General features: G+C 38.6%; 1 protein-coding gene across 1 annotated transcript; it reads right to left on the bottom strand.

Annotated features, from left to right (window-relative positions):
• Positions 1-13,941: 13,941 nt before the first annotated feature.
• Positions 13,942-50,347, bottom strand: MTPN (myotrophin). Its single transcript, XM_032688590.1, has 4 exons — positions 50,211-50,347; positions 26,043-26,156; positions 24,837-24,920; positions 13,942-17,195 (listed from the first exon to the last, which is right to left on the bottom strand). Exons 1-4 carry the CDS (start codon positions 50,280-50,282, stop codon positions 17,109-17,111), a joined length of 357 nt encoding a protein of 118 aa, XP_032544481.1. The 5' UTR covers positions 50,283-50,347; the 3' UTR covers positions 13,942-17,108.
• Between the last annotated feature and the right edge of the window lie 21,742 nt (positions 50,348-72,089).

The following is a 72,089-nucleotide window of genomic DNA, read 5'->3' as shown; positions in this document are numbered from 1 at the left end:
TTTTGTTTCCCTTTGCATTTCTATGTGTGTCTTGAACATGACCTTTGAAAAGATACTGTATAACCCCTCAGACAAACCTCTGGTCTAAATAAAGAATTAGGGGGGTGACTGCTGCCAGTCAACACACTGTGGTTTGCCAAAGCCCTGTGAGCTATAAAAGGAGAGTACAGGAGGGGCCCTGCCACTTGCAAAGTGCCATTTAAAGTAATTGTTATGATTGTTTCACCTGTAAAATGGACAACCTAGATTAAAACTGGAAGTATATATTTGACTGACTCACCGAGCACGACTTGCAATATGGCAGCCCTTTTACAAGCTATTGCTTTTCAGCTGTAGCAGTAGGATTGTTCTCCAGCTATCTGAGTATGGCCTGCATTTGACTTGAAAACCTGAAAGCATAGCATCCTAAAACATACAAAGAAAAACAAGGATAATGGGGAAGAATCTTAGGAATGATTTCTTTTCCGTGTGTATGAATTCAGATGACAGGATGAAATGTTAGCGCTTATGCAAAACACCACAGGTAATCTGAATTATTGTATGGTTCTAAGGAACCTCGGGAGATCTAGTCCAACCTCCATCAGAAACTTCAAACTACAAGCTCATGTAGATGCAGCTTTGCAGCCAGGAGGGATGTGATGTCTGTGGACATATTTGGCCATCGAAGCTGATGAAGCAAATCTTGCCATATCAGATCTTCTGAGTTTGTGTGTTGTTTGGTTTTTTTTGATCAGGGTGTTGGCTTTCCTACTGTTTTCCTACTGTAGCTGTGTTCACTCATGCAAAATCTTTCTAACATAGCACACTACTAGTCCTGGTAATGTAGACATGTTCTGCAGCTAAAATCATCTGGTTTCACATTTGAAAAGTGCAAAGTTTAGAGGCAGATCATGATGCTTTCACTTTATTTTTTTGTAGCAAATGATGAGCAAAAAGACAATAATAATAACAACGATTTGTACCTTAAGCACAAATGAATAATAGAAGATAAAATATCCTGAAATATTTTTGAAAGTCAAGGAATAATAGCCTCATAGCAGAGAAGAAAACATCTATTACAAACCCAAATGTGTTTATTAAGGAGTAAAAAAATACCCCGGGCCATGTTATTTTAAATTAATGGGGCCTGTAAATACACTTTTCTTGATATATCTTATTTTTATCTGCTGAAGTAATATACAGCTGCAAAGCATTGCCAGAAGAGGTAAATCTCTGCTGAAGAAGCTGCAGAGTTTTCGTTATTTCAGTTAAGTAAAATGAATGAGAGAAATTTCTAAAGCAAGTTGGCAAACTTGTTTTGTATGAATCCCATTTTCCTGGGAGTAAAGATCCATTAATCAGCAATGCTACATCATGAAGGAAACTAAAATCTACTAAAAAAAAAAATCCTATTTCCTTTTGTAAAAAAAAAAAATACCTAAATATGTACCTGTAGGTACCTTTAGACCTGTACAATTATAGAAGCACCACCTTAGCACTGTGGATGCAAATAAATATGACACTAGTGGAGAGGTACTAGTGATGGCAGACATCATATCTAAGTGGGAATGGAAAAAATTGTACTGCTAGAAGCTGTTTTCTCACTAGAGTACTAATACAGCTAGTGTGAACATGCAAAAAATGAATTATAAAGTATTACACTTTTGACTGAATTTATTACACCAGATGTAGCCTGTGTCTATCTGAGGCAGAACTGGACTTTGATCAATTGAACAGCTTTGTGATTTTAACACTGTTCCACATCCAACATGGTTCTCAGAGCCATTTTTCAAATATTTTTCAGGTGGTTTGCAATCTCTTTTTCATAGAGTGAGCTGCCACAGTGACTCAGTAGGATTCTGCAGAGTAGTTAGGGTCATGATCAATACAAACAGCTGCAGGTGATGTACCCTTGGGGAAAAAAAAAAAATAGAAAAATAGGTGACCCTCAAGATTGATAACTTTCTTTTTAGAATTTCAAGCCTTTGTTACTTTTCTTACTAAAGTCCATTCTTTTTCCATAATGTGTACAGAGAGGTAGCCTTCAAGGAGCAAAATACCTGATGAAAACACCTATGAAATACACTGAATGACTCAGTTTCAGAGGACACCAAATCCAAAGTCATCTATAAAGCCCCAAAGTCATCTATAAATTGCATAAATATGTATTCTTTGCATGCATTTTTTGGTCAGACATGTATTTTAAGGCATTTTAAAAAACAGTTATGTGTATTAAACACATATACTCCCCAAGAGGATGACACTCCACAAAATTGCAGGCCTAGGAGGAGTTTGGAAAAAGTGATCTAGATTGCACATTGTCCCAAAGGTTTACATGAGTAAATCCTTGCAAACTAAAACTTAAAAAAAAAATAAAAAAAAAAATCCATCATACCTGTTTTTAAAAGCATTTAGTGATGGAAACTCCATAGACTTTATCTAAAATCAGTTTCAGAACTTCACTATTTCTCAATATCAGATTCCTCACTATAGTTTACAGCCATTTTATCTCATCTGCCACAGTCAGGGAGAAAGAGAGCTTTTCTTCCTCTATGCAAGAGTATTTTACATATCAGAAGCTCTGTTATTGTGTGTTTTCTGGACCTTTGGTCATTCTCACTGCTTTCCTCTGCGTGAAGAACGTTCAGAGTTTATCCTACTGAAATTGAGGACTTTTGATCTCTCAGAACTATTTGGAGTGGCAGTAGATGTAAAACATTAGCTTGCTATAAGCTTTTTACCTGTTTGCATTGCATCACAGAAGAGAGATGCCAGTATTTGGCCAGGATTTCGGGACTCCACTATAAGGCACTGAATAGATTTGGTAGCAGCAAGCCCCCCTGGAATTTCAGACTGAGAATCTGGAGATGTGAATTTTCCTTCTATTTCCATCCTTGACCATGGTGCTTTTATCTCCAAGTGTCTGCTTCCTCTGTAAACCTCCCACATGCAAATGGTATGTAAGAACCAGGCATTGCTAATTATCTTTTTCAGCTGTTTGCCCACGCTATCACTGTAGAGGGGAACTCCAGCAAAGTTTATACATTTACATTCAAAGTGTTAGTTCAAATTCTAAAGGACTGTCTACTGTGTTCACAGGACGATGATAAGTAATTGAAATACAAGACAGTCTGATGGCTTTTCACAGGCTCTTTGAACTGTCAGGCTGCTGGAAACCTTGGATTTTCAGTTGCAACCAGTTTCTGGAACATATGGCAGAGACACAAGTTCCCTCCATTCCAGGGCCTGCATTATTAATGATCTGTCCAAACTTAGTTTAGATGGAGATGAAGTTGTGCATTGAAGTTGCCTTAACAGCCACTGGTAATTTGTTGTTTGTTACAAGAGGCAGGGGCAAGGAATCAATTAATTCATTCAGAAAAGGAATCGATTACTCCCCTAAGCATATGTTTACCCTTGTAAAGAGCAGTTTATAGAGTAGGATGTTTCACAAGGACTTTGGGGAAAATCAAAACTTTTAATTGCCTGACCATTTACATGTTTGTGATGCCCACGTTCTTTTGTTTCCTTTGAAGTTAGAGTCCAGAGCCCCAAAGGACTGTAAAGTTGCAGGATAATTACTGATTGTTAAGGAACTATGCCTTGTAAAATAATTTTCCATATTGTTTTTTTTCCTATTGCTTCCCCACCCAATAGCCAATTGATTTTAAATAGAGAAACTTCTAGATAGAAAACGTTTAAACTTTCCAAAGACTTTTTACAACCTCCTTCACAAGAAGCTATTGAAGAAACCTGGCAATCAGCACGGGGAAAAGTCGTGGCACAGTTTAAAACTGGAGACAGAGGGAATTAGACATCAGTAGCTATTTCTCACTGTTGACAGAGGTTAATACTGGAGTGACCTAGGGACCAGCCTTAGGATTGGACTGAGGACATTCAACCCACATATTAATGAATTGAAAGGGAAGGTGAACAGCAAGGTGACTATGTGCCTTTGATTATTCTAGATGCTTGTGGCCAGTAAGGATTACAAGAAATTTTGGAAAGACCTAGCAAAGACCTGGGGAATGTGCCAGATGTGATGAGTTCACCGATAACTACCTACAATTTTTGTTACTGCTGTAAATTAAGAAAGAAAAATCTGCTTCTTCTCCCTAACATCAGATAAACTATTATCTCAGGGTTATCACAGTTTTGTTATTTCTGTTAGGCCATTTTCTACTTTTTCAGCTTTCTTTAGGATCAGGTGAGCATTAGTGCTAAGACAGGAAAAGAGGCTAGGGCTCAGCCCAAGACAGGGGGGAAAAAACCTGCCTTTTAAAGCATTTGTTAATTTAACTGTTTCATCAAACTGCAGCATAAATGATTTGTCCAAAGATCAAACAAAATCTGTCACTCAAGGAAATCAGCTCTCCTGGCTCTGGAGACAGCTGGTTAATCATTTGGTCCATCATTCTTCTCAGCAGGGGAAAGCACTGAACAGCAATATTCTACTGGCTGTCCACTCTGTCTTTCTGTACTGGGGGGTATCTGTAATTCTCCCACTACTGCTGCAGTGACAGCAACACATTTGTAGAAGCCATGAGAGCTCACATCACTGTATCTCACACCAGTTGCATAAGGATCCTTTACATCAGACCCCAATATGTTACCCTTTAAATAGATTTTTCTTCTTCCTCCTCTCTGACTCACGGAAGCTCATCAACCAAGGCCTGCAACATTATAAACTAAAAAGGTGTTTAGCGGTGCTTAAAGCAAGCCTAGAGGTGACAGCTGTGAAAAATGAAGTCATTTACAGCCAACCTACCCAGGCACTCCTGCCACTGCCAGCTAGGAGATGGGGAGCCTCCTCAAGGACAGGACTTTAGCAGGAGAACCTGAAGCTTTGTCACAGTGGATTAGCTACCCTTCAGCCAAACAGATTCATACTTCCCAACCTCTACTGGGACTGCTTATTCCAAAATGAAAAGAGTTTAGTGCTTGTTTATTTCAGTGAAATATACATTTATCTGTGTTATTTCTGTATTAAGGATTACTGGGCTGGGTGACTGATTCGCAGACTTTTCTGTATAAGGAGGCTACATCAAAGCAGAAGAAAATTTCTCAACTACAAGCCAGCTATAAATAAATAAACAGAACTTGGCCATTCCCAGTGAAAAGACAGAGTATGAAAGTGTAGAAAGCCTGTGGAAAGCAGCCTTTGGTAATTATTGTTCGCTTATACACTGCCAATTTTAAATACACTTTTGCATTTTAGAAGGGCTGCTGTGCTTGCCTATTTCAGGAAAAAATATTACCACTGCTTTCCTGTGCATTTTGCAATACTATATTTCACAATGCTATTTCAACCCAGCAGAATTTAGTGGTTTTACAGTTCAAGATCAAATAATAGTACCAGTTAGAAAGCAAATATACCTTCAAAGCTGCAACCTGCAGCAGTTCAAGTATTTAAAATTGTAACTACAATAAAAGAAAAAGAAAACTAAATGAAAAAGCTCAATTAATTAATTTGAAAATATAATTACTATCTCAAGTTTGGACTTATTTCTTTTGCTCTCTCACAAATTACAGCATAAAAAAACCCCACAAACCTTTTTCAACTCTTATATTACTAAACTGAGTCAAAGCTCTCTGAAGCAGAAACTACTGGAGTAAACCTGAAATTAATTAGTGAATGCATTGCAACACTAATTTCTTTCCTTTCCTATAGAGTAAAAACTCTTTTCTGTTGCTCTGGCCACAAAGACACCTTTCCTCCAAGAATCATGGATATGAATGCTGGCCATATTTTGCCATTCTGTATTTTTTTCCCAAGGTGTAGTTGTAATGCATACTTTGCATTATTTCCCTTCATCATGTTGTCTGATAATTTTCTGTGTTCCCTAATAACACTAAGAATGTCCTGCTTTGCCCTTCTTATGTATTACCTTTAAAAATATTCTCTGCAGCAGCACCTTCCAATGTGACTTCCTCCAAAATTCATCAATTGATCATCGAAGAGAAAGCAATGGTTTGGACCCTTTCCCCAGCTGGGATGACAATGTTTATGGTCATCGGTTCTCACTGGTCTGAGGAGACTGAGTTTCATTCAATCCTACATTGTACCTCCTTGATTAGCAGGTACAATGAATACTGATGAATGGCTGCAGTCCTGGCATATTCCTTAGCTTTGGAAGGACATCACTCTCAGTGACAAGAGCTGTGAAAAAGCTATGTTGGAGTTCTTCCCCCAGGGGGTGGTTGGGCACTGGCACAGGCTCCCCAGAGAAGTGGTCACAGCACCAAGCCTGACAGAGCTCAAGAAGCGTTTGGACAATACCCTTGGGCACATGGTGTGACTCTTGGGGATGGTCCTAAGGGCTAAGAATTGGACTTCATAATCCTTCCAACCCAGCATATTCTGTGATTCTGTAATCACCTACAAAGTGCAGCTGCTTTGACAGTAGAGCCACATGCACTGCAGGAAACCCTGCACACTTTAGCTTCTTGTCTTTTGTTTGCTGAAAAGTCCTCCCTGCCATTGGCTCCATTGCTTAACCATATTTTCTTTTCTGGCCAAATGTAAATTCTTGATACGCAAGCAGGACAAATTCAGAGTTCTTCAACTTGGCAGTAACATCCTGGGCACCTGCACTGCACAGGTTAACAGTGCTGAAACTCATGAGTATTTCCTCCTTTTGATCATCTCTTTCCAGAGGGAAATCATAACTGGCAAGGTCAAACCCAATCTTTTCAAGGAGGGATTTGCTAAATAACCATGAAAGTGAGGGGTGCAAAGATTTTCTGGGGACTTAGCTTATTTATATGTTGGAGAACCAAAAATAAAAAAAATTCTTTCTTCCTCACTCCTCTACATACTTCTTGTATGAGTCCGAATTCCTTTATTGCAAAAATAACTTGTTGCAGGAACAACACTCAAAGTTCAAATTTAGCTTTACAAAAGCTAAACACTGCAGATGAAAACTGTGAAACTATTTAACACTATCTCTAATATTTTCCTCTAGTATTTCTCAAGAAAGGGAAGCACAGAAATAGAAAAGATCACTTGGCCTGGATATCAATTAAAACAATGCCAAGTGGAAACATTTGCCTGAAGACATGGTGGAAAGAAAGAGAGCAGATGGCTAATACACAGCCTTTGAGGCCTAGTATCTCATGTTTCTCTGATCAGTCACATAACTTTGGGAAAATCAGGTTTAAGATGCTACTGGCACAGGTATAGAGACAAGTCCCTCTATAGGTTTTAGTATCGAAACACAGATAAGAAGCTGAGTTGCAATTCTCAGTTGGGTGGACAAGACATTAATCTCCCAACTGTCTCAGGCAGGACCACAAGAGCTATTTTTGCTGTTGGTTTTGTTCTTTTGTTTTGTTTTGGTTTGGTTTTCTGTTTTTGTTTTGCTTGGGGTTTTTTGTTTGTTTGGGGTTTTTTTTGTGAGGGAGGTTGTTTGTTTCTTTTGCATTTGAAAAGGAAGTGGAAGATTATCATGGTTATCTCCATACCTGCTTACCAGCTGCCTAAAACAAAGTACAGTCATTTAAATCCTCATTACAATGAAAGAGTTTGGATTAAATAGCACTAAATTCTTCAGTTTTCAAGAGGAAATTCTTATATATTAGGTATCAGTTGTGTCTGATGTGATCCATTTATGTAGCATTCAATCAGTAGAAAAATTTCACCAGTTCTTATTCTTATACTAACCCTGCCAAAGATATACTGATGAAGGCATCAATTTTTAATGACAAAATTTTATCAAAGTCCAGGGATCAGAGAAATTTCTACCACTTATTACCTGGTGATCAATGGTCCCTGAGTAAGATAAATTACCTTCTCACTTCCTCTCTAAAATGAAAGAACAATAACTAAAAAAAAAAAAAAAAAGTCAACTTCTATGCTAGATATTAGTTTGCCTGTTTACACATACAGAAGTTTCCCCCAGGCTGCAAGGGATTATTCTATTTTAATCAAAGAGCATACAAAGCACACATCCCAGCTTTAAAACAGAGAACTGAGACACAGAATAATGAATTCATCTACCATTATAGGTACATGAATTCATGAACACAAGGGAAAAAGCTGACAAAATTTCTAATTATGACAAAAGAAACCCTGAAAAAAATCCCAACTGCAGATAACATGTTAAAAAGTGACATTTCTTACCATTAACCTGTCAAAAGATAAATTTGGTGTAATTTCAAGGCCTCTGTAAGGCAAGCTTTATATTTCCTATTAGTCAAATACCTTATGAAGTTGAATCCCTTACTAGGTATTACCCTTTATCACTGCTGCACTTACACAAATAAGAAGAAACTTGCTAAATCCTCAGTAAGCGACAACATGACCCATCTGTAGGTGCATCTTAGCACATAAACCTACAACCTGGCAATGCTTTGAAAATTTTCTTGGGAGAGGATCCAGTAGAATGTGCCTTTTTTTTTCTGAAGGAATGTTATACTAGACAGGTTCAAATCATCATTTCCTCACTTTGGTACGTTGCCACTACACAAAAAGAACAATTTGGCTGAAACCTTTTTTTTAAAAATGTGACAGCTTTCTGCCTAGATGGCCATGAAATTATTGATGGGTTTTCACAGCCACCAGTGGGGAAAGTGCATTTGGAAGTCCACATTGTGTTGCAGCTGCTCTTCACAGCAAAAATGCTTTTGTGTGCAGCAGGTAGCTCTGCACTGACACGGGCCTCTGCTTCACAGCAAAACTCCAGTGCAATAAAGCAGCATTTTTCAGTCCAAATGGCTAAGGAGCAAATAACACCTAAGCTCTTCTGGAAAAAAAAACAACCCCAAAAAAACCAGAAACCAACAAACAAACAAATTAAGAGAATATGTTTCATCAATAATTTTGGAGCAGGAAGGCAACGAACAACACGTTCAGCATGAATGCACAAAAGTATTACCAAACACTGTAAGTCAAAATATTAATAAGAAAAGCAAACAAGTTTCATTCATTGCATTATATCTCACAAATGCACACAGAAATCTTCTCCATTAAACTACCAAGGACTCAGGGAAACAGGCTGATTTGTAGAACACAAAAACTGAATGTAATACACCTTTCTGTGCCTTACCTCAACTAGCATTGCCCTCCACCCCCTAGTATGAAGCTTAGGTGTTTATGAACTTGGTTTATAATAGTTATTGAAAAGTGTTTTTTCTCCAATGGAAATTGCGAAGAAATCAGCCTGAAATAGAAAAGTCTGTGAAAAACTACTCAGTCACTATGGGATCCTATTTTTTTCTCCTTCACTTGCCTGCCTTAATATTCTAACTCTAGCTCCTCTTGGGCTTCTATGCCTGTCATTTTACTCTTCTGCATTATGGCTGGTCTTTTAAATCACGATCTTTAATGAAAAATGTCTGTTTCTGAGTCACCCTTCTAGCAAAATGTCTAATCTTGGACAGGTGCATTTGCACAGGTACATTTTGAATTACACTGTATCATAACTAATGTGAAAATTAGGAATCGCAAGGCCAGCTACACCGTAAAAAGCAGTAGGACCACAACATGTGATGTCTTCTATTTCTGCCAGCAGTATGATGGATTAACCATCAACAGTTCAGTAGGCTAAATTCAATACCTTGTAGGTTTGAGATAATTATCTTGTTGCAGCGGTTGGAACCAAGTAAAAGTTACTTACATGCTTCCTACCAACCTGTAGCATTATCATAGAATTGTACAATGGCCTGGGTTGGAAGGGACCTTAAAGATCATCTAGTGCCAACTCCCCTGCCATGGGCAGGGACACCTTTGACTAGAAATTATGAGAGAAGCAGTCAAAAGGACATCAACAACTCAAACAATATGCACTATTTCTGTTACATCCACCGTACTTTAGTTAGCACCAAGGATCTCTGTGGCACCACTGATATTACTGGATTTTGCAATCATTTTGTCTCCTAATAACTTTCAGGTGGAAAAAAAAAGAAGTAAATTATGTTATTCCAACCCTACAACTACTCACTGTGCACCCACTGTGAAGAAAAGCAGTAAGGACATGAAGTATGCAAATTTTTTAAAAAACGTACAAACTGCTATAATATTTAAAGTGAAGAATATGCCTGTAGTAGCAAGGAGATAAGAAGGAAAAAACCCCTTTCATTTACTTAATTTCTCCCTTGTCTTTCCTCTTGTGATTTTAATTCTTCCTTTCTTGTTATAGATGACAGCCTTAGATCAAGTTTTTTCTAGTAACATCTACTAACAAGTTCTCTGCCTACTTTCTAGGCAGCTATTAAAAAGGGAAACTGTGACAGGGTAAAGCAAAGCTTTTAAAAGCTGTGCATTCAGGAGGGGTAGGTAAAGATGATAGAATGGGAGCACGTGTTACAGGTCAGCTCTGGCATGTGGGGAACAAATCCTTTTGACAGAATGTGATCTTTATAAACCACTCAGGGAGGTTTTGACGTTCATTTATAGCACATTTCAATCTCTGCACCTCTGTAAGTCTCAACCTCTGAGCTCTGCAAATTGGGAACAAGGGAATTCTTTTTTTTCCCCAAAGTAACTATCTGCTAAGTAAGTGCTGGTTACTTTCTCATTTTTTTTTAAAGCCAAAAGAAAGAATGGCCAATATATATTCAGCTGCTTATAGTGAGAACACAGCCCTAGGAGTATCTCCTTAAGTACACAGGTTATGCAGCTTCATTGCTGTAGGCTGCATCTCGTAAAAGCTACTGTTTAATTTAGCTTTGTAAATATTTAAACTTATAGGTATCTTCAGAAATTTCATTCATTTATAAGCTTGGGTCTTGTTCTTATGTTTTAAGCCCCTGACACTAGGAATTGGTATGTGCTTCCCCCCTCTGTTTCATCTCTCTCTTTAAACAAGCTCTTCTGTGCTTCTGAGAATATTGACATTGATTGCAAAGCACACTGCCAAGACCTGACAGCTAATTCTCCCATCAGCTCACAGGTTAAGTGAACAAAAGAGAAGGAAAGAAGTTTTCCTATGGATAAGAGAAGTCTCTGAATAGACACAGAACAAAAATCTGCTGCTGTTGCACTGGACCCCAGCTCTAATGGTATCTCACCCCATGTCTCAAAACCTGTTCCAGATTTATCTACATGTAGATATAGGTGTCAGGCACAGGACTAGCTTATCATAACAATCTGTCAAAAGTATAGATGTGAGGTATCTTTCAGCACAAATGTTGTTGTATAATAGATAAGATTTATTTCAAAATAACGTAAAAGTTAAACTTCTGTTGCAAAAGGCAAAATTGCCGCCTCACTTTATGCAAAAGAGTAATGAAAAAAAACCCTCAACAGTAACATTGCTTGAGGAAGCTTCCTAAAGCACATGCAAGACAAAGCCCACGAAAATATATGCATGTAACAAGAACAAACTTAGAGAAAGACTTCTGGAACTTAACATTAGGATTTATTGGCTCTTTCTAGAACGCTATTGTGTTATAAAGACCATAGCTTTCCAGTATGATGACAAATTACTGATTAACAAGCTTTAACAACAGTCTTCTGCATTACAGAAACTGAGCTAGGTAATAACAACCCCATCCATCATCTGTCTTTAGATTAGTCCTAATTAAACCACTACATCTGCCTTGTTCTACTGTGGACTTTAGCACAAAGCTCAAATAAAAGATGCTACAGTGGTCTAAGGCATCATGCAGCTCTCCCAGGGATATCATCACCCACAGATGCGAGTGATTCGAGCCAAGTTGAATCATTCCATAGGGACATTCAAATACTGATCTGGTTTGGGGGCAGAGAGAAGCTGGCAAAAAACAAAGAAAAAGATGTTTTCTGTCAATCTGGAACAGATCTGTTGGTTTTCCACTGAAGTAAATATAAGAGACAAAACAAGGTGGTTGGACTTCCTTGTCACAATGTGCTATCACTCTTTAGATTCAAGGCTACAATTCTTGATTAACAGTGTATTCAAAAAATAAAGAGGAAATACAACTTCACTTCCATCAAGTTAGATAGTTTTCAAGACTTCCCACCTCCAGATACTTTTGAGGCAAAATAGTTAAAACATTGATCCAAAATAATCTTGTTTATTTTACTTTGAAACAAAAGCTTTAGTTGAACAAACTGAATGTTCTTCCAAATGTAATGAGGAATTACTTTCATTTAGAGGAAAATAATAAGAAACAAATAAAAAGAAATATTTCAAAGGTAAATTATTTAATATATGCACCAAACCTGAGTTTAGTGTAGGTCAAGAAACTACTTTTGACACTGAGTTTTGGATCCTTCAAATTTATGCTCAGGTTGAGACAACTGAAAGAAATTTTCCTTTAATGAATTGCAAGTTTGATAGATGGATTGAGACATGCACTCTGTTGTGGTTTTGGCACACTGTCCTGCCTCTTAACTTCAAGGGCCATGAGATGAACATCAGTGCATGAAAGCCTCTATTCTTAATTTTGAAATGTTGCAAAATCATGTAGTAAATAAGAAGTGACTGAAAAGTACAAAAGAATCCTGTATTCTGTAGCAGCCTGCAGTGTACCAAAAACAGAGACATTTAGGACATAGGAGAATGGAGATGTGCACTCAAGTGCTTTCCAAATGCCATTTGAAGAGCAAAGACTCAAGAGATTCCCATATTTCTGTTAGAAAGAAGGCTCTCCAAATTAACATTAGATCAAAATAGCAAGCAATGGTATGTAAAGGCAACATTTCCTAGTTTAAAATTATTAGAAACACTGTTTTGACTGCTAAGGTGGGGAGAGAGGAGTGCTGCTCCAAGGAAAAAAATGCTAATTCACTTCCTGGTAAGTTTATGGCATAAGTTAGTTGAAAGCTCTTCCAAGATGTCAGATTATGAGTAAAACAAAAATATTTTGAGTAGAGCTCTGAGACTATAGTTTTCTTCAAACAGAGAAACAATCAAGTGATGCAATTGAAAAAATTCTTTTCTTGAGCCAGCATCCTTTTGGAAGGGAGCTGAGAAACCAATTTCTTTCAAAAGATCAGCCACAGACAAATATTAGAAAGTCTTTATAGGCATAGACAAATTTGATCACGAGTCACTGAGGACTGTGACAGAAACCTGCATTCTGAACCTTATATTTCCTCCTACAGAAAAATTGTCCTTTAAAACAAACAAACAAGTCCAAAACAAAGCAAAAAACCAACCAAACAAAACTCCCAGAAACAAAACCCACAAAAAAAAAAAACAAACAGTAATAGGAACAGAGGAACTGAAGCACACACATCAGTTGCCACTGTTACACTATTTCAACTGCTTTGGTATTTACAGTGAACACATATTTGTTTTCTCCAACACATAAAGCATTAGAAGTTCTTGTTTTCAAAGTTTAGCACAGAAAACCAGAACAAATTATTTTGAAATTTTTATATTTATAGATTTTTTTACTTTGACATATCTTCCTGTACTTCTCCTTTATAAGTGTATATTTTTAAAATAAATCATATCAAACACTTCAAGCAATTGGATCTAAATCTCTACTGAGAAACAAAGTTATAAAAGGAAGTTCTGACAAAGTCACCATAGAGATGCCACAAGAATAATGGATAAACATTTCTATACAATTTTATTTATACCTCAGCTGTGTTTACGGTAAACAATTGTTTCACTTTCTTTGATGAAGGAGACAACAAATTGCTTTAGTCTTCACAGGTAATGGGAGAAACATTCCACTATCTACAGACTATCTCTTAGAATTTAACATGAATAGAAGATCCTCAACATTATGCATTACCACTTAAACAGGAAATGCAGACAAGACCACAGCAAATAATCAAAACCTCTTTTAAATGGATGTAATTTAAAAAAAAAAACAAACCCACAACCCACAAAATAAACAACCACAAACAACATTATATATTTAGTTTTCAAAGCAGCTTCCATTCCACATTTTAGCCTTATAAGCACCCAAACTGTTGAATCACTGCACATGTGAGCCAGAACTTGGATACCTTCCAGGCAAATAAAAAGTTGTAGCCCAAGGCCAATAAAACAGAGGAGCAGGAAGGGAAATAAAACTCTACAGTCTCATATCACACAATTCAAGTTTATTCCATTCATTCTTGCAACACAAACTTAAAAATACAGTATCATTTAGCATTCTGATGTCTATGAACCATGATAATGATGAACCCAACTGTGTCAAAACAGTTAACAATGGTGAAAAGAGAAAGTCAAATATCAAAATGCACAGAGCACTAATTTTTCTTCTGTCACTGCGTAGAAAGATGATTGTTTATCCATTTACAAAATATAGTTAAGACAAGTTCATTTTGAATTTTTGCATGCAACGCTGCAATTGCTTGACCTAGGACACTCAATTCTTACCAGCCTCTTCTACAAATAATCAATGTTATGTTCAGTTCCATTGAACTATTGTACTCCTTTTCTCATTTGCTCCCCATTACGAAAAAGGAGCGGAGAGTACAAAATCCAAAATATACTTAAGGTCATAACTTATTCAGCACAAATTTCAAAGGAAAAGATTTAAGAACAGAGTGGATTTCCAAGCATATGCAATTCCAGTCTGATAAAGTTATTTAAGTTCTGTTTATAGAATGAAAAATAATTTACAGTTTGGTATTTTCATCTAGTTAGGACCTACTCAAAGATAGAGGAAGCCACCCATTATTTTTTCCACAAAATAGCTGACAAGAAAGGAACAACAAACAAGCCCAGTCTCCAGACAATTACAAAAGCATAAGCTTTTATTTTTTTTTTTTTAAATCCTGGGCAAAATGATTAATCACCTGTTATGTAGTGCAAAAAGCAAAAAAGTATTTCTTCTTTATAAGCCAAGCATTAAATGCCATCTTTTCACTATCTTGAAAGGCAGCTTGGGTATATATTACAGCCAAATTAACACTTGTCTCACTGAAGTCTGTTTGCTTTTTTTTCCCCCCTAGGGTGAAGTAAGAAAAAATAAGGTGTTCCCATAATTGTAGAAAAAGGGAGGCAAAATTGCCTCAGTGAATCACCAGAAGAGTTAGTACAAAGATGATGTTTCTTTGCTCATTTAAACGAGAGTTGAAGGGAAGGGCAGGAAAGAATACAGAGGAAAAATAACCCAACGAAAAACCAAAACCACATGGCCAGACAACTTGACACTAATCAACATGAAAAACTTGAATAATCAAGTTCTCCACATAAAAACAGATCGCAGTTTTCTAGACTAGTATTTTAATAGCTAAGTATTTAATAGCGTAATATGGAGGCAAATTGATGCCAAAGATTGTTACTTTCATAGCTGAATAAAGAGTTAAACCTATAGTCTGTGTTCACACTATTACAATGACATGACAATCCAGCACTGATCAGAGATAAGATTTAAGAGTTCTCTTATAAATAGTTATTAAAAGCATTGTTCACCAAATATTCTCGTTCTTTTAACAGCAGCTCACCAATTGATTTATCACTGATTTCCAACCCTTCTGCTCTTCCTTGCCACCCATCTCCAAGAAATAAAGAGTAATTGCACTGTACAGTTTATGGCCAGAGTTGATTGTTTTCTCCATTGCTTTTCTTATGGTGTGTGTAGATGTAAATCAGTTTCTGCTCTCATTTTACAGTCTAAATGCAATGCTTTTCATAGCTGACACATTCAATCATAATATGCAACATGATTCAAGTAAAACTAAGTCTCCATTAAATATAAGTGGTAGTCACCAGTCTACTTCTACATACCCTCTCAATTTCAACAGTAATACCAAAATAATATCGGCTACATTTGTTTAAGAATTCAGCATGAGACATTATATACATTTGTTTTCTGTACTGTGTTCGTTACCACGAAGTTTGAAATCTGTATCCCAAAAAATAGGAAGATGTATAGTTTGTGGTATACAATTTTTTGTTACAGAATCTGTTACTCAGTTTTGGGTGAAACTGCAGTCTAGTGAAAATTTTCAGGATGAAAGCCAGAAGCTCAGACATTGCTGAGGACCATAAGATGTGATGACAATCCCTACAACGTCATTAAACATCTTCCCAGCAATTATCAAGCCTGTCATAGTACTGTCACACTTACTGGCATAGTAAATCTTATCTAAAAGTCAATGGTTAATGTGGTCTGTTTGCACTGGGATCTTTCAGAACAAGCCTCATGCCTTAATGAAATTTAAGAGGTTCATTAATTCGACATTAAAACACTGATTTGAAGATATGCACAATTAAAAGGTTTTTTCCTACAGTAGTTAGAGCAAGTTAAGACTTCTACTTATACATCTTCCTTTTTCTACATCTGAACTTGGAAAGCTTACGTGTTTTCTAGAAAATTTCAGCAACAATATTCATCTGATATGAATGTCTAAATAATTACTGTTCATTTTCCACATTTGACTTGATTATCCTTGTGTACCAAACAGCCTATAAGCTTTCACATGTGTCCAGAAATTTTATGTTGACATGGTGAGTAAAGAAATTCTATCTTGCAATCCTTTTGGAAATAATTACAGTGAAATTTTGAAGTGTCTCAAAGCAGTTACTTAAAACGTCTGTCCTGGACTAGAACAAATATTGGACAGAAAAACTTCAAATTCAAGCATCCAAAAGTACCTTGGCAGATATTATGGAGTGTAACACCACCATGCCTCAACTGGTCTTTCCTGGTTTACTCAAGAGTCAGAAAAACATTAGTGTGACATCCAATTAGTCAATATAAAGAACAGCTCAAATAACTAGTATCAAAAGTCCTCAAAACTGCAACGTAAGCTTTAGGCAGAAGAATAAAGCTACCCACTGAGAGAGAAGGGAGAAAAGCAACCCAGCCACCTACATTACTAGACTTCAGATTATGGCAGACACTTAAGAGCATGGGACTATTGTCTCCTTCACAATTAGTTTCAGGTACATAGCACAGTACTTCCACCTAAAGGAAGTACTTCCATTCATCTAAAAAATCTTAGTTCTAACCTAGGAGGCTTATAAGAGCATGGTCTGTCTTCCTTCTTCCATTTTCACTAGAAATGGGAAGGGATTGTACACTGAAAAGAAGTCCTGGAGGGACACTGTTCATAATAGTTTTCAACCCTTTCCAACCAGATTATCTTCGATACAAGCCCCTAACTAGACTGATTCATAAAGAATTTCCCTCCCCCCAAAGTATTTAGCTGAAGAAGCTGGAAGATGCAAAGAGTGACAGACAGGCAGCAGTGTGAGGCCACAGGAGAGACATTTAAGATATCAGTCCATCCGTCACTGAAGCAGAGTCTTGATTGCCTGGTTGTCAGTGGCTTCAAAGGCAGTTAGTCCATCTGGGCCTTTCACAGTCTTATCAGCACCCTGTAAAGACATGGAGAAGGGCTGTCAATTCAGAGAGCCAGGCTGTATCAGTATGAAGTGTGTCAAAACAGTTACCTACCTTGCATAATTATATTGATTAGAGCAGTGCATTGTTTTCATTCAGAGACAAAACAGACAAGATTTACATACAAAAGTATTCATCAAACAGCTAGTCTAAGTTTCCAACTTTACCATTTAGAATCAGGAAAAAAGTCACACAACTTTTGTTACACAGCAAGTTGCAAGTCCAAAATATTATCAGTTAATCTTGGGCAGAAACAGAAGAATTTCGGTTCCAGCAACTACTCTTACAAATGCAGAAAATCAGTGTTACACACCAAAATTTATGGTGTAACAAGCTCTCACATGCTAAATTATATAGATAACATCTGGAAGAGCTTACTTACTAACAAATCATACTATATTCTTTTTATATGATAAAAGACTACACTCATCTAAGACTGTGCTTCTCTTCCACTTTGAAAACAGTCCCTATTGCTACATCGGAAAAACAGCACCACAAAATCATTCTAAGTCCTAAACTGCTCAAGTTTGTTCTGAATGAGTTATGTACACACCTAAAAGGCAACAAAACAGAGCAGGGAGGCATTAGGAGTATGCACCAGGTAGATAAATTGCACAATAGTAAGCACAAGCACAGTGCCAGAATTATGGGATGAGAACAAAAGAAGAGAAACAGAGTGATTAACTAGTCATGTCTGCTGTGAGCAATGTGCAGTCATATTCACAGAAGGGAAAACACAGACTAAACTGTAAACAGGGTAATTAAATAAAGGGACAAAAGTTACTAGAGACTATAGGACTGATTTCGGAACAACCCTTCTCAAAGACAACATCCAAATCTTGCTTTAAAATGTGTGTATTTGCTCAATGACAGGAAAAACATTGTGGGTATAAACACACTTTGTCAAAAGTGTGTAGAGCACAGGGTTGTCTTCAGTTTATGCATAAATTCTCCATAGAGTAAGTACAAATCCCTTCTCAATTAGACTACAAGGAAGAAAGAGCACAGACTGTTAGTTAATTTTAAGGACACTACAGTTTAAGAACATAATGGACGTAGAATTTCCAGAGCTTCTTTACTGGTTATGCAAAAACCCCACTAAACCTCCATAATATCATGTGTGTTCCCAAGACAACTTTCACTTCACTAAACTTTCCACTGTAACTGTTCCTAACAGTCTAATAAGCTGGATCTGACACTACTATGATTTGCTGCCAATACTACTTTGCACAGTATAGGATATTTCCCTCTCTGAAGCTTCTATTGCCTTTACTTGCAAGTATTGAACCTGTCATTCTAAAAAGGTGGTTTTGCAGTGGTTTTTAAGGCAGCATTGCCCATCTTGTGGTCCGCTGGCCAAACCAATCCTGTTGGAGCTGTTCATCTTCCTTATATCCCCTAGAGACACTCAGTGCAAGATACGAGCTTGAGCAGACTGCTTTATTTGGTGGCAGTTACCTGTGGGGTAACTGCTATCAGGGAAAAAGCTTGGGAAAAACAGAAATGTCTCAAGAACTCCAACTAAAAAAAAAAAAAAAATCAGAGAGGGATATTCATATATGTAGCAACATGTTCCATGCAGCTTATTTCCCCTAGTACCTTTCAGGTAGTGGAATACAGACATAGATTTTGTATATATGCAATGGATTCACTGCAGTGACAGGAGCAATTGAACATTTATCTCTCTCCTACCACTATGTAACATCCTTGACCCAAACAACTCCCAACATGCTGCAACATCACTGTCCTGTGGGGTATGAACAGGAGCTGAATCGGCCTATTCCCAAATAGTGACGTCAGTCATTGCACACACACACTTAGGCTGAAACCACTGAAAGCCATTGCTTATGAAACATTCATTTTTCCCTAAAAAAACCCCTGAGAGATTTAACAGGTATTCAACACTTATCTTAGTTGTCCAGGGAGAAGAAAGCCAACCATGAGAGTAGTAATGCCTTCTTTGGCAGGTGTTGATTAATCCTGCTGCTTTAGATAGCAGTCAGATTAGAATCCATGTGGAAATCAAGAAGGCTTCAAAGCTGTGCTTTGATGTTAAGCTCAGAAAACCTGAAGGAACTTCAACTTGAAGAAAAGTGGAACTATGCAGTAACTGACCTGCCAGAGTTTAAAGAACTTTAATTTATAAAACTCTCCACTAATGTATCAGCATTTGGGGTACAAAAGATAAAACTGTTAACTGAAGTAACTTTAAAGAGAGCTTTAATTTCAATACAGGACTGCTTTCCTCCCTTGTGCACCTTTGTACTTCAGGAAAGTTACAGACATGCAAGACCTGAGTTTCTAAAACAGCTTTACTGAATGTAGGATAAGAGGGTCATGACTATCTAAGGAGGACATCGTTTATTACACTCAGTGTTAATAAATGAAGAGAATGGTCCATTAGCTAGACAGAAAGATTCCTGCCTAAATTCAATAGAAAGAGAAGGAAATAATAAAGTTCAGGTCAAGAGGAATTTAATTTTCAGAAGTACAACACTGCCTGGAAGCAAGTTTAATAAAAACCTCATAAAAGTACAATGATTCCACAGTATTCTCTACTTCCTCAAAGCAAAAAGTTATTAACGTTTTATATTTGTGTTATGTTCTATTCTTAAAATACACATATACAAATAAATACAAACCCTCTTTCTTTGGCAGGGTAATAGGAAAAAATGTTTGCCCTCTTAAGCCACCAGGCCAAGCACAAATGCTAAATTACACGCTCTGAAGGCGGCACAAGAGCTACTGGGCTGCAATTGTAGTTCCAGAAAAAACCCCAAACCAACAAACACAAAACCACTACAGCAGCTGATAAAGGCAATGCAGAGCTGTCACCAAACCACGTGAAACCAGCACTAGGGGCACTTAATGAAGCTGGGAGAAGACTGGTTTACAGAGCAAGCAGCAAACTTCTAGAAGGAGTTGCCAGATGACTCAATGGAGGCTGATGTCTTCTTGTTCAAAAAGCATATAGATAAATTCATGGACAACAAATAATAAGTGATAGATGTGTGTACCTCTAAAATCCCCAATACAACACCCAGGAATGAGGGGAATGAGCGAGCAGAAGTGGTCATACTCACAACTCTTCCCAAATGGCATTCTTTCTACCACTGTCAGAGGAGAAAAAAAGGTGCTAAATTGCTCAACTCAACAGGATATTTCTTATAACACATTTTTAGTAGCCAGCAGAGATCAAATTGCCTTAGATATCTTACAAAAAGCACAACTATTTTGAAAGTTGAAAAAATTACAAGCTTCCATTAGAAGCTTTCAAAGCCATTGTCTATTTTAAAATATTGGTTTCTTCTACACTAAAAAAACCCATAACTTCTTACATTACAAATCAAACATCAGATTCTTAAAGAAAAACATTGAGCAACTTGAATTTTTATCTATCTATCTATCTCCTTTTCAAGTAGGTAACCCTTAAATCCAATGTCCCTGAAAAAGCTAAAAGCAAATCAAAATACAGTGACTGATATTACTTCAGTCTAGTTCTTTGTACTCACTACTTTATTTGTTATTTTGCTTTGTAGAAGGCTGGAACTTAGCATGAGTAAAATAAAAACAATTCAGTTCCAACTTTGCCAAAAGCAACTAAAAATTCTTTTCCTCACTAAAAGTAAAAAACCTTCCAATAATATTATAATTATTAAAATAATAATTTAACATTATTAATAGTACTGAAAACGCTGAATTGAAAAAAATGAACATATGATATAACATTTCTGTTTCACTTTGAAGTCACAATATGCTTGCAACAACTCTATTCTTTAAAATTACAAAGAACATTTTAATATGCTTAAAATTGCTAAAAAAATATTTAAAGATTAATAAAAAGGTTTACCTACTGTAATGTAGTAGTAAGACAAGTAGCCCTACCTTTGAACTAAAAGCTAAATTACTTTCATGTATGACAGTAAATCAGAGCAAAGGAACATTTTTCAACTGAAGCTCAGGTGCTGATAGAGCAGTTTTAGGTATCAGTCCCAAACTTCCGCTCTGTGGAATGTCTACAGTATAATATTTCACACATGTTCATTATGGTGAAAGATATACTAAGAATTCCCAAGACTCTATCTAGGCTACATCTGTATTTTAGACAGAGTGTCATCATAGCATTCATTCCATGTGTTATAAGCTAAAAACCTCAAAATAGTCCTTTCTGAGGAGCAAAGTAACAAATTGTGCTTTAGCTTAGGAAAGCCTCATTGAAAGTTAGTTGAAATTCATTTAAAAAATTCCTGCTTTTTAAGGGACAGCAGTTTTTACAGTTGGTGTAATGGCTTCAGCTATTAATATCATCTAAAGCAAATTCTGTTGCTCATGTGGCACGTACATTAAAAACTTCTGTAGAGACTGAACTGCTAAAAAACAATGTGGGTCCTGCAGTCTTTTTCAGGTCATACTCTTATGAGTGCAAACATTCTAATATGAGCCTCAGAAGTGTGTTCAGTGCAACTGCATGACCACCAGTATCTACAACAGATTTAAGAGAGTGCAACACAAAGTGAAACTAAATGGGATCTCAGGAGCAGGCCAGTGGCATCCTGGTCTGTTATCAGAAATAATGTGGCCAGCAGGACCAGGGCAGTGATTATCTCCTCATCCTTGGTACTGGTGAGGCTGCACCTCAAATCCTGTGTTCAGTTTTGGGTCCTTCACCACAGGAAAGACATTGAGGTGCTGGAGCGTGTCCAGAGAAGGGACACGCTGGTGAAGGGTCTGGAGCACAAGTCTGATGAGGAGCAGCTGAGGGAGCTGGGGGGTGTTTAATCTGAATGAAAGGAGGCTCAGGGGAGACCTTACTGCTCTCTACAACTACCTGCAAGGTGGTTGTAGTGAGGTGGGTATCAGTATCTTCTCCCAGGTAACAAGTGACAGGATGAGAGGAAAAGGCCTCAAGCTGTACTAGGGAAGGTTTAGATTAGAGATCAGGAAAAGTTTCTTCATGGAAAGAGCTGTCAAGCATTGGAATAGGATGCCCAGGAAAGAGGTGGAATCACCAATCCCTGAAGTATTCAAAAAACATGTGGATATGGCACCTGAGTACGTTGTTTAGTGGTGAATGCCGTGGTGGTGCTGGGTTAATGGTTGAACCCAATAATCTTAGAGGTTTTTTCTTTTCCAACCTTACTGATTCTATGATTGCTTAAAGAATGCTCTGTGGTCACACTATATGAAAGAGTAAACAGCTTACTTTCATCAGATAAGTGAATCTCCTACAGTAACAGAATATTTACAAAAATCCTAGATGTCACCTTGACTTTTCATATTTGGTACTTTCATTAAAGAATATTTTTTGAATTTTACGTCTGATCAATGTTTGAAACATTTTTTGAAACACTCCTCCTCCCTTCAATAGCTCAAGAGTCTCACATCAAAGATTTACAAGTGTCCCCATGATTCATACACTACAGAAGGCAACGGAGAATGCTAGCTTAAAACAATTCAATTTCCAAATTAACAACTGTTTCCAACATGGAATTATTTATATTAAATCTAATCTTAAAAGAACAGTCTCTTATTTCTTACATAATTTTAACTTGATCAAGCTGTTAACTTTTTGATATTTGTGGTATGCAAATAGACTAAGGAGATAAGCATCATTGTTCACCGGTTCTCAAAACTTGTGAAAGTACAAATATTCATTATTTGTGCTTCCTTTTTAAAAATGAGTTAATGAGATAGCTGAATTCTAGTCCAACGGCTTAAGAGATACTGTATGACACAGGCCATGTATGTAAGAGATCAACTAACAGAGTAACTGAAGACAGCTGGAAGTAGGTATGTGTAATAATGCAGCCTCTTAGCAGTAAGTAGAAATTTAATGTTTACAAAAGTAACAAAGAACAGCTTTGAAGAAGAAAAAAAAAAATCTTAAAAATATTGCTCCATCATTTACAATTTAGTTCCCCTATTTACATACACTAACATAAGACATTCAATATTTGCTCTGCATTTGGAGCAATGATAAAACACACTCCACTCCAAAAGTGGAGAACATTAAGCCATCAATAATTTTTAGGTGTTTCAGTAAGGGTTGAACTACCTGATCTCCCAGGTAACTGCTGTCAAAGAACATATGACTAGGTTACAAACAAACTGTTACATGTTTAAACAAATGTTTACACAAGGGTCATAAGACAACTGCATTAAGAGACAGAACAGCCTCTACATATAAGCCCTGCCTCAAACAGACTCAGCTGATGAACAAAGTTCTAGTTTATAATATTTCATCAGCTAGCCCATGTGAATGGAAGCAATCACTTGTGGTACAACATTTAACTCTTATTATCTGAAAAGAATACCAGCTTTGTCAAACTATCCAATTGCAGTAATATTTTTAAAATCTCAACTAGTCCAAGTTCACTTTCTTTCAACATTCTGCACATCTTTGTAAGATTACCTCATCTTTAGGACTGCTGAACTTAACCAATGCCCTTCAAACTGTACCAGGTAAAGAGATCTATACTTTCTCACATGCTGTGTGAAAAACGGTTCAGGATGGACCTCAGTGCCCTCAGTGACAGAGACTACAATGAATGCACAACCCTTTGTAGCTGCCAAACAATTTGTGTGTGAACTCAAGTTTTGAGGCATCTTATTTGTTATTTGAACAACTTTTCTAGAATGAAGAACCCTTCAAAACAGAAATGGAAATAATCAACATGAGATAAAGGATACTTTTTTTTTTTAATGATCCTAAATGAAGGATCAGTCCTCACAATAAATTTAAATAAGTTGGATGCACCATTCGAATCTTAAATTAACGGTCACAGCGTTTCTTCACAGAAAGGCATAACTAACATCAGACAAGATCAAGGAAGTTAAGAAAAGTGAAATTCGTGCAGTATTAAGGCAGTTAAGGAAAACTTTACCCTGGAAGTGGCATATGAAAATATTACACAGCATGATATCCTTTTGGCCAAATTATTTCAGTGGGTTTACATAATGAAAATGCAGTTAACTTTCTCTTTTCAAAGTGAGGTGTAAGAAGGAGCACATATGAATGGGGACAAAACATTGCTTGAATTAACTACTAGTTTCTAAAACTGATCACTTTGTAATACGAATCAATATTATGAAATAATATGAAAACTGAGACAGATTAAGCTTATTCTCCCAAGGACAAAATTCAGAAGCTCCATGACAGAGCAATCTTGGCTTCCTACTTTTACTTCCCCTCCCTCTGCCAACACAGATGGGTTTTCAGTCATCTGGCAAAAGCAGAGGGAAACCACACCTCCAAGCAACTTCACAGTAGAGATTCCATCACATGAAACACTTAAACAGCTGCCAAAGCTAAATCCCACTCCTCCCTGTCTGCTGAAGGAATGCATTTTATTTTTTTGACTGATTTGCTGTTATACTCTCTAGTTAGAGCTCAGAATACTCTTAGTGGTCACTCTTACTTTTGCTATACCACAAAAGTCCTGGAACTTTGTCCTTCAACTTTCACCATAATCAGAGTACCCTCTTTGGTTTAGGAACACAAACAGCATTGGTTTGATGCTCTGAACATATAATCCAGAGCATCACAATATTATTGAAAAGAATCAGAGTATTATGCTTTGCTGATGGATAACTTATTCTAAATATTTGTATCTTACCTTTGACAGAAGCAATTTCACACAGGAAACGTGGCCCTCATAGACTGCTGATAGGAGTGGTGTGATATTATGTTTGTCTGGAGCCTGTAAATTGAGACAGAGTTATCTGAAGGACAATTTCACACAGCATTATAAGGTTTCACTTAACTTTATTTTCTTTTATCAACAGTAGAAAGAAGTAAAAACTTAAGAATATTATCCAGAAATGCATACCCTTAGAATTTTTTCTTTCTTTTTTGAGAAAAGTCATCATTTAAAAAACAGGTAATAGCAAGATAATTCTTCCATAAGACTTCTAGGCATCTCAGAGCTTGTCTATTATTTTAGGCCAATGATGGAAATTGTGAGGTTTCAGCTGACAAATTCTGCCCAATTTAAAAACACTACTCCTAATTCTCTGATTTCCCAACCAGTCTCACTTCAGAAAACAGTTTTGGCTGAAATATTGCTTTGGCTGTCTTCTCTCTAAACTATAGTCCTGGAAAGAATAAGAAATGGAAGAAATGTTATTTTTAACTCTTCTCCAATGAAGAACTCTCAAGGTGAAGATAATCTCTCAAGACATCAAGGGAAAAAAGAAAAAAAAAAATCAAGCCTTTCTATTATGAACTAAAGCTAAAACGTTAAGATTAATATGTTAACTTGCAGACAAGCATTCTAAGGCACAGTATTTGAAATGTATGGTTAAAGTATTTAGGAACTTAACTTTAGGGAGAAATTCACTATTTTGAAGTGCCGATATAGCTTAGTCAAGTCTTTTCACAACAAAAAACCATTCATGTCAAGCTACAGCAAAATGACTAAGTTTGTAAAAGAAAGAAGGTCTCCAAAGCAGAAAAAAAGCACACTAATTTAAACAGTTGACCTTGGCTTGGCCAAGGATGTCTTCTGAAACCCCTTTCAACAAATGCAAATGTTTTATTGATGGGATTACTGGATTGATTTTTCTAATTGTGGTGAAATTAAATTTAAACCTTTTATAGCTACACACAACTTTTTCTAGTGTGTCCCAAAAGAATTAAAACATTTAATAAACAAAATTTTAAGCTTCTAATCTCTAGGAGACCACCTCTCAAATATTTTTAAATGCATCAAATTGTTTAGTTTGATTACGTTTTTCAGTAACCATTTAGGCACTTATACCAATCCCTTAAATGAGTGTGTGTGGGAAGATCCTAACACCTGTTTGCAAACTGATGTACATACATTAATGTCAGCTCCTTTCAATAGCAGAAATTCCAGAATCTCAAGCTGTCCACAGTCTGCTGCATAGTGAAGAGGCTTCCTCCCACCTTCAAGTGTCCGGTTGACATCTTCACCCTTCAATGTAAAAATAATCTAATAAGCAAAATTTTAGAACTAACACGCCATGAAGAGCTTGAAAGAAATCCAACACCTTTAAATATGCTGAAGAATGTTCCATCAAAGTATTTCGGTCATTGCCCAAGAAAAATGAAAATTAAGTGGCTCAATTTCCTTTTCCTCACCCATGCATTTAAGACTGTAAGACCACCTTGACCCCTCCTTCCATACTGCAATTCAAGTGTAGTGAGTACCCACGTGCACTACGAAACTCATGATTGAAAAAACCAAAAAAGAAATTAATATGAAAATTATTTGAGTTTGTAAACAATGCTCACATTGGTTCATTTCATTTCTCCCTCCCCACAACGGAGATCCCAGTGACCTGGTCAAGTTACTTTATCTGTCTCAATGAATTTGAAGTTTTGCATATTGAGAAAGCTGCACAGAAGTTAAGTCAGCATCACAACTACTAGCAAGTGAGTACAGGTCATCCGCTATTTAAAACTCAATTTTGAAACTGTCCACCCTGTTTTATAAGTGGTACTTGCCAATTCTACGTGATACAAACAACTCTGAAGACAGTAAACCAAATCAGGACACAGGAAGTTGTATTCTAATGCCACTCAAACTAGTGGATTGAGACATCTCTTAAGGCGTAAACAAAATTTAATTTACTGAGTGCCTAATCAGCTTTGTTTCTTCACCTTGGGTTGTGCAACTGAGGATAAACTGATTTGCTGGCCTTCAGTAACGACAAGAAGTTACTGGAAACCAACTACGAGCAAGCTATGTGGTAAGTGGCTTCTTGTACATAGGTGCAAGCAATCTTAGTATTTTAGGAAATGGCTAAATTTAGCACCATACCTTGAGCCCTGCATCTCCACAGAAAAGGGACCAAAAGAATTTCAAGTGCAGTACCAATTCATGACTTCTCTATAGAGCTCCTGCACTTCTCTCAGTCCTGCCCCAAATTTCCAGGAAGTGCACAATATAGAGGGACTGACATAAATCTTCCAAACACCACTTTCCTTTTAAGAATGGAAGAGACAATTGTCAGAAGGAAATCTTACTCTGCTTTTGATGTTCCATATTATGAGAGTTTTACACTACTAGTTAAATAAGACAACCTCAGAATTCTCCTCTCTTCTCAACAGGATATTCTCATAATATACCCTGCTGCAAGTAAAAGCAACAAACCAGTTGTTTAACGGGTGTTTATGTAACAGAAACACTGCACACATTCTGGGGTCTCAGAGGTCAGGCCCTGGTTCTCACACTAGTGGAAATTCTGGCTTCAAAGTAGCACAATGAAAAAAAATCTCTGCAACTGCTGTTACTGACCCCGAAACATATTCAGCTCTGGCTTCTGAAGCATGTTGTACATCAGGAAAAAGGAAGCTTTATCTATGATTTTCAGAACAGCAACAAACCGTACTTCTAAACAAAGCCTACAACAACTTAAGCTCTGTGGACTATCAACACTGTACAATAGCTCGTAACATAATATTCCGATGAGACTACAAGGTCTAATTCTTTTTTTACCAGTAAAGTTGCTGCAGATAACATTGTGATATAACTTCTCTTTTGCTGAATTTCAGTACAGAACATTAGTGGGGATATGTTAACAACTGTGTTTCAACTAAAAAAAGTCATCCAGATCAAAGTACACTAAAAGCACACAAATAGCCACATTAGTCTGAAACGCATACCAGGAAGCATCACAGACTCATGTAGAAAGTTAAGCTCTACCCATATTCTTATTTGCACCTTGACCCTTCCCGTGAATTTTAAAACAGCTGGCATTTAAATAAGCCATCATGTTTGCAGATACATTAAGGATTGGGTGCATAAGTTTAAGGAGCCAGCCATATGAAAGCCACACAATCACTAAACCAAAACAGGCTCTAAAAACTCCTGTGAAGTCTGACAAATGCCAAGCCATGGTAAATAAAGGGGCCTGGAAGAAGGACAAGCAAGCTAACTCCTGGGACTGCACACAGTAAAGCCACAAAGTTCACATTCAAAAGGAAAGTTAGAAGCATCACGTCTTAAGATTAGGACAGTCCAGCAAAGCTCCCGCTTCCTTAAGCTTATAAATATTCTTTGGCTCACTGGCTTGCACTATAGGATTTTTTCTTTCTTTTTAAAGAACGAAACACAGATCCCTCTGTTCTCGCCTAAGCTGGCTGGGGAATAAATTCCTGCGGGACAATGAGCTTTCAGAAGGAAAAAACAGCACCCAAACACCTAGTTCTCTAAAAGATGATGAAAGCTTGTTTACAGGGGAGTACTTAGCAAAAAGTCTGCAAACAAGCATGTCCCAAACACAGATTACATGGATTTGAATACTAGGACTGAGAACACAGAAGCATTCAAAGCAAGAACTCCTAGATTCTACAATAAACCAACTGAAATATCCAGTTGTCTTATGGGTGTGAGAAGCCACTGTAAAACAGACCACTAAATGTTCTAAAGCTTTATTTGGCCTTTCCTACTGCCAGTCCAAGACATATAAAGTAGGAAGGGAAGATAAACCAATCTATTTAATATGCAGGGATCAAACCCCGACAAAAACACCTGTTTCAAACACAGTCTCTAACACATGTACATCAGAAAATTTGCAGGACTCTTCATAGGTAATTTCTCTCTGTCCTTTAGATCTCCTATTTATATTGCCTAGGGTATCTCTCCATAACAAAAGCAGTGGTCTCCAAAGTGGGGTGTGAAAGCCCAGAGAGGTGTGCAAGACAATCCACTAGGGTGTGAAAAGAAAATCTTTTTGCGCTATTAAAAAAGTGTAAAAATAGTATTTATTTAATCTTTATCTCATCTCTTTTTTGGGTATGTTTTATAACTGCATGTTACATAGTACAACAGTACACGTTACAGCTGCCTTAAAAATCATTAATTCCAACTGCCCTGCCCAGGGCCAGGTTGGATGGGGCTTTGAGCAGCCCAGAAGTGGAAGGTGTCCCTGCCCATGGCAGGTTGGTTGTAAGTCAATCTTTAAGGTCACTTCCAACCCAAACCATTCTATGACTCCATATTTAAAAATATGTAGATACTGGTGGTGCACGTTCAATTAATTTTTTTTTACTGATGAGGTGCATGATCAAAATATTTGGTTAAGAGCTCTATCAGTATCCATGGAAACAAGTTAATTATTTTTCAGAGGGTGTTTCACGTTGGAAGACTAAGCAGTTTCAATAGTAATTCTATAGGTCAATTAAAAAACCCCCTAAACCTTACCCCTACACACAAATTATTCAGATTAAAGACCAACTGTTATAAAACTCACCAGAATAGTTCCACTTTTGCAAAGACAAAGTGCCTTTACATGTGAAAATATTGACTTTGTATATTTAATTAAATTGTATTTTAGGTTTCAATACTTCTCTATACCAGCTGCCATTTATGTGCTTATGTAAAGTCTCCAAGACAAAAGTTGCACATAAAATCAGCTGTGAAATGGCAAAGTCAGAGAACTGCTTGAACCCTTGTGATCCAAACTGGTAGTACACTGGTTACCACAGCTGCAACAATAACCCTTTTACTTGGCTAGACAGAGATGTGAAACACAGTTAACATCCTAGATAAGGTTGTCAAAGGTTATCTGAACAAGCTGCTGTTTTCCTTTAAGCTTTGAGTGTACAGTCCTGTGGGTGATGATTTTTGCCTTCACTGGATGAGAACTCCAAGTTGGATTTGCTCACTATTCCACGAGAAGTTTTCTGTTCAGCTAAGTGAGGGGAAGATGCTGACTTATGTGGGCAGTTGGGTTCTCAGCTTTGACAGACCAGCCAGCCATAACAGATATTTTATACAGGGAACAGATCTTCTCGATATGGTGACAGCTATACATGGTTGACTACCCACTAGAGAATTTAAGGATTCACCTTAGTGAACAAATTATATGTTGGAGTTTTAGCACCAAGCTCCGAATGCCGATTACTTCATATGCTGAAAGAAAGTCTAAGCATCAGATAAAGATTTAAGCCCCTCTCATAAATAGGGCAGCTCTAGTGAAGGTGTGGTTAATTATGTCAACAGAATGAGGCAAAGTAGTCTCACAAACACTGTAATACGTTGCAGCAGGAAACAGCACAGGAAGTAAAGACTTAAAGAAAAGAGTTATCCCTATGCAAGTTTTCTGAAATTACTGTTTTTTAATAATTACTGGCAAAACACATCATACTGAATGTTATGAAATTGGGTATCAGCAATCTTATCACAGGTGATGATTCTCAATACTGGACTTTGAGATGGCAAAGTAACCGATATACTGGTAGACTGAAACTAAGACCGTATTAAATAGCTGCTAAAGGTTTACTTTAAAAAAAGACCAGACTCTGCACAGGCATATGGTCAGAATCCACATGAACTGTCAAAAAGGAGCACGATTTTTCCTTTACACCTCCAGGAACAAAATCTTGCACACTAGACAAAAAATGACAGAATGATTCTCCAGGGAAGTTTTATGGGACTTCAGTCAACTCCTAGAGTCTAACAGAGCAGCAACAAGGTTAATAGTTACAAGAGTCACCTGAAGGAGATATAATTAAGGAATCACATCAACTTCAAAATAAAACATACCTTCAGTCAAAGGTCACGCTTCTCCTGAAAAAAGATTATTTATTTTCACTTTCTAGAGCAGAGCTACAAATTCAGTAACAATTGTGCAGATGTTAGTGCAAAGCTTCAGAAAGTTTTCCCTATGCAAAAGGAAAGCCATGATCACATCTTTAACGACCTTCCAGAATACACTGAGTTTACTTAGTCAGATATTTAAGGCAAAGTCTGGCATAAACCACATCAGTAATGTTTTTCACTGCAGATCAAAGAACTCGGGCACCAGCTATGCAATAACATTAAAAACCGGTTCAACACATGAAACATCAGAAACAGCAGCTCACAGGTATCTGCTTTAATCCCCTCCATTAAAATCTGATTAAGGGTAAAGAAAAGCCTCTGTGAACCTCCAATTACTAAACAAGAGAGCGTGAAAGAAGATTTTTATGCCCTATTTCAAAAAGTCACATACATGGATAACAGAAGAATATTCAATTAGAAGGACTTTAAGTATCACCGTCAGTTGAAAGCTGGCTATCAACCTTTCACTGAAGGAAAGGAAAATAAAAACATGAAGCTCACTTCCAAATACTTTTAAGAACTTTATCTGCTTTTTAAATAACTAATAGTAGGATTCATTATAGCATCTTCCAAATGCAACTTTCACCCACTTTCTGTAATGGAGCAATTTAATCCATAAAAAGGTCTGTTCTAACTAATTTCTTAAGTGAGTACTGTCAAAATTAGTTACTCTTGAACTTAATTCTTCCATTACCCTCTATCTCAATCTCACACATTTTCCTTGCTTTACCTTTTCTTGCCAATATACCTACACAAAACCCCTGGTTATATCTCATGTCCTTTTCCAGTTTAGCTCTAGTCAAGGCTTTGACTTTTTTAGTTCCACCCCTGCAAACCCTGGAAGTGCACCTACATTCTTCTTGGGTATCCACCCCCGATTCCACTTTTCATGTTCCCCCTCTTTCTATCTGAGCTCAAAGACATGTTCCCTGAAAGCCAAGCTGCCCTCCTGTCACACCTGCTGGATGTCCCAGAGTCATCTGGAAGGACCTGCACCTTAACAGCTGCCCTGAATAAGTTCTGCCAAATTTAATTCCTTATTCTTTTGCAGCCCTACTTAAAGGAATCAATCAGAGTTCACTGACTTTGTCCCTAATGCACATTGTGACATCAGCTCATTGAAAATGTTGAACGAACAAGTTTAGTCATAAAGTACAAGTTCTAAAGCTCATTATTTTCCAGGCAGATTATTTAGCCACACCAAACTGACACTGTCCTTGAACACCCCCAGCTTTCTGTAGCCTTTATTACACAAGACTCTTCCATTCCTTCTTTGGCTTAGCTTTATCTGCTAACTCCCTCTTTTCCCGGTTCCTGCCAGTTTGAAAAGCATCAACACTTAAAGCCAAATGAGCTAAACTCAACACTCCCTATGTTTCAATCACAGGCCTGTTTTGCAGTGGCACACCCACTGAAGGCAAACCTGAGCCAGCTCTTCATGTGGGCACCGTGGTTTGTCAGTCAGGAGTGTTGCTCCAGAACATTACTGCCATGCTACTCATGTCACAGCTCACCCATCAGTCTAGCACTGATTTTCTCCTGTGTGGCAGCTACAGCTTCACTACTCCCAGCCACAGTTTGATCCTTCCCACCCCTGCACCAGAATTAGTGGCTGAACAATGAATCCAGTCTGAGAATTAATTCGATCATTTTCTTCTTCCCAGACGAATCTGTTCCTTCATCTGTTCCCCAACTTGGCATCTGAACACAGCAAAAATTAGTAGCTGGGATTTACACTGCAGTTCTACCATAGGAAGAAAAATTGAAAATTGTGGCCTCATTAAATCCTATTGCATAGGTTAACTGTATTAGTAGAGCAGTATCTGTAATACTGGTGGCATTAAAATGCTCTTTCAGATTTAGAATCAACCCCACAGCCCCATCTGTACTTATTCTGCCATGCAAAAATAACTTCATCTCCCCATTTCACGCATTCCTTTCATTTCAGGTTTAATGAAGGAAATCAGATTCCATGCAGTCAGATGTCCCTAGAGCACAGGAAAGCATCTTACAGGAGCTACACTACTGTGTAATTTCTGTCTTCATTATTCTGGGGAAAAAAATAACTCTGTTGCATTGCTTCCATCTCTTTGCACGGCCAGGATGGTCATTCTTACATGGTTTTAGATAATTCTGTCATTTTAAATAAATCAACAATTTTATTGTTATTGTCTGAGTAGGAAAGAGGAAGAATGAAAAATTCTCTTTCTATAAAGACAAACTTAAGTCCTATGGATATTTTGACTATCTTGCTGCATATTTGGAATACTACTTCCAAATACTTCATATTTTACTCTCTTCCCCACAGGCCTTTGATCATGCTGGTTGTATTATTCGTTTTTAAAAATTCAAAGAGACTGAGATAGTTCATCAGAAATATTTCCAACCAATCTCATTGTATGGATCTATAGCAAAAGGCATTAAAAATTCAACTTGCAAAAAGCAGGAGTGTCTCAGGATTTGAGCATTTATATTCCTCAGGTGTAGGAAAAATAAGTAAATATGTCCAGATAAGGAGAAAAGTTAAAATTTAGGTGTTGTACCTTACTGTTTCTTTGTCACATCACAGTGCATGGGCTTTATATCAGAAGGACCACATGTGTAATGTTCCTTTATGCAACATTATCAACATTTTTCACTTTAAAGTGCATGGTGTAACACCAAAAAAGAATACTCCTGGGATCTTATGCCAGAAGAAACACTTGGAAACAAACAGGTGAAATTCAGTGTAGCATTTGCTTTTATGTTAATCTTCACAAGATATCTTTTAGAAAAAAAAAGCTAGGTAAGCTTTGATACACACAATAGCAATGATGACGGTACAACTGAAATGTAAAATCTTCTTTTACATTGTGATATTCAGAATAGAGATCCCCCTCTGATTGAAAATACCATGGTAAGGTGTCCCAATCTAATTCTAACTTTGTAAAATGGAACTGGCAGAAATAAACTGTAATTTATGCTTTTGGATACAATCTCAAGACATATTTTGACATAACAGAAATTATATAAGTATCCACTGAATGAAATCTTTCCCTCCAATCTAATTTTTTGTTTTTAGATCAAACTAATTGCTTGTATTTTAAGTATTTAAGCCAAAGTTTACTGCTTAACCTGTGTTTGTTTCAGTTGTATGTTCATAAACATTTCAAGTGTTTCCTGCTGCCACATGTCAGCCCTGCCATGTCATCTAACTCAAAAGTTACCTCTCTAGCACTGAAGATGTAAACACCTTGACTGAGAATCCTTAAAAACAATACAGCAGAAACAACTGAAAAAACCACCCATTTTCTACACACAAGGTCAATGATTCTACGATCTCTAAAATAACCGTGAGCTTAAAGATACTGTAAGTCAAACAAAAACTTCAGCCCTTATTCTAACAGTAAAAACAAGATGATGGTTTTTATATATGCAATCCATGGGTCATAAACACTGGTGGTAATGAGGGTAAACTCAAATACCACGCTTCCTGAAATCTGACTAATAATCTAAAAATACAAGGACAGTTTAACACTACAAGCTTGTCAGTGTAGTGACTCAGACTCACAGACTATTTAAGGCTGAAAGGGAACTCAGGAGGTTATGTAGTCCAACACTTGCTCAAAGTGGGCCCAATCAGATCAGGCTGCTCAGGACATTGCCCAGCTGAGTTCCATATGCCTTCGAGGACAGAGGATCACACAAGCTGTCTGGGCATAAGCCCTTCCCAGGGTTTGATCATCCTCACACTCAAGTATTTTTTGTCTTACACCTGATTAGAATTTCTCACATTTCAACCGGATCTGTTGTCTCTTACACTTTCACTGTGCACAACTAAGCAAACTTCTCTATATCCCGCTCTTCGTACAGAAAGATAACAGTAAAATCTCCCCTTTATCTTCTTCAGGGGAAAAAAAAAATCAAAACCATCAAAACAAATCCACCACCACCAAAACCCAAAAAGTCCTTCACCTGCCAATAAAAACTTAGGCAAAAAGCTTTTACATATTTTTATCAATAGGTCCTCTCCTCCATAAAGCAGTAGATACAGATCTTCCTTTGCCTTCCAGACCCCTTGCTAATTTAACTGAACTTCAGCTGTCACACCTCCACCTCTGCACATTTGAGTAATGTTTCTACTTTCCTTCCAGGGGACTACTTTGCTTTTACCTTCTGACAAATTGTGTATTGGTTACAGATTCCTTAAAATATGTGACCTGGGACATAAGTTGCAGCACTGAAAAACACTCAACATCTCTCATGCTGCTGTAAGCAAGTTCCAGAATCTTAAAAAAGGGCCCCTAAAGGATCTTAAGCTTCTTTACTTCAGAAAGGCTGCAGTATCATCTCATCTGTATTCAAATAGCACAAGTACAATCTGGCCAGAGAATGGATGGAGAGCTGCCCTGGGGAGAAGGGGTGCTGGTGCCCTTGGGGGTGCTGGTGAGTAAGAAGCTTGACATGTCCCAGTACTGTGTGCTTGCAGCCCAAAAAGCCAACTGGGCTGTATCAAAAGCAGTATGGCCAGCAGGTCAAGAGAAGCAACTGTCCCCCTCTACTCCAATCTCCTGAGCCCCCACCTGGAGCACTGTATCCAGCTCTGTGCCCACAACACAAGAAGAACACAGACGCATTGGAGCAAGTCCAGAGAGGAGCCACAAAGATGATCAGAAGACTGGAGCTCCTCTCCTATGATGACAGGCTGAGAATTTAGGATTGTTCTGCCTGGAGAAGAGAAGGCTCTGGGGAGAACTCAGGGCACCTTCCAGTACCTGAAGGGGGCTATAAGACAACTGTAGAAGGACTTTTTACAAGAGTACAAGGGCATGCAGTGACAGGAAAAGGGGTAATGGCTTTAAACTGACAGAGAGTAGGTTTAAATTAGATATTGGGAAGAAATTCTTCCCTGTGAGGGTGGTGAGACATGGAAGAGGTTGTCCAGAGAGGATGTGGATGCCCCAACCCTGGAAGTGTGTTCAAGGCCAGGCTGGACAATCTGATCTAGTGGAAGGTGTCCCTGCCCATGGCAGGGGGCTTGGAACTAGATGATCTTTAAGGTTCCTTCCAACCCAAACCATTATATGATTCTAGGAAATAACACAAAAAAAGGGAATCTGATTATAGAAACAGATTTTTATAGCTTTCCTCCCCTGAATTCTTCCACTAATCAGCTGCTTAAGCACAGAACTGGAGCCTCAAATACACTGTTTGTCAACTAACTTGGAAGACTTCAGAAGACCTAAATTGAATATTATGAGTTCAATCACAAAAAGCCAACAAAAAATAGAATCATAGAATCAGCCAGGCTGGAAGGGACCTCTGAGATCATCAAGTCCAACACACTACTGCCATGGTTACTAGACCATGGCACTAAATGCCATAATAATAAGCTGAGTTTTATGAATGAAAAACTCAAGTCCTACTACCTCAGTTTTCTTAGTATTGGAATTTTATCACTACTGAAATATTCCTTGGACTTATGTGCAGAGAGCCCAGATTTCTCATGAGACCTGAAAGAGAGTGCTTTCCTACTCCTCAGTCTGCCTCTGGAGTGGTTCCATGCGTATTTCATTCCGTAACCCGAATTCTCACCTTATGACTGCTAACATGCTGATTCACATACTGCGAACCTTGACTCGAAGTTGGAGCAAAGACAGCTACAAACCCAACATATGTATTTATGTAAAACATGTTGAAGAAATCTGACAACATTATACAATATACCAGTTCTTAACAACACAGCTCGCTACACAAAAGTATTCACCTGATTTGCCCTTTAGGCCTTCAGTTCAACGATCCCACAACATTCCATCCAATCTTTTGAAGCAGTGTTGCAGTTCAATTGACTTTTGCCCCCACTCAAAGAACAATTTCAGGATATAAAAAGCAGCATTGACTCTGATGAAGCAGTTTTCATTCTTGTCAAGACAAACTGATTTAGCCAACCAAAATCCACACTAGCCCTTTCACAGGTCGTTGGAGATTACCAGTAGGAAAAGACATTACATCTGAATTACTGAATTAATTTTAAGAGTGTTTCTAAAAAACTTATTCATTGTTTTCAGGTGTTAAAATTAACACTACTTGAAACACCTTTAACAGTAGGAAGAATAAATTAATTTCTTCTTTCAAGCTGCTATACCATTTTCTCTAAATATTTTCTCATGGTAACTGAAATGGAGCACTAGCCTGAAGCAGTTTCTGCTGGGAGAGAGAGGTTAAATATCTACCTTTATTACTGAAACTGTCACAGTTTCAAACTGATACAGTAGACAGACCCCTACATCATCTACCTTATTACAAATCCAAAGGTAACTGAACCACTAGTCCAGTACTTTAGACAAGAAAACCTTTTTTGTAAGCTTTTGGGTATTTCATCATAACCTGAGCTTAACATGCTGTTATCGCACTCTCATCTGGTTTTATTAACTAGAAGCAAGAATAATTCAAATGACCAGCTCCTAACATAAGTCAGTGAAGCATATTATTTAAATCTCTGTACTTTTCTTTTTGCTGTAAGAGGAAAAAAACCTCTTGACATATGGTGCTTTAAGGGATTGCAGACCTAAGAATCGGGTAGAGCAGTTGAAAGTAATAAACTTCACATTTCCACTCAACCTGGTGCATTGAAAAAACTACTGAAAAGATACAGAAAGCCAAAGAAGAAGGAACAATTTCCTATGGCTTCTGTTCAGCAAGTTTGAATCTCAAATTTTCTTATCTCTATCTTCTTATTCACAAGAAAAATTACCCCGTTTCACATGGTCAATAATATTCAACCTAAAAGCAAGAGTGGAACCTGGTGCAATAACTAATAACTCAAAGGCTGGGTGAAGTCCAAAGAGCAGAAAGGGAAGTAAAAAGATTAATGTTGTAACTTGTGAATTGTTTATGATTTTGAAGCAGATTTCTTCAGTTAAAAACTTGCAGGAAGATCCTGCCAAAGCCGAGAAATCAACTCATTGTAACTGTAAGTAGGCAGTTTCCCATGGCAACTGCAAAAATTTTGTGCAGGATCCAAGTTTTCATTTGAATCCCCTATACTTTCAAAAAATTACTTACTTTCAGTCCACTAAAAAAAATTTAATATAAACTGGCTTCTTTCAGCCTGCCACAGAGAGACTACTGCTGCTGTTGCTCTGTGGTTCAGCAAATTCTGACCATTCCAGTACTTTTCCAACTGCAGCCTGAGTGGACTACAGTTGTCTGTGGACAACTGAACCGAAGCAAATGACCTAGATTTATTGTATGGGATAACTACTTTCCACTTGGAGAATTTCAGAAAACCTAGAAGTTTTTTTGGTGTTTGTTTAACAGCTGAGACCAATTCCATTAGCTAAGTCTTTCTACTGATTATTTTTACGTTCATCCAAAGAGATATTTAATAACACCTTTTCAACACTGCTGGGTGTTTTATTCCCTGTCCTCTAAATTTTATTACCTAAAGCTGTCTTCTTTCTACCCTGTATGCTTTGGGAAATATATGGGACAAGCTGTCTTTACACCTCCCCCTTACCATGTCTTACTGAAACAAACAGAAATAGCAAAAACATCCTCAAGAAATCCTGTAGATAGTGATCAAAAAGCAAATTCGAGTCAACAGATGTTGAGAAGGGAACTTGAACACAGAAAGTCAGAACTCTGTGGAAGAAGCTGCAGACATCAGTATCAAGTTTTTATCATTTTTCTGGATCCATATCTAGTATTTTCTATTAGCTTTGCCTGCCACATCCGTCTGAGCTTCAGTATTTAAAAAGCTGGAAAAAGTCTACTCAAAGAATTTCAGTATAACATTCCCACTAAACAACACTCATTAGTTTATCAAAAAGGGATATGTGCTCTGATGATGCTGTGTGTCTCTCTAGTTGGTATTTTGTATACAACCAGAGCAGAGAGACAGAGATCACAGAATATGCTGAGTTGGAAGGGACCCACAAGGCTTATCCAGTCCAACCCTTAGCCCTGCACAGGACCATCCCCAAGAATCACACCATGTGCCTGAGAGTATCATCCAAATGCTTCTTGAATTTCGTCAGGCTCGGTGCTGTGACCACTGCCCTGGGGAGCCTGTTCCAGTGCCCAATCATCCTCTGGATGAAGAACTTCTTTGCAATATCCAACCTAAACCTCCCCTGACACAACTTCAGCCCATTCCCTCGGGTCCTGTCACTGCTCACCACAGAGATCAGTGCCTGCCCCTCCTCTTCCTCTCCCAAGGAAGTTGTAACTGCAATGAGGTCTCCCCTCAGTCTCCTCCAGGTTGAACAGACCAAGTGACCTCAGCCCCTCCGCCTACGGCTTCCCCTCAAGGCCCTTCACCATGTTCATTGCTCTCCTTTGTATGCTTAAAATGGATACCCACTTGGCAATTTTCAACTTTAGCAGAAGCCTTAACTGCTAATAACAACACCAACACTTGGTCTACACAAGAAAATGATTTATGAACCTGTTGATGAATTTTGCCTGTTTTGATATGGTATTTAAAGTACTCTGAAAAGCTTTCAGAAGCACTGCTACACTTACTCTGGCTTAAGCCAGCAAAAAGGTGCTTAACAAGCATAGTTTTCAGGTTTTGTTAGTGGTAAACAAGTATCTAGCTTATCCACCATAATCAAATGCAATCTGAAGTCCTTTGTCTCAGTCAAAAGAATACAATTCCAGAAACAACTGCTATATAAATTGAACTACTGAGCCATCTGTGCTTCAGTTGTTGTATCAGCATTTTGGGAGACAAACAAACCTGATACATGAGTTGTTCTGTAGAAGAGTAATGAACCAACTGCTTCCTAGCTACAGCTTCTAGAAACTCGTCCTACAATCCCAGCTTCAAAGATGTGCCAAATCCATGAGTTATTGAATACAGTTGTTCTCCCCTCCCCAAATACTTAATCTGTGTAAGACTTGAGTGACAAATAGTGTCACTATATGCATTAGCAAGTGATGAAACAGAAATGAAGGGATCAGTTGTACGTGGCCAGCTCCTATGAATTCTCATTTAAAAATCTGGTCCAAAAGCACTTGTCTCTCAGTTTGGCAACAGCTCAGAGTAATGTAAGCATCTAGTTCTGACAGAATAAGCTGATGCAGGCAAAGGTATTATTACTTCTAACAAGAGACTCTCTGTCCTGATTACCACTTTAATTGATAAATGTTACTGCACTAAATATTCTAGATCATGAACTGAAACACCCAGTGGTCAGACACTTTCCAAGCTATCTCCACTTAGAAAGATTGTTAGAATTTGGAATTAAAGTTAAAATGCTTTAGAGATATAGCTCGACATGATCCAGGGCACAAACATAAATGAAAGCCTTTAACCATTAATTCTGAAGGAATTGTACATCAATCTAATGTAATGTTCACTCTCAAGAGATGTGGAAGTACTGTATCTATTGAACACAGTGCAGTGTCCAACTTCACAGGCAACACTGAGCTGGCCTAAACCAGTTTTTTTTTGTCCAGAAGTAGTTGGCCAGACACCGTGTTTTACCACTGCTGCATTTTGGGTGACCTGATTTGGACAATACCTGCTCTAAGGGTATACTGAGCAGAAAATATTCCAGCTCACATGGGTGCCAGAAGATGGCTAAAGAGGAGACATCAACCATACTTAAACCAGAAATCAGAGGAGGTCTCAGTAATCCGGTACTATACCATCAGCAGACTGACAACAGATGACACTATTGAAAAATCTGCAAAACACCTGTTCCTACAGTTTCACATAAAGCCAAGTTTAACATGTCAGACATTGCCCCAAAATTTAACCAGCTGAGCACAGAACAACAGCCATTACCACAGAACAGCAGCCATTACCACGAAGTCTGCACCGAGCTGCTAAATTCAAACACTTTCTGTAAGAGCCCCACATCAACACCAGTATTAAACTCCTCAGCACAGGTTTGTCCAAAGAATGCACAGGAAGTGGGTGTTTTCCTTCAAGGCAAACAGTCGGTGCCAGCTACTGGGTTTCAGTTTCAATAGATGCCAGGTTGATATTTTGAATTCTCAGCACGATCTAAAGACACAGTAATTAAAAAACCCCCCACAACAATAATAAATATGAGTTCTCAAAGTTCAGGTTGTACTCTCTCAGGAAGATATGAGAGAATAAACAGGAAGATGAGTGTATCTCCCAAAGATTACTGCTTTAGTTACAAAAATACTGAATTTAAATGCCTTAATTGGGGCTTAGAATCATAGGCAGGAATTATTTCTCTAGAATCTGAACAAAGGATATGTCCAAGGCAAAATCAAGTGTTCTGTCAAATCCAAAGCAATGAAGCTTTGCTTCTAAATAGGTTTTCCTACAACAGGCATTATTTTCCTGTGCACATTGTTTACATTTTCTTCATGCAGCAATGCATAAAAAGATATGAAATATCAAAAGTCGCATTAATGAGTTCTAGAAGATTTGTGCCTTAAGTTTGGTTGACATGCTGAAGAAGTTGATGACTGGAATCACGGAAAAACAAGACAAAGAAGCAACAAATTTGATCTGAAAAGCTATTTTTATATCCATAAAATAAATGCTGCTTTCTAAGCAATACATACTTAAAAAAGATGCATTAGCATTGACAGAATGGCTCCCTAAACCAATTATATACACTTGAAATATTCAGCTTCACTTTAATATTTTCATTAAAACTTACAAATATTCATATTACACTTTTAAATTTTAAATAACTCACCTGCAAAAGTTAAGCTATGGTCTCCAGATTTCACCAGGAATTACTGCTGAAAACGATTTTGGTAAATACAGTCTACTAACTTGTCATAGGAATTGAACTACAGACTTTCATGTTATAATCTAATTAGAAGAACATACTTTGAAATTAAATATATTTACTGTTGCTATGTCCAAAATAAATTTAAATAACAGACAATTCCTGCTTTGTCACGAGCCAAATTTGAATTTTTTAAACCATGCTAAATATCCACCATTTTAGCCACGGAAGACTTAATAGTATTATTGAAGTTATTAAGAAGTCAGCAATCCAAAAAATAAAAATTATCCAAAATGCCTCACTTGATTACAAAGGATTCTGTGATTTTTTTTTTGTTGTTGTTATTATTGCTTTTTTAAATACAGGGCACAGAAATGCAGAGCTCACCTCACAGGAACTTTCCTGACCTGTCTTTTTTATTTAAGGACTCTAAACCTTCTCCTTCCGATTGCATTACATGAATCAAGTACTGGAAGTATTTTTGAACAAACATAACAATACTTATTAAACATTTATTGCCTAAGGCATTTGCATTCATAGCATAATTAACAAATCAGTTTAAAAGAGAGATGCTGATGGTAATTGCTCTATGGACAGCTCTCTCCATTGTCTCAAATGGCCTTCCAGCTCATCTTTCCTGCTTGAAGTTTATCACTAATTTATAAGTCACAAGTGTGTTCAAAAACAAGTTCATAAATTACTGGAGTCTGGGAAATGAAAGTGTCAGTCTTTCAATAATAATTATCAAGACTTGATCTTGGCTCATAAGAAACTTGGAGCACACAATTCTGTTTTAAAAACTGACTCCATAATTAGATATGCTTTAGAACATTCTCTGAACTTTGGCTGGAAGCGTGACAGGGAAATCTCCAGAACACCTTTCTAGTGGTGTTTTGGTCTGTTCAGCTTATTAGCCACTGCATGCAATTACTCCATTTGATTTTCAAAGTGCAGTTGAAGGTTAACTCAAATGATTTCACCATTTCCCTTCTGGGCTGAAACCAGGGAGGAAGGCAGTAATATATATAAGAAAAGACAAAACTGCAGACCATCCTTCAATTCTTGGTGCAGCAAGAAAGACACAAAAATTCTTTCTTCGGAGAAAGGCAATAACCCTTGGCATATTATGTATCTGTACTGAGCTACAGATTTACACTGCATACAAAATAGTAATAAAGACTGTAAAAATGGGCAAAGTGCTAAAAGCACCAAAACCCAAGTCCCCCAAGCTACTTCAAAGCCACAGTTGTGTGCATTACGAGTTTTCAAGAGCATATTTTCTTTCCCTTCCTCTTCTCCCTCATCAGGATTTCAATTGCTTTCAGGATAACATCAAGTTATTTGCTATTCTTGTCTTTATTAAAAAGAGAGGAAAAAAAAAAAAACGCCACAAAACACACACAAGTACTCTCCAGACAAAGAGGGAATTAAGACAAGAAATGTAGCTTGTTCAGCAGGACTTATTCAATACTGATTGCCTTCCAAGTCAAGAGAGCAACACTATAGATATTAGTTCCTTAAACATTTAAAGGAAACTATTGTTTCCCTCCCCATCTCTGGCCTGAGATTGTTGAATTTGCCATCACTGGTCAAAATCAACATAGGATTTAACATCAATCTGCTGTAAAAAGAATCCAACATCACATTCAGCATCCAAAAAAGGTTTCAAATTCATTTAAATATCAGCTGTGCTGATTTGTATCTACCCCTCCTCATAACGAGCTAAAGCAGAGAAACATCTAATTGTTTGAAACTGCTGAAAGTGCAACTTTTAAGAAAAACAATTGTTGTATAACCAACTGGTCAGTTATTGGCACTCATTAATTCCAGCTAATGCTTTTGTCCTAGTAAGATCTGTCTACACATATGATAACTGCCTCTTTCCACAGAATTGTACTGGCTGGTAAATTCAACATTCATTTTGCTATGAGGGATAAAAAATTAACACAAACCTTCAACTTGAGAAGTGTGCAAATTAGGTACAAAGAAGTAATTCTGCTCACAGTTTTGTCTGGATGCATATTTGGAAGTTCAAACAAGCATAAACCCAAAGCCACAAAAAAAATCTGCTAAACTCAGCTGAGGATGCACATCAAAACGTGTATGTCACTTAAGCAGTACAACTGTATACATTCCCTGGTTTTCTGTATCTTTTTTAAATTTTCTCTTCTGACCTTTGACTGGCCTTAGAAATTCTTGAACATGAGAATCCTCATTTCTGAGTCCACTGTGTTCTCGTTGAACTTGAGCAGAATATTTGACTTTCAAGTCCTGACATCTTAACAACTAACCATACAGTCCTTCAGAGTAAGCATATGGAAGTTGTTTGGTCTATTTTAACTATCCAAAGGAATCCTTATTTATGCATTTTGACATTGCTTCAAGATTCATTCATTCACTATGAATTCACTTACATGTCCTGCATGACTCACCAATCCCACAGTACCCAAGCCAACATTCAATGTACAATCTTCACAACCAACACAACTTCTCATATTCCAAATGAATACAGATACAAACCACTGCAGAACTGTTCTCTTGGACTTTTAGAAAGCCTAGTTCATCATCTGGAGGCCCTCCTGTTGAAGTCAAAACTAACTAAATGAATTGGAAGAAAAGAGTTAGGCTTGAAAAGCAAGAATTTATTAAAGATAAAACTGATGCAAGAAGGAAAACTGTGGTTAGAATAAGGGTGGGCAGGAAGAAAAGCAGTATAAGAAGTAAATATTTTCCTCACACTCTTGCATTCTCTGCTTATTACTTAGAACCCATTCCTAACTTTGACTGCCATACTTACAAATGCACGTGCCATATACCACAAACTCAGACAAAACAGGATATATTCACTATAGAGATAAAATTTGCTTTCAATTTAGGGAATGAAATACATTAGCACATCAACAACAACAAAAAAAAATTGAAACTCCATGTTTTATTAAAATCTGATTTTAATAACTCTCTCTAGTTTTTGCAGCAAACACTAACTAGACACAGGACAAGTCAGCATAATAAGAACAGCCCAAACAGAAACAAATAAGGAAGTACTTGACTTGGTATTTTTAAACATAAAAAAGTCACACAAGTCACTTAGACAACATGTTAAAGCCACCAAGAGTTTCAGAGCACAGAAACCAACTCGATGAACAAAATCATCATAGCCCTGACAGCAACATCTCAGAAAGAAAATACTACATTTAGCAGTTACAGATTCATGATCAATTCAATGATCACAGCTGAGGTGAGCTCCACATACATTTCAGACTAAAATGGCTTAAGAATCAGTTATATCTTTACCTTCACAAAATGGACACATTTGAGAATCCTGGGTTGTTCATTCAGCCAGTGAGTCACACATTCCACCACAATGCCAGGTTTGCAGGCAAGTTTGTTACTCCATACTGTTCCTGTTAACTACTTGAAGAACTGATGCACAAACTATTAATATTTGTGAGCAATTCTTTGCCATGTCCTCAGACTCTTTCAGATCAGACAGGGGAAATTAACAAGCCATCCTGAAAAGGTGTTTTTTAACAACCTCATTAATTTTATTGTACACACTACTAAAAAGCAGTGGCTGTGCTTTTCTAGCACATTTGTGGGGTTTTAGTTACGAATAAATCTACCATGAATATAGAACCTGCTAACAGCACGTTACAGTAGCAAACAAGTGTCTTGTCCCATAAAAGAAAGATTTAGGTCATCATGTTCAAATTTACAGAATGTAAATTGAACACCAAGTTTAATTAGAACTAAGCAGTAAAAAAAACCCTGCATCTTTAGCAACCACACTCCAGCAGACTCAACAGCAAGAGTCTGGAAAGTGGAAAATAACAGAAGGCCTAGAATCTCTAGATAAAGACAAACACACATAGTACAAGTATTGGCATGACACTGAGGAGTTACAATACAGAGACATCCAAGAGGCTCCAGAGGGAATAAACTCAGTCAGCAGTTCCCAGGTCAGGTCCCTGATACGCCCCTGGACAAACTACTGAGGCATAGATACCCTGCACTGTAATCCAGACAGGCTTTCAGGCTGTCACTTAAGAGCAAGAAATCTGTTGCCCAACCAGAAGCAACTCAAGTATCAACGTAGCAATAATAATAAAGTGCACTTCAGCATTCAACGTAATGAGACAAGGTGAATTTCAGTGTATCCATGGAATGCTTACCCTGTAACTCAAGTAACCCACCCATATATACTAACCATGTAAGTGTTCGTTTTCATTTAGTTTGTAACTGAAGGTGGAAAAGTCGTTTGAATGGACACTCAAAAGGACAGAGGCTGCCCCACAAAAGTTAAAAGATATTTATTTCTCCATGTTAATCTCTCTTCTCTCTGACATATTTAAGTCTCTTCTCTTTTTCACAACAGTTACAGCTTAAGTATACCCCAACTGCTACTTCTATTTCAAAAAGGTATTTCTAAACAATGTTTTTACTTTAGTCTCTCTAGTTAGTTTTGCAGTAAAGGTTTCTGCATTTCTCAAGATGTATTCAAACTTCATTACATCCCAAAGAACTGCAAGACTGTTTGTAGTAGCACAGTTTTGTCATGAATGCATAGGTGGTTGCTGTTTTCAAGTGGAGTTCTTGGAGGTCCTCTAGGCATTTGGGTTGGTTTGTTTTGTTGTTTAAAAAAAACAAGACTCTACAACAGAAATGCCTACTAGGCCAGTAGTACAGCATATACATACTTATTAAAACCATCCATTTCACAGGCTACCACCACTTCAACATCCCAGTCCCCTCAGCTGGTGCTTCCAGTTTGGTTGGCTGTCCTATCTTCTTATGGTATTAGGTTAGTTGATTTACCAAACATAACTGTAAGCAGTGGTAGGGGATTAAAGCAGCTCATGAAGTGAAGGGGTTCTCAGTTAAGCTACGGGAGAGGAAATTACTTTAGAACAAACATTTATTGAAGACTCTTTGCTACAAATCTAAGTTTATCTTGCCAAAAACTTTGTGCCTGGTGAATGAACAGAAATTGTACTCAGCCTGAACAATCTGCTGCTGACTGGAAATGTTACATGCACGTGCTCATAGAGAAGTCTTTTTGAGCAACTGTACAGTTTATCTAATTCCAGTGGGGAGAAGGCTAAAGAAAAGGAAAGAGCAAACACCATTCATGTTAAGAAGTTCCATAGGCTTAACATAACCTGCTCTTCTTCTAACTAGTACTTTTTAACCCCTTCCCTACCTCGAGAGAAGGAAATCTCTCTAATCTGCGTGGGTCTTCCTCGCCTATGAAACTGTAGATTTGATTCATCTGTTCCGAGGAAAGCTTCTGCTTTCTTGAGGAATTTTGAAAATCTGAGTGGATGTACGTGGGAAGGGTGCAGAATTCCTTCAATCCCTTAGATTCCTGCGAAGACACCTCTGAAGCCAACATATGCCGGCTATATTCAGGAGGACATCAAAGAGAGTACACAGTAAAAACTACTTTTTCATCTAGTCATCACAAAAATAGCTGACACCATACTTAACTGCTGGCAGAACACACTAGCTACAATACTTCAGGAGAAATTAACATTTACCATAAAGAAAAAGTTGACACTGCTACAAGTTGAGAAATGTAGATGCTAATAAGATGTTTCTTACAAAAAAGAAAGAAGTCTTAGAAGACTATTCAAACTATAAAAATAATCTTTCATATTTTTATCAAGTAGAAGCCAAAAATGTCTTCTGAATGCACAGACTGGCAGCACTAATATCTCTTTTGCTAAGCAACAAAGCAGTATCATTTGGCACTTGTCTGTTCACTGCCACCCCTCAGAACTACTGTTTCTGTGAAACATGTTTTTCTGAAGTATCTTCAGGAGAATGCAAGATCTCTTTACATAGAAATATATAAAAAGCAAACAGAGACTCTTGCTTCTCTTACTGTATATCCTTTCTTTGTCCAGGAACTGTTGAAGCTGCAGAAAAGGTCTTTACTTAAAGAGGATGAGCCATGTCATTGAAAAGAAAGGTTTTCATATTATACTTTAAGTTTCACCTGCTGTTTGAATCAAAGTCTGAGAACCAGTAAGATACTTTCCTCTTGGTACCTACTAACCAAACCTCATATGAAAAAAAAAAAAAAAAGAGATACTAATGACTCCAAAGACAGAACCTCCACAGCTTATTATGCACAAGTGAAGAAAGTCATGGCTGATTAACAGAGTTCAACTCTTACAGTCCCATTTATACTATTATTTTTAAAGTGCTCAGGTTCATCTTAGTATTTCAAGCCTTGCCATTCAGATATGAAACAAATTCAGAGGTCAAACCCTTCATGTGGTAATTGGCAGCAAAGCTGCAAGATTATAGTTAAAAGCTGTATTGTTTCCAATCACATAATGAGGAAACAAGGCTAGAACAAGAAACAAAACAAACGAGAAGTTGGGAAACAAAAGTTTCAGGAAGATAGACAAGAAAAATTTTTATGAAGATGCAGACTGTAAGATATATGACTGCCTCCCCCATTACAGGGAGAGGAAATTTCTGCTACTGCAAAGTTTATATAAGTAAAATTCCTGAACACTAAATCATACTTAGAACAGGAAAGCAGCAGGGAGCAGAAGCCATGCAACTGATAAGGAACAAAGTCAAAGAAGAACATGCAACACAGAACAGATACTTTTCTGAGAACTGTAACTACCAAAACATGATTTGCCCTCACATACTTCATTAATTTTGGAACCAAGAATGTGAAGTTCCAACTGAGGCTTCTCCTACATTCAGAGGATTTATAGAGTGCTCTTGCCCCTCCTTAACGTACATTTCCTCTTGTGCAGTAAAACATAAGTTCATTCTTGTGTTCTTTTCTTCCCTGATGGTACCTCTCTCTATTTCATTTAGTTTCACAAAACCCACCTACCTGCACCCCATTTTACAAAAAATTAGCCAAAAAAAATTAACAAACCATTAGGACGGAAGAGTCAAAACTTGCTCAAATAAGCTTTGTTTCCACAGGAAACCAGCCTAAGAGTTTACTAGCCCACAATCTGTAAAGAAAACAGAAAGGACTGAGAACATTTGACTTCTTGTGTTATTGTCAAGTAGGATGTTTAACTACTGACAACAGAAAACACATTTGCATGTGGGAGAAAAGTGTGAATAAGATAGATCACAAACAAAAAAAGTTCCCATAGTTTATTCACCTTCTACATTAGAAGCAGATCCAAAATGCAAGACTGTTCAAGAATTGCAGGTTTCCTTTACTCTAAAAATCTAACCACCATCAGTATCTCTCTTTCTGCCTCATTAGTGCAGTTAGATGATGCCCTTCAGCCTCTTTACTACAGCACCATCCAGGCTGGCTCAAGCCTCTTTCAGTAGCAGATGGAACCAAGTATTTGACTTTGCACTGAAGCAGATGAAGAGTGATCACATAAATCCATTTGCTAAGAGTTGCAGTGCCACTCAGGAAGAGTGGGAATATAAAAAAAAAAAAAGCTTTCTAATTAGTACTGCAGTGATATTGTAGATATAAACTGAATCAAGATGGCTACTGCCAAACCTTTTGCCTCAGCAACAGATACAAAAGGATCCAATAATTACTAGTGTGCAGTGAATTTTCTAGATATGCAAAGAATTCCTTTAAAAGCTGTAGGAAGAATTCAAATCTGCTGCTGACGGACCCTGCAAGTCCCCAGATCTGAGAAGAAATTAGGACACATCAATGTGTTATCCAACTTTAGCACACAAGACATTGAACACAACTTTTAACAAGCAGCTGAAGTGGGATAATTTCATTACTCCCAGTTATTACCTCCAGCCCTTTATAGACAGCATGTGAGTGCACAGCCACTTTGATGCAAAGTCCAGTAGCTTAGCTGAAACTGTCAGAGAAGACTATTCAAGCTAAGCTGCTGGACTTTGTACCAAAGCAGCTGGAAGTACTTGCACACATTTCTCTTTGCCAGGAGCCCTTCAAGTTTTAAAGCTGACAACTGGAGTAGAAAGAACTTAAATCATCCCAGCAAGTTGTGTCAGCATGTGTCAAGCTCCCAAAGACAATCATTAACTTGTTCAGAGATCTAAGTAATTAGAGCTAAATTACATGTGAACCTCTGCTCTGATGTAACAGTTTCCAGACAATATTCCTGAACAGTAAGGATCCACCGAAGCAGAATCTTGCCCTTACACACACATACTTCTCCCACAAACCTCATGGACAACCATGAGGCAAACGAGGACAGAAGCCAGCCTCCAAACACTGCTGTGTACCTGAAGGCTTTTCACCCACTGCACAGGTGTCCACTGCTCCCGCAGCACTCACCCTAACTAGATATCAAAACAATTCGCAGAAGGTTAATGAATTAAGCCCCAACACACCCGGTAGCTTAACATCACCCTATTAAGGATGAGCCCTGAGGCACAGGGAGGAAGGATAACCAAACCGAGGCCACAAATACACACGAGATCAGCGGGACAGGACCAGGATATAGCCTGCCAATCCATTTAAGTTCCACGTAGTGACACAGAACAACTCCACCAGGACGCGGGAGGCAGCAGGAGAAACCCAGGAAGGAGGAAGCCCAGGAATCGAGAGGCCCCAGGGAGGGGGAGGGGACCCCGGGCCCCGCACGGAGCTCACCGAGCCCGGGCGGGCCAAGGCTCCCGCCGCCCCGGCCCCCACCCCCGGGGGGCTGCGCGCACATCCCTCCCCCCTCCTCCCCCGAGGCAGCGCCGCCTCGCCCAGCCCGGACCCGCCGCCTCCGTGTACCTTGGCCACGTAGTCCTTCACCTCGTCCAGGTCTCCGTTCTTGAGGGCCCACATGAACTCCTTGTCGGACATCGCGGCCGTGCGGGCTCTGGGGCGGGCGGGGCGCGCGCGGGGCCGGCGACAGCTCGCGGGGACGGCGCGCGGGCGGCGGCGCGAGCCCCTCCCCGGCGGCCGGGCGGGGCGGGGCGGGGCGGGGCCGGGGCGCGCGGGCGGCGCGGGAGAGGCGCGCGGGAAAAAGGGCGCGCGGGACGGGGCGGGGCTGGGCCGGGCGCGCGCGAGGATAGCGCGGGAAAAGGTGCCGCCGGGGCGAACAGCTGCTTCGCTCGCTCGCGCGCACCGCGCTTCCGCTTCCGGTTCTCGTCTCGGCCCCCGCTCCGCTCCGGCCCCGACACCCACGCGGGAGCGCGGCGCGCGCGGCGCAGGGCGCATGCGCAGCGTGAGCGTCCCCGCGTTCCCCGAGATACCGCGGGGGGGGGTGGTGTTGTGTGTGAGAGGGATGCGCATGCGCCATCAGCTCCCGCCGCCCCGCCCCGGCAGTCGCGCCCCGGTGCGGCGTTGCCATGGAGACGCGGCCTGGCCGGGCACCGCCGGGATCTCGGTCCCGCGGGGGTCGGCCGGGTTCTCAGGGGCCGCTGCCTCGTGCCGCCAAACCGGCTGAGGAGCCCCGTGTTTAAGTATCTGTGCCCGCTGAGCGAACAGCTAAATAGCTGTTCCACAAGCCTCGAGGCGCTGAGCGCGCCGTGGGTAATTATCGTAATACTGCCAAAACATGAGCTGGGGAGACATGAAAGTTGAGATGCGGTCGTTAATTAATATGTTGGGGCTCGGCGGTTGCATCTGAAGCCGCATGTTTTGCGTATGGAACAGTCGGCCTGTTGTGTGAGTTGCGCTTGTCTGCTGCTCTTCCTGACCCCCCCGGCAAGGAGCATCCCCAGCATCCCTGGAGCTGGAGCTGCTCTGGGGCGACTGCACCCCGTCTGAACCACACAGCCACGCAATCAGTTTGGTCAGAAAACAGCTCTGAGATCAGCAAGACCAACCTTTGATTGAACGCCACCATGTCAACTAGACCATGGCACCGAGTGCCACGTCCAGGCTTTCCTTAAACACCTCCAGGGGCGGTGACTGGAGACAATATGAAAGTGTTCAGACACTGTACAGACACTGTACGTTTTCACACATCTCTTCTTAATGCAATGGAGATGGCACACCGTCATACAGCCAGAAAAAAAATTTGTTAGGTGGGGTGGTGGTGCCACACAGCCTGTGATTTTTCCATGCTTTCTTTGTCTTCCTAAATCGCAGAAATGTTAAATGTGTAGGGCTTTGCAGGTTTGTTTTTGTCAGGGCTGGAAAGGTGTTTAATTGAAATAGCTGGAATGTTACTTGCAAAGAAATAAAAATCTATAAAGGTTCAAATAGGATTGATTACTGATTTCACTGATAAACAGAGAAGTTTTGAAACACACGATTTCATTCTTGTTCCGTTTCTTAATGTCACTACTGAAAAAGAAGACAAAAAAAGTGAGAAAGACAAATTGTCACATGCCCTTCCATGGTTTTGTAAATGCTCCCAGTTCACTCATAGTATGAATTTTTCGCTGGTTACTTTTCAGTCTGCTGAAAGAATATACAAGTTTGAATTTTTTTAATAACTGAAATCCAACTTCTGCCTTTTTTTTTTTTTCGGAAGACCAAATAATCCCAAGTTAATAAGTCTGGTGAAAACATATTTAAAGTTCTGGATACTGAGTTAGATATCTGTATATACACCAAGCACTGAAGCACTTCATGCTTTCCACTTTCCTTACAAGTTCTGTTGCCCAGAGTGCTTGGTTTAGCTGGACATTTCTCCCTTTCTGCCTGATACCTGCCTTTTCTAGAAGTACCTCGAGAGTTAGATTCAAGCCCAAATTCTGAATGGCTTTTGTCAGCTTGGTGACCAACACTGGATCTCTCAGGCAGGCACCCAGAAATAAAAACCCATGCCTGATACCATTTTCTAACTGTGGGATGCTGTCATACATGCCTTAAAAGCTTTATGCACCACCTTAGCCCTCTTGTACTCTTTTTTGAGCTTAGGTCCATCTCCTGGGAGTCTGTTTGCATGTAAGGACTCTGGTTCTTTGGCATATTAATCAGGAAAAAATGTGAAAGAGATTCAGTGAATAAACAGTTAGCAAAGTAGTTTCTTAAATAGATTTTTTTTTCTCAAAACGCTGTCAAGTTACAGATATTTGAAAAGAAATGCAGTAATAAATATACAAAATCTGTGGGACCTGGGTTTGATTATCATTTTTAAACCAGGAACTTCTTTCACCCATCCCTCCGCTTGCCTTGTGCCTTGTAAACAGCAGTAGAACCACTTTCTGTTTGTGCAGAGGGTCTCCTTTTTGTGCTGTCTTTAACCACACTAACCAAAGCACTGGGCCAGCTGCAGTTTCATTGATTGGAGAGTTAATTCACTGTTGAGAGAGAATCCTAATTGTTAGCCATGGAGTACACTGCCTTCACCTGATGACATTCCCTGTTTCAAAGGACTAGTTTAGTCTATCAACAAAAGTCTCAGCACAATATGCAAGTCGTGCTCCACAAGAGTTACAGTGTGAAGGAGACCCCTGAACAAAGTGCTGTTTTTATTTGGGTAGAGGCTGGCAAGAAGAAACATTATGCTGGTCAGCATAGCATAATTTCTCATGTTCTCTATGAACCTGTGCTTCATTTTCTGATTAAAAAGCAGTTCTTTCTTACTATTCTGTATATTCTAGAAAATTTGTGAAGGGACAGGAGATGCATTGCCCCGTCATTCGAATGGATGAAGGAGACAGGGAGAGAGAATGAGCACCCCAGCACAGGAAGGACATGGAGCAAGTGCAGAGAAGGGCCACCAAGATTATCAGAGGGATGGAGCATCTCCCCTGTGAGGAAAGGCTGAGAGAGCTGGAATTGTTCAGCCTGGAAAAGAGAAGTCTTCGGGGTGACCTTATTGTGGCCTTCCAGTACTGGAAAGGAGCCTACAAGAAAAATGGAGAGAGACTATTTGCAAGAGCTTGTCAGGACAAGGGGGAATGATTTTAAACTGAAAGCTGGTAGGTTTAGATTAGATATTAGGAAAAAATTCTTTACTGTGAGCATGGCGAGGCACTGGCAGAGGTTGCCCAGGGAAGTTATGGATCCCCCATCACTGAAAGTGTCAAGGCCACGTTGGATGGGGCTCTGACCGACCTGATCTAGTGAAAGGTATCCTGTGTCCGTGGCACAGAGCTTGGAACTAGTCCCTTCTAACACAAACCCTTCTATGATTCTGTGAATCTGTGATAATGAGTTAAAGTGTAGGAAGATTGCTAGACCAATGAACTCTGTCTTTTCTAGCCCAGTTATTCCCTTTGAGATAAAATTCAACTATCTGCTTGCTGGTTAAGCCCTGCTTTGAAGTTCTGTGTAATTGCTAAAGTGTCCCAGTCTGTTTCAATAAATAAATTTTAATTTGTTTTTACGTTCGGTTATAGAGTGTTATTATTCTATAATGCATATGCTTGTATAAATCATGAATGCAGTACACAAACAGTCTAGAATACACCACAACCTAATTAATTTAGCTATCCAAATAAAAAATAAAAAACAAACCCGAAAACTGAAGTGCAAACAAAACATAAAAAAATGAGAAAGAGACTTGAATATGTACTGGTACCATTGCTATTTTTATTTAAAAACATGTTTGATCTCATTATATTCCCTTTGTGTGATGCTGAACAATCCATATACTACAGCTGTTAGTTCAGCAACAATAGCCAAGCAGCAATATAAAATATCATCATATAGAACTCAGTCTATTGAGGAGAAAATAATAAATAGATAGCAGCCTAGATAAAGTTATGGAACTCACACGAGAGATCTAGGAATGACAGGTGAAAATTGGACAGTTGATTTTCTTTCTTTTTATTAGTTGGTTGTGTTTATACTGAAGGAAAAGGGAGTGTAAAGGAAAAGGAAATAAGAGTTATGTTTTCTCTCCCAAGGTCAAGCAAGGCTTGCAGGCAGGGAAACTCAACAGTTATTGACTTCATTTGATGTTGGACATACAGCTCCAGTTCTTTGGTCCTTGTTCACGAGTCCCAATGAGCCTGGACCTTGGAAAGTAATGCAGTAACTTGGAGGCCAACCTTTGGTAGTGAGGAAGGACGTCATACTGGGGAAATGCGTCTTCCCATGGACTGGAAATGCCTTTTCCTTGGACACTGTTCAGTAAACACAATTAGCAATTGCTAAACAAGGGGCTGACTCTGAAAACTGAAGCAATGAGTGATTCAGTGCTGACAAATACTTGCAGCCGAATCAGAAGGTGAATAATGGTTTGGAAATTTGACCCATAATAAATAATCAGGCTGGGCTTATTTATTACCACAGAGTACAAATCTCCTTTTGGCTGTAGGCTGTCTTTCTTTCACTATTATTTGTGGATGCCAGTAGGTTCTTATAGCTTTCTTTGTTTATTTCACATTTAAGTACTTCACCTTCTTTTATTTACAAGCATGTGGGTATAAGTCATTCATGTGTTCTCCATGACTAAATTAAATTAATATCTTTGTGCCTTCACACAAGAGAAGATACCTTTTATTTTTATAACCTTATTTCTCTTTTCAGGAGCAGTTCATAGGAAATGTAAGTTCAAGAAATTATCTTTTGATAATCTCAGGTATTTCTCTTAATCAAAATCATAAAGTTCTAGAAACACAGAATAATTTAGGTTGGAAGGAACCTCTGCAGATCACCTGATCTAATTCCCTGCTCAATCAGGGCTAATTTAAATGAAGTTGCTTAGAGCAACCAGTCAAGTTCTGAATATCTCAAAGTGTGATGAAACCACAACTTTTTCTGGCAACTTGTTCTGGTAGTTAAACAAAACAAACAAAAAATCCTTCTATCTAATCAAAATTTCACTGTTGTAACTTTGTATTTGTTACCTATTATCCTATACCTACCTCTTCAAGAAGAATCTGGCTTTATCTCCTCTCTGGATTCTCAGGAGATAGTTGAAGACAGCAGTAAGACCTTAAGATCTCCCTACCTTAACCTTGTCGTCTCAGGTCTGAACAAGCCAATTTCTTTGAGCGTTTTGTCCTATGTCATGTGTTTAGGGCATCTTATCACATGTATTTTGGTCATCTTCCAATGGACTAAATCCAGTATGCCAGTGCCTTTTTTTACCCTGGGAAGTGCAAAACTGGAAGCAGTATTTCACCTGCAGCCTCACAAGGGATGACTCAAACAGATCAATCCCTTGTTGCTGATTTTCCTTTGAAGGCTGAAATTTCATTGAAGAAAACTTTGCAGTGAAGGGTTAAACATCAGAGCATTTAACCATGTCATGCTGCCAGTGAGTGTCAACTGTCTCATTTCCAAAGCAAGGGGCTGTTCTGTGTAGTTGAGCATCACAAGCAGGAGAACTCAGCCCAAAGTCTTGCTGATGGTGCAGAGGCTGAATAGGTTGCAGTTTGTTTTTTTGTCACAACTGTATGGGCTTTGCACTGCTGACAAAGGTGAAATCTTTTGCTAGTAAGCAAACGACAGTTGGGTGCATTAGGGACTGATACTGACAAAGAGGAAGCACAAGCAACATCATTTCCCTCACAGTACTCATTGTTAAAGCAATAAACAACCGAATACTAAAAGTGATACCAATGTGATTTTTTAGCTAGATGAAAATAAATTGTTATTGCACTTTCTCAGCTGCATAGAGGTAATTCTGAATTATGATACCACAAGCGAATTTCGAGGATTTTACAAAGAGTTAGAAACCTGAAGTTGCCTGGCTCTTTAGGGAAGAATTGCAGATAGCAAAATTCTGCCTTTTGTAGAAATGACAGTCGTTGAGGAAAAAAACCCAAAACATCTGTGGATGCATTTTTACCCTGATTCAGAAAATGTTCCTGTGTGAAAGTTGCGTTTGGAAAGTGGGTGTAAATTGGTGTAATTTATATGTTGGATTAAGGGAGGATTGGAGAGGTTGCATAATACTAGAAGTAGAACGAACAAACAAAAAATGTTTAAAAGGTTCAAGAAAGCTGCCTCTGAATCTTCTGCTTGTTAGATCTGCAATTTTCCAGTCATGGACTATGTACTTGTGTACACATGGACTATGTGTTACGGTTTCCTTACCCTTCTAAGCTGAGAATTTCCTGAGACCCCCTTTTTTCATGGTGGCAAGATTTTGCAATCAGGAGAGGCATTGACTGCTGGCTTCGAAATCTTGTAATTTTTGAAACAGTCTCATAATTTTTTTAGTGCTTTAAGCACTGTCTGAAACCCTACATTTTCAACCCAAATCACGAAATGAACAATCTTAGTACAGCATCCCAAGCTACAGAACGAGAGACAAGCATTTATATAACCCACATAAAAAACCCCTGAAATGTGCTATATTTCTGGTTTTTGAATGTTTTATGGATCAGTATTTATGGGTATAGCTGTAAGCAGTAGAAGAAAATGCAGCTGCCTGAGTGTTGGACACAGATTTTACAGGGTATATAGTCTGTGTCTTTACTGTAAACTATCATTGTTCTAGAAAGTAAAGAGGTTTTGATTAAGAGGTATGCAGTAAATTTTCTTTAAGCAAACCCACAGTTTTCAAGTTTAGAATGTCCAAGTTAATCATACAGATTATATATAGGGAATGTAATGTCTGAGCATTTAAAAACACTGATGAAAAATGTATGCTCATATTCCATTCACTACTGTATATAATAGGGACCACTGTTTCCACCCTGAGATGTACCGTTTCAGTCCAGTATGATCCTGGCTTTGTATAGCTGGTCACAGGTATAATGGTTGTCCTGTGAGCATCAGAGGCTAAAAAAAAAAAAAAATTATATAGCAAAATTCATTCGGTTATGCATGTTTGTGCTGATGTAAATAGTCTAATACTTTGAGAAATATTTTGAATATGCTAATGATAAGCCAAGTGTCTGCTTACAAATATAAGGGCAAGGACAATAACTTCCTTATTTTCTTGGGGTTTGCATTATTCACTAGTTCAGTTAAACAAGCAACAAGGAATAACAGTATCAGTCATGGTGCCACAGGGAGACACTGTTGTCCAAACCATTATTTCCTGTTCCTTCATTTTCCCATCTGTAATGCAATACATTTCTACAATTGTTAAGAGCCTTGAGAATCTCAGATGAAGGATTCTATATCAGTGAAAAATATTACAAACATGTGGTTAATGGGGTTATTCCTGACAATTATATGCTGTGATGAAGGATAGATAAACGTAAGGAATCAATTGCAATTGTTATTGCTTGTTTGGAGAAGAATTTTTAAAAAAAGCCACAAGCTAGGATACTTTGTTGAAAAGCAGATTTCTTCACAAAAATGGAACATATACTGTTTTTTTCAGATTCTTTGTGTCAAAAAATGAATATGTTTGGAAACAGTTGCAAGAAGGGCCATAGCCTCTCTGCAAATTCTCATTCCTGGTACAGCACTGAGAATATTTGATTTTTACATTAGTAAAAATGTTCTTCTTACATCTTTTATATTTCAATTGTGTCTCCAACTGTGTCTTTCTTGTGAAAATGCAGACAGGTTATATCAACTAAAAATGCTGTCCTTGAGATCTCTTCAGTGTTTTTCAGATACCCTACTGACTTGGTGTCCAGTTTTAATCAGCAACCTTTCCTTATGTGAAGCAACAACTGGGGTTTTTTTAGCTTTGTCCTTTTAATTCTTGATCTTTTCTTTCTTTCTTTCTCTTTCTTTCTTTCTCTCTTTCTTTCCTTCTTTCTTTCTTTCTTTTTCCATATTTTTCTTCTTCTCTTGTCCATTTTCTGTTTAATACATGGACTGTCCCTTCATGTTAACAAAGCCAGAACTGTGGTAATGCTCTTACCATAATCTATTTATGTAACAGTTTGGGCAGGTTTTTTTGCTAAAAACTGCTTACAGTTTTTAGCAAAGGGGAATAGCTTTCTAGAGTGAATATATATTTCTCCTTGCTACATTGGCTGCATGGATTATGAAACATTTTTCTCTCAATTCGGTGAGGATCTCCAGTATAGTACAACATGGAGCAGTGTTGTGTTGCAATGCTGCCCATTCCATCCTCCCAAGGTATGTTTTGCTGCATTTTCCATGGTCTTAGCAGGCATTGGAAGGACTAAATGGCACGCTGAATTTAAATAGCTTAAAGTTTGTCTTTGACCTTAACAGTGCAGTTACCCAAGGCCCTGGCAAACTTGTAACATTCATTATTTCAACACTGTGTGCAGGAATGCTGCAGGAGCCTTAGTAATCTCAAGACAATAGCTAGGTAATGCTCAGTGTATTCTGTCAGACTGCTTATGTTCTGTGTATGTCACACCAGAAACACAGCTGCTAATGTCTGTGGTGATAGGTACAGTGACACAGTACACAGCCATCAGTATTGTTAACAGGCTGTAGCTCTCTGTCACCTATGTGCCCTTTACACATAAACATCTGCATTGCTCTTTCTCATCCCTGGAGATGCTTTGCTGGAGCAGTGGGACCAGCTCAGGTGCCTCTGTGCTGTGCTATCCAGTGCCTCCCAGAGGGTCTGCACTACCCTTGATAATGGAAAAGACTGTGCACCGTAGCCCCTCCTGATTCTGCCACTTAGCGTTTATTGATACTTTTAATCAACCAAGTATGTGCTAAGGGACACTTGTGATTAATTCCTTATCAGATTCGTGAGATTATAAAGTCTCAACACAGAAAAGGAGAGGGAGAGTCCTATGCCCAGAATATTTCTGCAGCTATAGCTGTTCCTGAAGCTTTGTGCTCATCCACCATGATTTGGCAGAGTGACTTATCACCCCTGCTTTGCTCCATGCAGTCAGTATGCTCAGGAGCTCTGTCACTATAAGGTTTCTCAGTTTCTGCCAAAGGGGATGGAGTATAGAAGCAGTGTGTCGACACAGCCTCTCTGGATAATTCAACAGGCAATGTGTATGCCTTATCCCATATCTCTTCTCTGTTTCTGGTATGATCTGTGTTACCTTGCAAAATCACTAATACTACCCTACTGACTATTTGGAGTGTTTTCTCACAATTCCCATTTCAAAGGCAATTGCAGATTACACTGTGTACGTGGTAATGATAAAACCTGTACTGTGCTATGCACAGAGATGTGACATTTATTTCTCTATCCATCCACCAGGTGTTACTCTCCAATTTCCAGGTGCTATGCAATGTGAAATTCAGGGCCTAGCAGTGGAGGTGGAAATACAAACAAGAGACAAACTGAGTTTTCTTATGTCTGTATAATTCCTTTTTCCTCTCCATGGAAACTGATGAGCACTCTTGTGGGTTTTTTTGGGGTTTTCACTGTTTGTTTGTTTGTTTTGTGGGGGATTTTTTTTTTTTAATCTAGGAAAACTGAAGGATACATGGGTATTTGTCTATGCACATGGTTTAGACTTATTAAAACAGCGGTGTCACATATATAAAATGTACAGGGACACACAAACCACAGAAGACTTTATTAACAGTTTTCAATTTGCCTCTGTAGTCCCTGTTCATAGTGATAAGAGGTAGATCACTCCTATGAAAAATAAACAAGTGAGTATGAGCCCCAGTTGCAGAAACAAGTTTACACCATTACAGGCAGCAATTAGACATTCATTTTTGCGTACCTATTCAGATAGATACCACCCAATTTAGAACAGAAGGGTTCCCAGTTTTTCCCACTTTGTGTCATGCCAGTTCTGACATTGAAGCAGCTGCATAGAAGATGTAGGACTTATTTCTTAATATCTGTTAAAGATGACATGAGCTATTGTAGGAGGAAAAGGTTTATCAGAAATCAACAACTATTAAAACATTAGCAGATTCTCTTTTAATGAGTAATTATATTATGCACGGTTTCCTTTTTTTAATTTCCTATCATATTGTGGCAAGTAGGTGTAAATTTTTTTGTGTTTCTTTTTTACCTAATACCACTAAGGACTTACATACTTAACACAACTGTCTTACAGTTCAGTAGATGGCAAGTACCTATACAGATTTTGGCTAACTTGAATAAACTGATATTTCTGCTGAATGTGCTGATTTTGAAGGAGGTATCAGAGACAAGTATCTCTAAATATAGATTTACAGATCTGAATTAAGAATGTAGGAGATACAGCTAGATGTGAAGCTCAGTACATGTTACTGAATTTTCAATTATTTCTTCTATTCACTCTGGGTATGGTATCTGATAAAATATAGCTATTTGCAACTGAGTAAGCAAACCAAAGCCACTGCAGACTTCTTTTGGATAACCGAGGCTACTTCAATTTCAGTGTTGGTGGAATTATTTTAAATGCTTCCAAGGAAATAAGCTTCCAGGAAATATAGAACTGCTGTCGGAGCACTCAGCTGCATGTCAGGCAGGATGATGAGTGCACCAGGTGGTGAAGTGGCACATGGGAAGAAGAGACATGATTATTTGAGGAAGTTCTCTGAGACATACTGTGAAGTACAAAATACTACCCAGCCTTTGAGCTTACAACCCAATATGGGATGAAGGGGAATATGAGCATGTGTGTTGGAGGGGTATTTTGATCAGAAGTACCACTTTTGTGGCCAGGAAAACCTGTGAGGCAAAGCAGGCCCTGACGGTGTGGATCAGCTCTCCCACTGAGCGATGCTACTGGTTGTGTGACAAGAGGTGGTCAACAGGGCACCTACTGAGCTTAACTTGTCCTGTTCCACTGAAGGAATAGATGTCCCTGAGGAGCTCACCAGAACAATGACAACTGAGTGGGAGATTCAAGGAAGTAGCTGCTGAGCGATTTTGCACATTTCAGTGTGAGATTCTGCATGTATTCTAAGACTGGGACTGCATTTCTCAGTCAGAGAAGAAAAAGAAGAAGAAAGCATTGTAGTATTTTTCTGTGTCTTATCTTCCCCAGGCACACCTTTGTGTAAAGAAAGCAATGTGGAAAACCTGTTTCAGGTGGCAATTTGAAGATCCAGTATAAAAGTAAACTTCAGGTAGATTTGAAGACTTGGTGGGTGTTTAATGATCAAGTGTGTTTACTGTGACCAACTTCTACTTGTATAGAATGCCTATATTTAGCTGCACACCTCTTTTCTATACAACTATAAAACTATTTACTCACTGATACCTTCATACCAGTACATGTGATCTGTCTTGAATATGTCAGTTTTCAAGAGCACAGTTTTGCTTTCTGACATGAAAAGTAGCCAATATTTAAATCTTTTTATATAAGTGTCACTCTGGTTACCCATTTCTCTTGCTAATGGCATGCTCAGAAAAAATCTCCCTTCTCTTTGTGGCCATGATTATATCCCGCCTGACCTCTAGTGGTTTCTTCCTGAACTGAGTCTCCTGCGTACAGAGTTCACTTAGATTTGGCAGTCGGGAAAGGGATGAGCACTACCTCCGGTTTAAGAGAGTGCAACACAAAGAGAAACTAAATCGGATCCCGGGACCATGCCAACGGCATCCCGACCTGTATCAGAAACACTGTGTCCAGCAGGACCAGGGCAGTGATTATCTCCCTATACTCAGCTCTAGTGAGACTGCACCTCGAATCCTGTGTCCAGTTTTGGGACCTCACTACAAGAAAGACATTGAGATGCTGGAGCATGTCTAGAGGAGGGCAACAAAGATGATGAAGAGTCTGGAACACAAGTCTGATGAGGAGTAACTGGGGGACCTGAGGTCGTTTAGCTTGGAGAAAACGAGGCTCAGGGAGACCTTATCACTCCCTACAACTGCCCAAAAGGAGGTTGCAGCCAGCTGGATGTCAGTCTCTCCTCCTAAGTAAACAATCAATAGGAGAAGAGAAAATGGGCTCGAGTTGTGCCAGGAAGGGATTAGATTGGATTTTAGGAAAAAATTATTCACTGAAAGGGTTGACAAGCACTGAAACAGGCTGCCCAGGGAAGTGGTGGAGTCACCATCTCTGGAGGTGTGTAAAAGACTTGTAGATATGGCACTTAAAAATATGGGTAAGTAGCAGGACTTTGCAGTGTTAGATTAATGGTTGGACTCGATGATCTTAGACATCTTTTTCAACATAAATAATTTTATGATTCTATGATTTTTTTCTCAGGGTTGTTGCATGAAGGATTGCATGATTAGTGGAGTGTGGTTAAAGACTTGAAGATCCCTGCATGAGTTTAGGCATATCCTCTACACAACTTTGAGCTGAAATAAAATACCTAGCCATCTTTATACAGTGCTTTGAGACCTATGGATAAATTTTTCATGAATTTAGGTCAACTTGATCTACGAGTGCTGGACACAAAACAGAAGCTATCCTGACCTAATGTTATAAAGGAGGAATGATCTTCTAGATCTATGTAAGCATGTGTGTACTCTCATTGTTATGTATGTATTCATCATACACCAGTGCTTGCATACTCAAAGGTTATCTCTGTTGCTTGTAAGATCAAATTAAGACATCACAGTAATTATATGTCTTATCCCTTTGTAGGTAATTATGAAGGATGCCTGTCTTATCTCCTTGCAGGTAATTATGAAGCATGCCCGCATGCATGTACATGTAGATTATGCAGATATGTGGTTGTACATATTTCTGCATGTTGAATCTGCATGCAGATTTCTATATGGTGTAATCCTATTTCAGTGGGTACAAAATCAATCTGATGTCCTCAAACCTGTTTTTCCTTTGAGCATTAGTCATGTTCCTATTCTGTGTATTTAAACGTTTCATGACTGTCTGCTTACTTAACAATTGCTATATGAAACTATGGATGAAGCATAAATAATTCATAATCACCAGAACAGACATGTAAATAACCATGTTACCTGACAAATGAATGGGCATGACTTGTATCTCAGCAGGTCAGCTCCACCAAATTCCCAGATGCTGCTGCACCTTTCCATCTAGAATCTTTTTGGCTACATTTACTGTGCTAATAGGAAAACAGCCTTGCTGTTAAGTGTGCACCTACTTCTGAAAAATGATCACTATATGTAGCTTTTTCTCCTAGAAGAACGGATGTGGCATTAGAATGTTTAATGTCAGTGCATACACAATTTTCTCTTTGTAATGATTTTAATGTAAGCAATTCTACTTCAACACGTTGACATTACTGATTTTTTTTTAGCTTGATGTTAGTGTTTCCTGTCTGTATTGCAGATGCTAAAATTGGTAGGAGAAACCTTCCTGTATTTGGAAGGGATTTCTGGTAAATAGATCCACCAGACTGGGTAATGATATAAAATCTCAGTGCATCATAGTCTGAACATCTGAGAAGGAAATAAGGTTTTCTGTGCAAGCAGCGAGAGAAAATAGGCGAAAGTGTGGGAATGTACTCTGAGTAACAGTAAACAATTTTTTTTCCCTTTTCTCTGGAGCCTGTCACTGTTGTACCTAACTACTGCTTTGAAATATTAAATTTTAAATTTAATTTTCTGTTGTTGCACCTTGTGTGGTTGATGAATCAGCCATGGTATTTGAAGTATTACCTCATAAACTGCAGTTTTAGATCTGAGCTGAAAGTTCTGTGTAATATTCTACACTATCATCAGCAAGTAACTGGTCCATTTGCTTACAGTTAGGGGAATTTTACTCTGTAATCATCTGACATTAAAATAGTAACTAGTGTTTCAATTCAGTATTATAGAATATCAAAATAATAGAATCTGAATTAAAACTCTATTTAGTAAAAAATATTAGTAGACGAATCATGAGATAGGAGGCAAGAAACTTCTGTAATCCATTGACAATTTTGATATTATCTACTTTTATAGCCTTGGGCTAGTAATATCAAACATATTCTGTCAAGGCTTTCTGAATCAGGCAATTGTGTAATTGAAGTATACAGTGTCTGTGCGGAGTTTTGACCATCATAAGTAGGCTTTACCTGCTCAAGATCATTGTTAATGAAAGTAAATTAAAAATGCAAGGTCAAGCACTTCTAAATCAGGATGTACCAGAATAATTATTGTCCTCTTTGCAATTATTAACCAGGAGCTAAAATTTAGCAAAATTAAGAAGAATTGGGATAATGAACAGGCAGCCTTAATTAAAATCACCATTCACAGCTGCTCTGAGAAAAAGAATTAGATACAGGTAAAGGTTAAACCCAGCTTTAGCCTTGCTATCTGTCATAGGTATCCCAGCAGTTGGGTTTGGTGTTACTGAGATCCACTTTCTAAGAAGCTAAGAACCAGATTTAATCTGCACTGATGTTTTGAAATGTTTGCTTATTTTACTAGTCAGCATCATATAAAACGCATTGTTCCCTGTCCTGCTCATTATGTATCTAAAATAATTCAGGGCACTTTATTTGAGAGTCGTATATTTTTTACTGCTGTCCTTAATGGAGCGATTCCAATTAGAAGGAAACAGAAAGAGTTAATTTATAGATGTCAGCACAGCACCTGTAATGGGATGCAAATGGAAGCTTTGCTCTGTTATCCTGTCAGTAAACTGCCTGTGCCTTCTTCAAATAGAGGGATTCAGCATTGCCTTCCTGTCAGAGTGGATGGAGGAGGCAGTTAGCTCATGCTCCTGTCCTTAATGCAATGTTAGAGTGTTAATTTTGGAGGAGTCATCACCGGGAGAAATGCTTGGAGATATTTTTGGGGAGTGGCATAGTGATTTTTTACCTTTTTAAATGGGATGGTATTAGACTGAATTCATCTGGAAGCTGTTCTGCATGGAAGTGGGGAAGTGAGACAAGAGAGGGATGGTGCAGGATCCTGTCTGAACCTCAATAAGAAAAACAAATTGCTTAATAAGAGAACTGCTTTAATAAGATAAAATTATAAGAAGAACATAGATGGCCAGTAAATCTTATGTCCCTTCAGGTTCTGGACACAGTAAGTTCATCTGATGGAACCTGGATAGATTTTCCCACAGCACTGCCACAGGGCAGAACAGAAGAGAGAGAAGCTCTCCCTTTTGGTCATTTAAACTAATATATAATTTCCTTATAAGAACAAAACCCTCTGTTCCTACAGGATGATCTCATGAGAGCTTCTTGCTGCACTTTTAGATAAAAGCAAAGCCAGGAAGGCAGGCGGTGCCAGTGCTGGCACCGTGTTGGATCTGTCTGCAGCCTCCTCAGTTGCAATGAAAGGAGGGCCACAGAGATGATCAGGGGGCTGGAGCTCTTCTCTCGTGAAGACAGGCTGAAAGACTTGAGCTCCTCTCTCATGAAGACAGGCTGAGAGAGTTGAGGTTGTTCAGCCTGGAGAAGAGAAGGCTCCAGGGAGACCTTAGAGCACCTTCCAGTACCTAAAGAGGGCTGGCTGCAAGAGAGCTGGAGAGGGATTTTTATAAGGGCGTGCACTGGCTTTAAACTGAAAGAGGGCAGGTTTAGATTAGATATTAGCTAGAAATTCATCACCAGGAGAGTGGTGAGGCACTGGTACAGGTTGCCAAGAGAACTCATGGATGCCCCATCCCTGGAAGTATTCAAGGCCAGGCTAGGTGGGACTCTTAGCAGCCTGAGCTAGTGGAAAGTGTCCCTGCCCGTGGTGGGAGGGCAACTAAATGATCTGTAAGGTCCTTTCCAAACCATTGTTTGATTCTATGATCTGGTGATTATCCTGAGACCAAGGATGCTGTGCAGTACCACACAGGCCAGAGGCCATTCTGGATGTGAAGGACAGCACAGCACAGACTTGTTCCTATGCAGGTTACCTATCATGTGGATCACTGGCTCCCAAACATGCAGTGGTTTCTTGTTCAGGAATGATACAGAAGAGGGGAATAAAAGAAGGTTTAATCTCTCAGTGCCATACCTTCTCTTCAAACTTGCAAATCTCTGCAGAGATCACAGACAAATCAGCATGACTTTATGCAGTGTTTTGCTAGCACAAGAACTGAGTCACTAACCCCAAAGGATTATGATTTCTTTCTCTGTTTTTCTCATGGCATTCCAGGAAGTAAAGTGTCATTTACTTCACAAATACATGCATATTTTCTCCTGTTTCCTTGCTTTGTTTTATTACCATTTTCTATGTGAACTGTGTCTAAAATATATTTTCCTTATTGAACTTTCAAACGCAGGAGAAAGTGCCAGGATCTGTAGAAATGATGCATTTGCATTTAGATCTGACAAGCTATAGAATTTTCATGCAGTTTTCATATTTGTTGTTTCCAGAACAGAAGCTAGGTTATCACTCCATGCATTACAAACAAACTCTAACAAAATTTCAGGCATAAGCTTTTGAATGGGTGGACCGTTTAAAATTTTCTCTGTAATATACTCATGTTCAAGAAGTGAATTATCCTCAAAAATTAAGTGAACAGGTGACATTTGACATTTTAAAGTCTATTAAAATAATGATAGGTTATCAAATAAACTGTGTGCAAATTTGACAGTCTAACATCCCCAAGGTATTAGGGGATGCAGCATCCCTCCTTCAGTTTCCACAGTTTTGAGGTGATATTTCAATTTGTACTGTAGGAATGGAAGGGATCAAATAGCCAGAAGTGACAAGGTACATTATGAAATCTGCAATAATGAGCAAATTTTTGTTAAAAGGCAGACTTCAACTCTCTAGAAAATCCATATTTTCTGTCAGGTTCAAAGAGAAAACTGTAGTGCATGAAGGGAGAGATTGGCTAAAACTAGCTGGGGAAGATGAAAATAACACCTTGTATTGTCACTGTCACTTCTTGTGGATTGCAAAGGATTGACACACAGGCTGAATGTGAAAGGTTATCACCAGCAGCATTTATTTTGTCCCAAGAGCAGCAGTGTTGGCTACATCTATACAACTGTCAACTCTTGGCCACTCAGCATGATCCTCGTCCATCTGACTTCTCCTTCACTGCTCCCCACAGCAAGGGCTTGCCTCCCATATTGACAGGACTTCTCTTTGACATTTTCTCCTGATATCCTTATCAAGGGCAGCTGTGAAGGAGACCATCTGTGAGTTCATGGGCTGAGATGATAAAATGGAGAAATAGAGGCACTGTGTTGCTGCAAAGGAGCTGGTTACTAGTCAGACCTGACATGTAACATTGTCCTGCTGAGTGGCACAGTCTGCACCCAAAGTCCAGAGCTGTGATTTTTCCCAACTGCATGACCTGAAGTTCTGGGAATGCCTCTTGCCTGATGGGGAGGTGCAGTATTCTCTCTTGAACTTCAGAAAAAGAAATCTGAAATGTCTGTCTCTGCTCAGCTGAATGGCTGGAATCATTTACTGAATCTGGTTTCTAGCATGGATTTGCTTAACTAAAACATTTGTTTGCACTTCCAAACTGAAATCTCGTTTTAGATGCCCTCAGAATCTGAAGGAATTCATGTCTCACTTCTGGAATGTGATTGGAACCATTTCTAGTCACTACAGATCTTTGTGGAGATTTTTTTCGCCAACGGTCATAGCTATGTGATATGATAGCTGTTATAGTTCAACATAGAAAACAAAACTCAGTTTGTAAATAAGAGAAACTGTGAAGAGGCTATAAAATATATAATGCTATTTTGTGAATCAGTTTTTCATTTAATACAATATTTTATATACTGACAGGCTTCCTTTTATCTATATTTGTTATCTGCCACTTGTCTTGAAATGAGAAATATAACTACTTTGATAAATGGATTTGAAAGGTTATCTAGTTTCATGGTAGCTTCTCTAAGTTACCATTATGTGCTTTGCTAAAGTGCTATTTAGTGACTTTCTGAAAGGATATTTTCAGAATCTGGGAGAGTGTTCTGGGAGAGTGATAGCTCTCCCTTTTTTCATTGTATTGATATACGTGAGAGGACATGTGAGAGGCAGGAACAGTTTCACTTTCCTTTGTGCAGACATCATTAAAATAGTCCAGAACTCTTTTCATTGCATGTGGAGGTCAGTCATTCCAACCCCTTCTTCAGACCTTTAAAAACCACCCTAAGTCACTTTTTTCTTAAACTTGAAGTGATCCATGACATTTAGCTTTATCTTGGGCTGAATTTCTCAAACAGAACATAAATTTACATGCTTGCTCATTTGCTTATTACGTGATATACCTCAGAGTTTTTTAAAATAGTAATCCTATCATTAGTTCAGCAGCAGAATTTGTTGCATCTGATATTTTAGAGCGATCCAGCGAAGGTTTGCAGTCTCCATATTTATGTGTTAGAGAACCAGCCATCACAGAAGTCACCACCCCACCTGAGATGACGATGTCTTGCAAGGCCAACACTGAGCTGAGGAAAGGCAAGTTAGCTAAAGGACAGTCCCTCCATGGGATTCTTCCTCACTGTCCCTAGTGAGAACTTTCCCATTGACTTCAGCAGCTGCAAACTCAGGCTGTATGACCAGAACCAAAGGCCCATGTACGAATGGTAGTCTTTCATGCAACTTGGGATAAAAGAGATTCCATAAGCAGGATGTGACCCTGGTTACTTCTTGATGCATCCAGAGACTTCCACCTGATAATTTATTTCGAAGAGAGCACTCTTGTTGCCTAAGTGCTGTTACTCCTTCCACCTTTCTGTCAGGAGATATAGGGCTGGGAAAAGTAAGGTACTTATCTGGGGGAACAGTCCAAGAAAAGTAATGCTTTCAGGTATTTTCTGTACTTTTACTTCAGCCAAAGACTCTGTGCTCTTGCTCCCTGGTAAGAAAGGACTGTCCTGTTTTTTGCTATGGCAAATGACATTCTGTACTGTTGACCCACCATTTATCTTATGCAGATAGTTAACATTTTTTTATATATATGTATATTGCCCCTTTTGTCAGGACAATTTATTCTCCACTATGGTTTTTGGATCTCTTTCTCTTCCTCTTTACCAGCATCCCTTGTACAATCACTAGCTAAAACACCTATCTCTATTAATCACAGTTAGGTGTGCAGATTTATAGTGCATCATCTGTACTTTTATGGTACCTGCTTTATGTTTGAATCATCTATCTCAAGACAACTGACTGAAGCAGGACAAAACAAAAATATAAGTACTACTCTAAGCACTCTGCAACTGAATAACTGCTTTTCAAAAATGCTGAAGGAGATTGTCAAGGATATGGCAGTGGAATATAAGTTCATTATTCATCATAATAGAGAGAGCTGGGAGGGGAAAAAATACTGCCTTGTGTGGATGTATTCATATGTAAGAGACAGGAGAGGAAGCCAGACTTCTTAAACAGAAAACATTAAGTCATTCATTTCTGGATGAGTCAAGCAGAGAAGAAGGTTCAAATTTTGTACCTAAGTTTCTTGAGTTAATATATTGTAGTCATTTAATATAATCTTTTTTAACTGATTCTCTACACCTTTTTTCGAGTAGCAAGGGCATTTCCTCTAGTACTTTGTTTTGCTTGCCTATGATATTTTTTTTCGAAGGCTACTTACTCAACCATTTCTTTGTGCAATGCCCAATATTTTTACACCAGGAGAAAGGACTGCACTCTAGTGGGCTCACAAGCTGCTGCAGCTTAAAGGGCAGCAATAACAGGGCCTTTGTCAGACCTCGGCTGTGCTTAGGTTAACTGACAAAAATATTTGCCTTTGGAATGTAAAGTTCAGACCAGCTAGAAAACGTGTTAATGTGCCAGTTCAGCAGGGGAAAGAAGCCGTGCTCTTCACCATTCTTTCTCCTGTTATTTTAAGACCTTTCTTCAACCTTGCTTAAGTACAGGCAAGGAAGTTGAAATCTTCTGCTGAATCAGGGTCTGCATGTGAAGGGTAGAGTTAGAATAGGAATATAGAGGAAACTAATTTAAAATCAGGAGGAAAAGATAACAAAACCCTTTTGTTACTGTTGTATTGTTAACTGTCACACAAAGCCTGTTTTGCTAAGAACAGTGAATGTGATGCAGCTCCCAAAGAGCAAATCTGATGACAAGGAGTCATAGGTTTTCATTGTCTTTGCTTGAAAGAGTAGCAATTTAGACCCAAGTGAATAATTCACAGCAAACTATTTATCTGATGAGTTTGGCATTTTTCTTAGGTCATGAAATATCCATGAGCAAACTGTAGCTACCTCATACTCATTTTTTGAGGAGTGCATTTTTGAATTTTTATCTTTCAAGATTGTGATTAACAGAAGTGCTTTAAATACAAATTGTGTTGTAATTGGTCATTTAAGTCGACATTTTGTGTTTTCTGACTATTCAAGATGCTCTTTTGCCTCTATCATCTCATTCTAAGTGTGATGGGGACACTTAGTAGGCCTAGAGCTTTGGGATTTTTCCCCCAAAATTCTCCTCCGTTGCCTATATGGACTAAATGTGAATATTGTTGTATGTATATGAAGAAAACACAAAAAAATCTGATGGGAAACTATATGGGTATGAAAATTACCACAGGGATGACTGACACTACTGTTGAGAGAAGGGTGATTTGAGTTTCTGGGTGTCCTATCCATCTACCTGGTAGGTTATATTTAATTACCCTGCTTTGAAGATATATTTTCTGTCAGTTGGTTTCACCTTTTTTCCCCTGCTTTCCAAACACATACAAAGGCACAAGCATTACTGAAGTGAATTTCATTAAAACTATAAATGAACATTGGTGGATATTTTTCTTTTACTTTTTTGATTAGTTCTTCTGGTAACATAGAAGAGCTGCATATGTGTGACAGCTGAGCAAGGCATGGAAAGATGGTAGTTTGTTGAAATCTTTTTCTGTAAAAAGATATTTTATTACAGCACTAGCAAGCTCCTGGTATAGTTTGCTCTGTCAGCTAATCATTGGAGATAGAATGATGAAGTTTTTCCAGAAAAGGAAGAAGTCACCAGCTAGGGAAAAAAGAAAAGGAGCAGAAGGAGAGGAAAGCAAGAAGATTATTATGCCCAGTGCTGACTTGCACCTGATTTGTTATATGGAGTCATTCTAATGCAACATATTACCTTGTCCACCTGAGTATGTGCCTGCCTAATATGACAGTATTACTGTAAATAGAAAAGAGGTCCTGGGCTTGAGGGTCCAAATAAGGATTCAGAAATCTAAGGATCAGTCCCTAGACTGAGACACTTGTGCTATTTTAGACAAATCTTTTATCATCCCACATTTGTGTTCTCCGTATATAAAATGAGTGTCTATACCATTTTCTCTCCTGCTGCCATACCTGTAATGTTTGCAGTCCTCATGGGCAGAATCTCCTTCTAGCACGGAGAGATCATTTTAACAGTGAGTGTAAAGTTAATTAATTAGCAGCACACAACAGGCCTTATATTCAAAGCCTCTCTGTCAGCTGTGCCAGCTGAAAAGCACTCTTAGTCACCTTCAATTCAAGAAGAGCACAACCTTCCCCACCCTACTCTGTCTGGCTTTTCACCATCATCTTCTGCATGGGACCAGGTTCACTTCCTGTTCTCAAATCTGATCTTCACTCTCCAGTACATGCTGTGAGTTTCTCAGCAAGCAGAAGTACCTTACATTGTCCATGTGGGGCACTAACAGTAACTCATACAGTTATCAAGCTCTCTTCTAACAGCCATATAATATTTTCTTAGAATAAAATGTTTTCAAGAAAAATGTATCACAAAATTAGTAAACACAAAAGGTGTGTACTCTTTTTCCTAAGTCTTAATGTTTCCTGGATCCAAGAATATCCTTAGGCTCCCTTCACAAACTCTGCCTATCAGCCTGGCATCAATTCTGGTAATTGACCTTCTGTCCCTTCATCAGAAGTGCTTTAAAACACATTATAGTTCTTTTGATCTGCAGCCTGCTGACTTTGTTAGGAGAACGATTGCTATCTACTGGAGCTAGGATGCTTGAACCTAACAGCTTGTCTGCCACATTCCCACTGGAGCCTTTACTGTGTGTCTCCTGTCTCCTCCAGATATGTTGTGTGGCATTTCTGCATGCATTCCAAAAACCCCAAATCAGTTTTTAATCAGTAAGTTTTTGTAAGGAACAGTGATACCTCACTATAAGACTATAGTAACTAACCACCTGGAAAGTATTCCTACTCTAGCCTGCAATCTTT

This window comes from Chiroxiphia lanceolata, chromosome 5 (assembly GCF_009829145.1).
Source record: "Chiroxiphia lanceolata isolate bChiLan1 chromosome 5, bChiLan1.pri, whole genome shotgun sequence".
Lineage (NCBI taxonomy): Eukaryota > Metazoa > Chordata > Aves > Passeriformes > Pipridae > Chiroxiphia > Chiroxiphia lanceolata.
Note: the sequence above shows the minus strand (reverse complement) of the source record. Positions and strands in the feature narration are given on the sequence as shown.

Coding starts and splice junctions, on each gene's coding strand:
- MTPN (XM_032688590.1), bottom strand. CDS start 50,282: ATGTCCGACAAGGAGTTCATGTGGGCCCTCAAGAACGGAGACCTGGAC. Junction 24,921..26,042: donor TGAAAGGAGCTGACATTAAT/GTATGTACATCA, acceptor CTCAATTTACAG/GCTCCAGACAAACATAATAT. Junction 17,196..24,836: donor TGAAATTGCTTCTGTCAAAG/GTAAGATACAAA, acceptor ATGTCTTTACAG/GGTGCTGATAAGACTGTGAA.